This window comes from Bidens hawaiensis, unplaced genomic scaffold (assembly GCF_021521415.1).
Source record: "Bidens hawaiensis isolate Kalapana, Puna unplaced genomic scaffold, B.hawaiensis_p1.1 tig00008249_1, whole genome shotgun sequence".
NCBI classification, from domain to species: domain Eukaryota; kingdom Viridiplantae; phylum Streptophyta; class Magnoliopsida; order Asterales; family Asteraceae; genus Bidens; species Bidens hawaiensis.
The window spans coordinates 488,712-560,800 of record NW_027491586.1 but is presented as its reverse complement, the minus strand read 5'-3'; positions in this window follow the sequence as shown (position 1 = coordinate 560,800).

The following is a 72,089-nucleotide window of genomic DNA, read 5'->3' as shown; positions in this document are numbered from 1 at the left end:
TTATCATTCTGTTTCTTCAATCTTGGTGGGACTGGTGGATACTTTGGAAGTTTATCAACAAATTCAGGTTTCTTATATTTTCTTCCTCTTTCAGCAGCTTTGATTTCCTTTTCAGTAATTTGATCACTCAAATCACTCAAATCATCTTGATCCAACTCAACTGAATCAAAGTCATCCTCAGAGACTTGAACTCCAATTGACTTATCCTCTTTTACTTCTTTCTTAATCACAAACTTTCCTTCTTCATTCACTTCTACCTTTTTGTACAAATCAACAAATTCTTCCTTGTCTTGAAAGACATCTCTGAATTGTTGCAAGTATGCATCTCTTTTCTCTTTGTCAACTTTTGGCATGAAGTTGTTGTAGAATGGAGGTGGTACTGTTTTGTATTTGTCTTGTTCCTTCACCTGGTTCAGTATACCACATATGTTGCCCGTTGAGATCAAAATCTTCAGAAATTCAGTTTCAACCTTCAGTCTTGTGTTTTGCACCTTTTCTTCAACCAACATCTTCTTTAATCCATCAATCTCAGTGGTGTATCTAGTTTGAGTTCTGTAAATGATCATGCAATCATCTTCAAGGCTTTTAATCTTTTCATCACTGATCAACTCACTTGCCTCATACTCATTGATGATGCTTTGTTTTCTAAAACACTCACATTCCAGCTTCCCTACTTTTGTTTTCAATTCAATGATAAGTTCATTTAAATCAACTGTAGGAGCAGAGTGTACCTGAGATGATGATCCCTTTTCTTTCTCAATTATGGCCATGAATGTCACATTTGCTTTCCTGATATCATCTGCAATGTCCTCTTCATGATTGCTCCAATCAAATTTCCTTCATGTTGTGTAGTCACTGCCACATTTCCTTGATTTCTGATCTGATTTTGATTTGCTGGAACAGTGTTATTTGGAACATTTTGAGCTGCTTGAAGGTTTTGATTGTTGTTCATATGAAAACCTTGAGTCTGTTGCATACTTTGTTGTTGATTATTCATTTGAGGATGAAAGTTGTTGAAGTTGGGGTTGTAATTGTTGTTGGGATTGAAGTTGTTAAAGTTGTTCATTTGACTGTTGTTGTTGTTGAATCTTGGCTGATTTTGTTGGTAATTCTGCTGACCTCTTGGTTGTTGATATTGATGCTGACCTCCTGGTTGTTGATTCTGGAATTGATTCATTTGAAAGTTTCTTGGTTGATTGCATTCTCTTGCAAAATGACCAGGTTGCTGACAATTGTAGCATATTGCTTTTGACTTGTCAAATTCAATCCTGTCATTAGGACCAGAAACCAGAGACCTACCAGTTCTGTTATACAGCCTTTTTACTTCTCAAACCCAACATGGCAGCTTGCCACTTCAAATCCATGTCTTCCAAGTCATCTGCATCAATTTGTTCTAAATCATCTTGTACCACACTTGTGTTAATTATATTCTTTGCAACAAATGCATTATATGACCTAGTAAACATAGACAACAAAGCTTGTGTTTCATTACTTTGACCATGTCTTGTGCCAGTATTAGGAACATTTCCACTTGGCTTGGAGGCAGAATCGGTATCATCAATCAGTTGCACATTGAACCTCAAAATCAATTGAAAAAGGAACAAATTCCTCAATCTTGAAGTCATGTCTTTTAAGTTTGATTTTGACAAAGACAATTTTCTCCATAATCATAGGTTCTTCATCACTGCTTTCTCTAACCCTTGACTGTCTTTTCTCATACTCTTCCATTGTTTCCACTTCTCCAACATCCAACACCTCATGACTAGAAAAGTATCAACTTTTTCAGTCACCATATTCTTTTTGTTGTTCTGCTTTATCCTACTCAATACAACCTTGCTTGGTGGTCTGACTGCATTGTAGTTTATCTTCCTCCTTTCACAAATATCAAAAGAAACATGTTCTCTTTTCATTTTATCATTCTGTTTCTTCAATCTTGGTGGGACTGGTGGATACTTTGGAAGTTTATCAACAAATTCAGGTTTCTTATATTTTCTTCCTCTTTCAGCAGCTTTGATTTCCTTTTCAGTAATTTGATCACTCAAATCACTCAAATCATCTTGATCCAACTCAACTGAATCAAAGTCATCCTCAGAGACTTGAACTCCAATTGACTTATCCTCTTTTACTTCTTTCTTAATCACAAACTTTCCTTCTTCATTCACTTCTACCTTTTTGTACAAATCAACAAATTCTTCCTTGTCTTGAAAGACATCTCTGAATTGTTGCAAGTATGCATCTCTTTTCTCTTTGTCAACTTTTGGCATGAAGTTGTTGTAGAATGGAGGTGGTACTGTTTTGTATTTGTCTTGTTCCTTCACCTGGTTCAGTATACCACATATGTTGCCCGTTGAGATCAAAATCTTCAGAAATTCAGTTTCAACCTTCAGTCTTGTGTTTTGCACCTTTTCTTCAACCAACATCTTCTTTAATCCATCAATCTCAGTGGTGTATCTAGTTTGAGTTCTGTAAATGATCATGCAATCATCTTCAAGGCTTTTAATCTTTTCATCACTGATCAACTCACTTGCCTCATACTCATTGATGATGCTTTGTTTTCTAAAACACTCACATTCCAGCTTCCCTACTTTTGTTTTCAATTCAATGATAAGTTCATTTAAATCAACTGTAGGAGCAGAGTGTACCTGAGATGATGATCCCTTTTCTTTCTTAATTATGGCCATGAATGTCACATTTGCTTTCCTGATATCATCTGCAATGTCCTCTTCATGATTGCTCCAATCAAATTTCCTTCATGTTGTGTAGTCACTGCCACATTTCCTTGATTTCTGATCTGATTTTGATTTGCTGGAACAGTGTTATTTGGAACATTTTGAGCTGCTTGAAGGTTTTGATTGTTGTTCATATGAAAACCTTGAGTCTGTTGCATACTTTGTTGTTGATTATTCATTTGAGGATGAAAGTTGTTGAAGTTGGGGTTGTAATTGTTGTTGGGATTGAAGTTGTTAAAGTTGTTCATTTGACTGTTGTTGTTGAATCTTGACTGATTTTGTTGGTAATTCTGCTGACCTCTTGGTTGTTGATATTGATGCTGACCTCCTGGTTGTTGATTCTGGAATTGATTCATTTGAAAGTTTCTTGGTTGATTGCATTCTCTTGCAAAATGACCAGGTTGCTGACAATTGTAGCATATTGCTTTTGACTTGTCAAATTCAATCCTGTCATTAGGACCAGAAACCAGAGACCTACCAGTTCTGTTATACAGCCTTTTACTTCTCAAACCCAACATGGCAGCTTGCCACTTCAAATCCATGTCTTCCAAGTCATCTGCATCAATTTGTTCTAAATCATCTTGTACCACACTTGTGTTAATTATATTCTTTGCAACAAATGCATTATATGACCTAGTAAACATAGACAACAAAGCTTGTGTTTCATTACTTTGACCATGTCTTGTGCCAGTATTAGGAACATTTCCACTTGGCTTGGAGGCAGAATCGGTATCATCAATCAGTTGCACATTGAACCTCAAAATCAATTGAAAAAGGAACAAATTCCTCAATCTTGAAGTCATGTCTTTTAAGTTTGATTTTGACAAAGACAATTTTCTCCATAATCATAGGTTCTTCATCACTGCTTTCTCTAACCCTTGACTGTCTTTTCTCATACTCTTCCATTGTTTCCACTTCTCCAACATCCAACACCTCATGACTAGAAAAGTATCAACTTTTTCAGTCACCATATTCTTTTTGTTGTTCTGCTTTATCCTACTCAATACAACCTTGCTTGGTGGTCTGACTGCATTGTAGTTTATCTTCCTCCTTTCACAAATATCAAAAGAAACATGTTCTCTTTTCATTTTATCATTCTGTTTCTTCAATCTTGGTGGGACTGGTGGATACTTTGAAAGTTTATCAACAAATTCAGGTTTCTTATATTTTCTTCCTCTTTCAGCAGCTTTGATTTCCTTTTCAGTAATTTGATCACTCAAATCACTCAAATCATCTTGATCCAACTCAACTGAATCAAAGTCATCCTCAGAGACTTGAACTCCAATTGACTTATCCTCTTTTACTTCTTTCTTAATCACAAACTTTCCTTCTTCATTCACTTCTACCTTTTTGTACAAATCAACAAATTCTTCCTTGTCTTGAAAAACATCTCTGAATTGTTGCAAGTATGCATCTCTTTTCTCTTTGTCAACTTTTGGCATGAAGTTGTTGTAGAATGGAGGTGGTACTGTTTTGTATTTGTCTTGTTCCTTCACCTGGTTCAGTATACCACATATGTTGCCCGTTGAGATCAAAATCTTCAGAAATTCAGTTTCAACCTTCAGTCTTGTGTTTTGCACCTTTTCTTCAACCAACATCTTCTTTAATCCATCAATCTCAGTGGTGTATCTAGTTTGAGTTCTGTAAATGATCATGCAATCATCTTCAAGGCTTTTAATCTTTTCATCACTGATCAACTCACTTGCCTCATACTCATTGATGATGCTTTGTTTTCTAAAACACTCACATTCCAGCTTCCCTACTTTTGTTTTCAATTCAATGATAAGTTCATTTAAATCAACTGTAGGAGCAGAGTGTACCTGAGATGATGATCCCTTTTCTTTCTCAATTATGGCCATGAATGTCACATTTGCTTTCCTGATATCATCTGCAATGTCCTCTTCATGATTGCTCCAATCAAATTTCCTTCATGTTGTGTAGTCACTGCCACATTTCCTTGATTTCTGATCTGATTTTGATTTGCTGGAACAGTGTTATTTGGAACATTTTGAGCTGCTTGAAGGTTTTGATTGTTGTTCATATGAAAACCTTGAGTCTGTTGCATACTTTGTTGTTGATTATTCATTTGAGGATGAAAGTTGTTGAAGTTGGGGTTGTAATTGTTGTTGGGATTGAAGTTGTTAAAGTTGTTCATTTGACTGTTGTTGTTGAATCTTGACTGATTTTGTTGGTAATTCTGCTGACCTCTTGGTTGTTGATATTGATGCTGACCTCCTGGTTGTTGATTCTGGAATTGATTCATTTGAAAGTTTCTTGGTTGATTGCATTCTCTTGCAAAATGACCAGGTTGCTGACAATTGTAGCATATTGCTTTTGACTTGTCAAATCTAATCCTGTCATTAGGACCAGAAACCAGAGACCTACCAGTTCTGTTATACAGTCTTTTACTTCTCAAACCCAACATGGCAGCTTGCCACTTCAAATCCATATCTTCCAAGTCATCTGCATCAATTTGTTCTAAATCATCTTGTACCACACTTGTGTGAATTATATTCTTTGCAACAAATGCATTATATGATTCAGTAAACATAGACAACAAAGCTTGTGTTTCATTGCTTTGACCATGTCCTGTGCCAGTATTAGGAACATTTCCATTGGCTTGGAGGCAGAATCTGTATCATCAATCAGTTGCACGTTGAACCTCTGCTGATTTCCTTGATTACTTGTGCTACCTCCAATGAAAGATTTTGGAGTAACAACATTATGTTCAGCTGGTTCTTCAATAATGGGAATTTGCTGTTGGTTCTTGGTAGACAGATTTTCCATGGGTGCAATCAATGCATTTGAAACATTAAAGCAGGGTCTATCTTCCTTAATCATCCCATTCTCTATCATTTCAAGTTCTGCAGCCTGAAGAAAGCATACCACATCATCCAATTTCAATTCATTGAAATTTTGCTTCTGAAGGATGAACTTGCAAGCAGTATACCATTCTTTTGGCATTGAGTTGAGTAACTTTGTATTCAAATCAAAGAAAGTCATTACATAATCAGTTGTCCTCAACTCATTCACAATACTTAGAAAACGTTCTAGTATTGATTTAAACCTTTCTCCATCCTTATACTTGAATCTTTCCAACTGTTGCTTCAATCTTTGCTTCTTTATGTTCTTTAGTTCAGTATTCCCTTCATACATTTCAAGGATGGCATCATACATTTGTTTGGCAGTTGTGTGATGAGCCACCTTGTTCAGAATCTCCCAAGACAAACCTAGCTTAATCATAGCTAAGGCTTTGTCATCCACCTTTCTCATTTTTTCTCTTACAGCAGCAGTTGCAGTTGCATTTGCACCTTCTTCAACAGCGGTTTGTGGACCATTCTTGATGGAGTTCCACATATCAATATCATTGTAGCGTACGGCTGCTTCAAGGAGTACTTTCCATTTGATAAAGTTTTCCTGTCCGTACAACCTTGGTATCTTGTTAGTAGACACCTCTTGTTCCTCATATCCAGACATTTTGAGAAATCAAAAATCAGTTTCTTTGTAAAAACAGAGTTTCAAAAATAATCAGATCTGGAAACAGAATGCTCAGATCTGATGTGTCTGATGTGATTAGAACAAGATTTAGATATAAAGATTAGAAATTTAATTGAAATAAGGAAGAGAAAACACCGGTAGATTGTAGATCTGGAAGAAAAATGAAAAACAGGGCTGCTGACGTCACAAATCATAAGAACAGTGGTCTGTTTACGTCATTCTTCTTCAAATCTTCAATCAGCAACATTCTTTCCAAAATAGCAGTAACAAGCTCTGATACCACTTGTCGGTCCCTTCGATTTCACCTGGATCTTAATTAATCATGTCATAACTCACACATATTGATGTGTCGACAAGAGAGTTAATGACGGGTTGCTATATTTAGAAAGATATCCGTTTCCGGGTAGACTTTACTTAAAGAGTATTTCACTAAGTAAAATACTCACCGAGTAGACTTCAGTCTTCTTGAATTTCCCAGACTTTGCCTGACAACTCCTTACGAGCAACCTTGTTCTTCAATGTTCCATTTCAGCTCTTTGCTATAATATAACTTATTTGCAAAGTGTACTCGGGAGTACTGTTCCTTGCTCGAGCTGAACCTTACCCCATATTACTTAGAGATATTCCTTTAGATTATCAAGCATACTTGGATCATACTTATTAATGAATACCTTGCCCGGTCTTCCAATCACTTGGCTTCTTGGACTTGGTTAACCAAACCTTACTCGGAAGAGTAATATACTTGGCTCTGAAGAACAGACTTGTTTGATAAAGTGAACCTTGCCCGGATTTACATAAATTAGTTTACCTTACTCGGCAATGCACTAATTTGCAAACCATGCTCGGATATCCACTTAAGAAGACTACTTGAAGTAAACCTTGCCCGGTAGGAAAAATATCGTACTCGGCCAAATAAAAGCTTGCTCGGAGGTCTAAGGTGTGATCGGATCCATTACTTAGCAAATTCAGAGGAGGTTGAGAAGATTTCAATCTTCCATGTACTTCATTTAGGTCAAATCTTTGACTCAACAATCTCCCCATAGGTCAATTTCTTGACCCAACACCACTAGTCCAGACGGACAGAGCCCCTAGCGGTCCACCTGTTGAGGGATTCACTGGATAAAATCCGACCTCACGCCCGCCAAATGGCACGACAGCGAGGAGCCGGTAAAACCGAGGGAGATCAGGACTCGAACCCTGGCAAGCCAGGGTCATCCCTCATATGTCTCATATAAATTGGTGGTAGTGAGGTTTGAACTCCCTACCTCTCACTAGTAAAGTGAGTGCTCTACCATCGAGCCACATCCAATTTATGAATTTGTGTATTTCATAGAATTTTGTGTATAAATTAATATAATAAAATATATGAAATAAAAAAACTATATGTTAAACATAAATACATAATTTCAAAATATACATACTACAAGTACTAATAAGTTTAAATTTTACAAAATTGAGAAAGGTAAAAAGGATTATCTGGTAATTTCCTGAAGGATATTGTCATAAGCATGAAAGTAAAGTGAATTTTCTTTAGATGTAGTCAGTCTTTCAAAAGTCATAAGTAAAATTTTCGTAAAATAAAATAAACCACCAAAAGGACTAATTATCCCAATCACACAATGCATTTTTTCTGGCATTGGGCTTATTATTATTATTATTAATCGTCCCAAATTGATTGACATATATTTACTACAAAACGATTACAATAAAGCGTACGTTTATTTTGTTGTTGTTGTTGCAATTGTGTATACATGTATTCTAATAATATACTACTCATTCTTGTCACTTGTCAATCTCTTAGTCATCCTCCCTTTTCTTCAACATATTTCAATATATGGTCACTTATCTTTTAAGTCATTTCAATATATGAATTCAATATTTTTATTAAATGTAAATACTTACCGTTTCATTCATAACATTAATTGTGAAATAAGAAAATAAGGAAATATCAAAATTGAAGTTGCAGGCCTGTTAGAATAAAATTTTAAAGTCACAGATAATTGCAAATTAAAGAAAATAAAAGTATATCATTATCGAAAAATTTGGATTTTTATGGTAAACTACAAATTGTTTTTAAACTGGGATTCGAGCAGTAGTACCCAACTTCTTATATAAGATTGGTTTCAAATTTGGATTAAAATTTTCTCATATGCATTTGAACTCAAGAAAATGTGTATTGTTCTTAATTTTCTCCAAACGATTTGCATAAATATTAGAAATATGGAGAATACCTATTTTATATATCTACCTATAATAATAAAAGAAAATAACTCTGGATACATGTCATTCTAAGATTAATTCTCACTATCAAATTCCCGCCCAAATTATTTCTCTTCTAATGATAGAAAAGAAAAAAAAATATCTTTCAATATATAGTATTGATTATAACTTCAACATACCATATTAATTAGTCAATCTCTATTAATTGAATTGTTAATGCCATAAATTATATTGTAAACTTACTTAATATAAAAAAATATTAATATAATAATTACATGTCATAAAAGATATTTTTTTTTAAAATTAAAATGTATATAAACGAGTTTATGTTTGAAGAGTATCAATTTGTGAGACATCTAAGAAAACTGTAATAATTTTTTTATTTTTATTTTCTTACAAATATTCAATGTTTAATTTGTCTTAAAAATTAAATAATAGAAAGAGACTTAATTATCTTTTTTTATTTGTTTTAAGTTATTCATTGTAATTTATACATTAACTTATCTCGTGTAATACACGGGTTTCTAAAGTTAGTATATATATATATTGAATATTATAAGTATAATCCATATGTATAACGATCTACTATATGAACTATTTGTCATTTATTTATATGATTTTTTTGTGTAGTTTAAAGGGTTAGCAATAAGAAGATCAATATTTAGTTTTTCGTATTTTCTTTCTTAACTCAGACCAAAATGCTTCCGAAATATATATTCTACGGATTGATTTATACTTTTTTTATACATTTACATATATTTAATTTAATATGCCTTATAAGACAAATTACCTAACTGAAAGCATTCAACATGTTAAAACAAAAAATCTATCTCAATCTCATTCCACTATTTCGTTTTCAAAAATCGTTTAGGATATTGAAAACTAGAATAATGTTTTCATCAGTTATTTTGAAAATTTTAACATTCTATTAACTTATTAATTTTATTTTATCACAAAGATAACGAATCGGGGATATGTTAGTTTTATTCATTGGTTAGTACAAAATTAAAGTGTTTATTATGGTTATAATCAAAATAATAAAGTTATAGACATTTTTTTAAACAAATTACAGTTATAAAATTTATTATTAAAATTAATAAAATTTCATTAAGATTCATATCCTAATTATAATGTAACTTAATAAAAATATATCTTATTTTTATTTTTTTATTATTTGTAACTTAATTTTTTTTATTATTTGTAACTTAATCACGCTCCTCACTATATTTCAAGGATATTTCATTTTCACGTTAGGTTTTTTATATAAAAAAATAGTTAATCCGGTTAAAAGTCATTATCATGCTCCCATAAAATCCGAAATCTTTGTTTTTAATTTTTTTATTTTTCTATAAGTTGTTATAATATATATATCGATTAGTTAAATATTCTAACAACTTCCCATAATATTAACTACATTCAGTTTATGCAACTTTAAATATTCTAATATTATGCTAACTCAGAATAATTATTGTTATTTGAACATGCTTTAAGGATATTATGTCTATGTCTTTTTCTGGCAATTACATTGATATGAAATAAAACAAATCATTATGTTATATTTCAATTTTCGATTTTATATGTTTCTTGATTATACAGTTGTTAATTGTAAAATATAAAATCAATTAAAAATTTGTCACACACAGAATATTAATGACAACAAATTTATCATGAACAATAAATTTCAAATTCTAAAGATTTTAATGATGATTATCTCATCAAAGTTCTGGTAATTTGGTTTTTTGGATAATCATGAATTTTGGATAAACATGAGTAGATGATTTACATGGCATCATATTAATTGAAGAACCTTACTTGTCACACGGAAGAGTAATAAACAAACCTATATGTTACCTTATCAAGAGTTACAAGTAGACATGTACTAAAGATTTTGATTTTTAATAAACAATGTATACCAACCAATACAATCACAAATGTGGTGTACAAGAAAAGTCCTACTTATTTGTATATATTTTTGTCAACAACGTGTTAGCCTCTTGTTTGTTATTTTTAATATTATATTAAAATAACTATTTATACCTATATTTGTTTTTTATAACTTTTAATATATAAAGTTTTATATTATTTTGAATATACCGATAAAACATGTTTATTTTTATCTACAGACCAAAATAAATTTACTTAAACCCGAGTGATGAACCGCACGGTTTTAAATAAATTTTATGCCAGATGAAAATAAGCATTTTTTATCGGTATATTCGAAATGATATAAAACATTATATATTAAAGGTTAAAAAATCACAAAAACAAGTAGAATTAGTTATATTAATATAATATTAAAAAAACGCAAACAAGAGGCTAACACGTCGTTAACGATGCGTTAAGAAGTCTAACGCATCTTCGCTGATGTGTTAGAAAGTTTAACTAATCTTCGACGATGCGTTAGGAAGTCTAACACATCTTTGACGATGTGTTAAAGATAGACTTCCTAACGCATCGTTGGAGATGTTTTAGAGGGTGACATTTTTGGAATTCTAAAATTTAGGGGACAATTTTGAAACCTCTTCCCAAAATAGAGCTATTTTGGGAATTTTCTCTTTTCTTTATATGTAGTTAGTCTTTCAAAAGTCAAAAGTAAAACTTTCGTAAAATAAAATAAACCACCAAAAGGACTAATTATCCCAATCACACAATGCATTTTTTCTGGCATTGGGCTTATTATTATTATTATTATTATTATTATTATTAGTCCCAAATTGATTGACATATATTTACTACAAAACGATTACAATAAAGCATGCATTTCTTTTGTTGTTGTTGATGTTGTTGTTGTTGTGTATATATGTATTCTAATAATAGACTACTCATTCTTGCTATTTGTCAATCTCTTAGCCATCCTCACCTTTTTTTCAACATATTTAAATATTTGGTACTTATCTTTTAATTTATTTCAATATATGAATTGGATATTTTTATTAAATGTAAATCCTTACCGTTTCATTCATAACATTAATTGTGAAATAAGAAAAAAAGGAAATATCAAAATTGAAGTTGTAGGCCTGTTAGAATAAAATTTTAAAGTCACAGGTAATTGCAAATTAAAGAAAATAAAGGTGTATCATTGTCAAATAATTTGGATTTATATGGTAAACTACAAATTGTTTTTAAGTTGGGATTCGAGCAGCGATGCCAAACTTCTTATATAAGATTGGTTTCAAATTTGGATTTAAAATTTTCTCATATGCATTTGAACTCAAGAAAATGTGTATTGTTCTTAATTTTCTACAAACGATTTGTATAAATATTGGAAATATGGAGAATATCTATTTTATATATCTACCTATAATAATAAAAGAAAATAATTTTGGACACATGTCATTTTAATGTTAATTCTCACTATCAAATTCTCGCCCAAATTACTTCTCTTCTAGTGATGAAAAAGAAAAAAAAATCTTTCAATATATAGCATTGATTATAAATTCAACATAACATATTAATTGGTCAAACTCCATTGATTGAATTATTAATGCCAAAAATTATATTGTAAACCTACTTAATATAAAAAAATATTAATATAATAATTACATGTCATAAAAGATTTTTCTTTAAAATTAAAATTTATATAAAAGAGTTTATGTTTAAAGAGTACGCTAGCATTCAATTTGTGAGACATCTAAGAAAACTATAATAATTTTTTTATTTTTATGTTTTTACAAATATTCAATATTTAATAAGTCTTAAAAATTAAATAATATAAAGAGACTTATTTATCTTTTTTTATTTGTTTTAAGTTATTAATTGTAATTTATACATTTACTTATCACGTGTAATACACGAGTTTCTAAAGCTAGTATATATATATATACATTGAACATTATAATTATAATCCATATGTATAACGATTTACAATCTGAACTATTTGTCATTTATTTATATGATTTTTTTGTGTAGTTTAAAGGGTTTAGCAATAAGAAGATTAATATTTAGTTTTCAACATTTTCTTTCATAACTCAGACCCAAATGCTTCAGAAATATGTATTTTACGGATTGATTTATACTTATTTTTACATTTAAATATATTTAATTTAATATGCCTTATAAGACAAATTACGTAACTAAAAGCATTCAACATGTTAAAACAAAAAAATATCTCAATCTCATTACACTATTTTCTATAAGGCCCCGGTCCCGGTGCCCTACTTTGGCGTTGGACTTACTCATAAACACAGTTCTAAATATCATAGTGAATTAACACTTTCGCGTAATAATAATAGTAGTCAACCATTCATTACAACTGTTCATAACTTGTCTTTTAAAACATAACATAAAAGATAGTATCAAAACATCGTGACAAATCTTCAGATGCCAGCCTCTTCAGATCATGCCATGTGTCCCCATCAAGTCAGCTGTCTCAGACTATTTACATGCGTACATACTAAAAGTCAGCTACGCTGAGTGACCTAGCTAATCAGGCAACATACCATAAATTCACATCCTTACATACATATGATGTGCGAAAATATATATATATAAATAAAACACAAGTCGCAACTAAGCTTTAAAAACCAAACAATCTATCGTAGTTCACACAAACGACAAGTGTATCGGTCGCGTATAGCAAAGATGAGGAAAGTCCGGATATCGAACTCGAAGACACGTGAAAACGTTTATAATTACTAAACTCTAACCAAGAGTCACCAAAACATTTAATTGATTTATTTTAGAATTTAATTTAACTACTTAACTTAACTGAATGAAAACTTTTGACAAAACTTTGAAAACTTTGGTTTAAATTCAATATATAAAGACGTCTACCTTGGAATGAATCATGTTGACAGAAATAACAAGAAAACGGATTGAAAATATTCACGACGCCGGTTATAAAAGATGACACAACTAAAACTTGTTTAAGAAAGTCAAATTTCCTCTCAGTCTCTCTAACAATCTCTAACTTATCTTAGTTGATTTTAAAGAATAAACCGGAAAAAAACAATTATTAACGTGTTCAAATGTCGACTCTCCTCTCGGTCTCATCGACACACTATCCTAATGGAGACAAATACTATGTCACCAAGGATAGAGGAACAATTTAACTTAACCCAAATTAAACCAACTAATTGCACATAAACACTCAAACTAGACAAGACAAAAACCCGCTCTCGCGCGGTCTTAATTCTAACAAGTAAAAGCAACGGGACAATATTACTTCTTATCACCTCTCGGTCTCAAAGAAGGTGTATTTTAACTGATTTTAGATAATTTATATTACCCACTAATCCCTACGGTTGTACACCCCGCAAATAAACCCTAAACACCAAGTCAAGAGTCTAACAAGCAATCAATTAATCAAAACTAATTCAATTAACTAATGCAAGAGGATTATAAGTAATAACATATAAAACACAGCCATCACACACAATCTAATTTATGGTTTAGTTAAACTTTACATCAATAGTTCAAGTCTTGAACATTAACAATCCATTATACAAGTCTAAACTACTCAACAATTATCTATCCTAGGCAGAACAAGCAAGTTTAGCTACTCATAAATTTTGGACAGCCATGTATACTTAAGAAAAACATCACAAACATCAACTTAAACATGATCAAATTCATTCATGATTCAAACACAATCAATCACAAGTCAAACTATCAATCACTTGCAAAACAATCCAAAGCAAAAGATTAATTCAACAAAGTTAGGGTTCTTGAACAATAAACAAAGTTTAAGGATAATTACTTAGGGTTTATGGCTGAAATAAACGATGTATAAGATGCCTAGCTGCTGTGCCAAGATGCCCCTTGATGTTCTTCTTCCTCTCCAGCCGCCACAGCCTCCACAGCCGCCGCCTTCTTCTTTTTTTCTTTGCTGCTACAGTAGTTCCGATCGGAACTGTTGAAGAGGCTAGGGTTTTATTATTTTTGGGTTTCTTGGCTGGATAATGGCTAAAAACTTAATTAATTATCTTAATATAATATTATGTAAGGCTTCTAACTTGTGGGCTTGGGTTGGGCCTTGAGTTGTAGCTTTAAAACTTGACCAACAAGGCCTCTAGAATCTTCAAAATTAACTCTTTTTTCACCATCTTTCATAAACCTACAATTAACATTTAAACTTTGTAAATTATTGCACTTAGCCCCCAATACTTTCATAAAATAAACAAATAAGCATAAAAACCATGATAAAATCATAAGGAAAGTAAGTGTGTTTTACTACACATCAAACATCCCCACACTTAAGACTTTTTCATCCCTGAAAAAGATTTGACTGCAGTTGGATCAGAATCGGAAAATCAAAGTCAAATCAAACATATAAGTTAGATTTTAAAGCTCAGAAAAACGCAAAAAGCGCGATCATCGATATTGTTGTCCACCTAAACCCATGCCTTAATCTTTACCGGGACAAATAAGATCCGACGATAATATTACTTAGTGGTTTACACAATTAAGACCTGCTTATTTTCTGCTTTTACCGGACCAGACCACCCCAACTTGACTTAAACCTCAAAATTAGCAGAATTAAAACTTTGCTGCTCAATATTTATGAATGGTTAAGACGATCAAGGGGATTGTTTATCCACCTAAGCTTAAGCATCAAAGTCTACCAAGCAGCCATTAGATACGATTAAGGTTCAATTAATTTATAGCTAGTGTTCCCCACAACATGACATACCCCCGTTATCAAGCAATACCCCAAATCCATCACCATAGGTGAGTATGCAAAATTTCATCTGTAGGGCTTACATGTAGCGTGTCCCTTATGGTCCGTTTCTTAATGGTAATGAGACGCGAGCAAGGGGACCCCGCATGGCTAACAGCGTGGATGATCAAGTCTGTAGTGTATTTGTACTTTTGTACTTTTTGTGATCATGTTTATAGACTTATAAGGGTTTGCTCTTTGGCTTTATTTTTAAATATCCACAACCCCACTTAGGAATTGTGAATACCCAGATAAATAGATTGCATACAGACCCATGGTCTCCGGACCCAAAGCATCCCATCAATACAGGATTTATGGTTATAAAACCATACGCCAATGAGGTGTAAAACACTAAACTAGCAGTTTAAGATTTATATCACATGCTACACGGCATACTCTAACGTTAAACCTACCCAAGCATCATATGATAACGTATTCAAATTTTTAAAACTCATGATACTTCCACTTTTTCATACCAAAATTTGAGGCTTGAGTATGGCCCGACCTTTCATTGCTTATTTTCCACGGACAAAACGCTTTACCCACAAAAGATTTCCGTTTAACCGTTTTATCAAATTTGCCCTTTCATTTTCAAGGCTGAGCCTACCGACACATCCCAAGTTAAGTGCGTTTTCTTTTATTTATCTCATATTATTAGTAGTTTGAAAAACCGATTTCCGATAAATATCATCATCTCCCACTTTAATGCAACAGAAGCTAAAAACAAGGGACATTTTTTTAACTTAAACAACGTACGAAAACGAAAAACAAGTAAAAACTTTTTTTTTTTAAATTTTTTTAATTTTTTTTATTATTATTATATATATATTTTTTTTTCTACAACTAAGTAAAATAAATTCCCATCCCCAGACTTAGAACGAAATCGTCCTCGATGAGAACAAGGAAAAGAAATAAAATAAAAATAAAACGTAAAGCATAAAATTAAAACTTGAAAGAACAGAAATTAAAATAGAGAACGGGTTACTCCCCAGGTTTAGATGCAAATTCTTCATTAGCTGTGTATGACTCAAATGAACGACCGTATAGCATTTCATTCGCGGCCGCAACCTCGGGTGAACCAGTTCCAAAACGCCATCAGAGCTACCATGCGCATAATAATACCTGTAACAACTCAAACTCGCTCGCATGTAGCGGCGTACAAAACAGAAAACAGAAACATAAGAAATAAACATATTTTTGTGTTTTTGAATTTTTTTAATTTTTTTTTGATTTTTATTAAATATATTTTTTTTGTATTTTTATGTTTTTATAAATATAAATAAAAATAAAACGAATAAAAACAGATAATAAAGAGAATCATAATACAAACTCTACAACTCGGGCTGCCTCCCGAGTGATGCATCCATCATGCCTATTCCTCGGTGAATGAGTCAAGGTAGAACACCTCGACTGTCTGATCAGTTATCGGCTCTCCTATGTAGTGCTTCAATCTATGGCCGTTCACCTTAAACTTCCCGCTTCGATCTTGTATCTCAATCGTGCCTTACGGGAAAACCTCAGTGACCGTGAACGGTCCCGACCATCGGGATTTCAACTTTCCCGGGAATAACCTCAACCGTGAGTTATACAGTAAAACCTTATCCCCACACTTAAACTGCTTATTACCCTTCAATTTGCTGTCATGCAGTTCCTTCGTATGCTCCTTATACCGAAATGATTGTGCGTATGCGTGATCCCAGAGCTCCTCTAATTCATGTAATTGATGGAAACGATTACCCTCTGCGGCGGGTAAATCAAGATTAACCCTTTGAAGGGCCCATGAAGCGCGGTGTTCCAATTCAACAGGAAGATGACAGGCCTTCCCATAAATCATCCGAAATGGTGTGGAACCAGTCGGAGTCTTGTAGGCTGTACGGAAGGCCCACAGAGCGTCATCTAATTTGTCGGACCAATCCCGACGATTTGAACCAACCGTTTTCTAGAGAATACGTTTGATTCCCCGATTACTCACTTCTACTTGCCCACTAGTCTGTGGGTGGTAGGCGGTCGCTAGCCGATGGGTGACCCCATAACGCTTCAACGCCTTATCCATCTGCGAGTTGCAAAAGTGAGTACCTCGATCACAGATCAAGGCTTTCGGGACTCCAAAACGAGCAAATAGACTTTTTAGAAAACGGACTACCACTCGGGCATCATTGGTGGGTAGAGCTTTGGCCTCAACCCACTTAGATACGTAATCGACGACCACGAGTATGTATTTGTTTCCATGCGAAGATGGAAATGGTCCCATGAAATCAATACCCCAAATATCAAAAACCTCACAAACTTGAATGGCATTCTGGGGCATTTCGTTTCGCGAAGAAATGTTGCCGACACGCTGACAACGATCACAACTCTTCACGAACAGATGAGCATCCTTAAAGATAGACGGCTAGTAAAAACCAGAATCAAAGACTTTCTTTGCCGTAGAATTCACACCATGGTGACCTCCAGTCGGTCCCACATGACAATGGCTCAAAATTTGCCATCCTTCCTTGACATCTACACACCTTCTAATAAGCTTATCAACACCAATGCGGAAAAGATATGGATCGTCCCAAAGGTAAAATTTGATGTCAGCAAAGAATTTCTTCTTTTGCTGGTAAGGCATCTTTGGGAGGTATCCGTCAGCGAGAGAGTTCGCGAAATCAGCAAACCATGGAAAACCTTCCTCTTGTGCAGTAACGAACATCAGACTCTCCGTCGGAAAACGATCGTCGATCCTAACTCCCGAATCTCCTGAATCAACTCCCTCTAGTCGTGAAATATGATCAGCCGCCACATTCTCGGCCCCCTTTTTATCACGGATCTCTATATCGAACTCTTGAAGCAACAGGATCCATCGGATAAAACGAGGCTTAGCATCCTGCTTGCTGAAAAGATATCTAATAGCGGCATGATCTGTATAAACAATCGTTTTGGACAAAACTAGATAGGACCTAAATTTGTCGAAAGCAAACACCACAGCTAAAAGCTCTTTTTCGGTGGTGGTATAGCTTTCCTGTGCGCCATTTAAGGTCCGGCTCGCATAGTAGATCGGATGGAAATGTTTATCCTTCCGTTGTCCAAGAACCGCTCCGACTGCGAAGTCGCTCGCGTCACACATCAACTCGAATGGTAATGACCAGTCGGGAGGAACCATGATCGGGGCGTTAATGAGTTTGTCTTTTAGAAGATCAAACGCCTCGATACACTGCTCAGAAAAAACAAATGGAGCATCGTTCTCCAAAATTTTGGTCATGGGTCTCGCGATTTTAGAAAAATCTTTGATGAACCGGCGGTAGAACCCTGCATGACCTAGAAAGCTACGAATTGATCTCACAGAAGTAGGCGGGGGAAGATTAGAAATGGTCTCGACCTTTGCCCGGTCAACCTCTATCCCCACACTTGAGATTCGATGACCTAGAACAATGCCCTCGCGAACCATGAAATGACATTTTTCCCAGTTAAGGACTAGGTTGTTGTCAACGCAGCGGGACATCATCCTCTTGAGATTTGATAAACAATGATCGAAGGAACTCCCAAATACCGAAAAATCGTCCATGAACACCTCCATGGAGTCCTCGATCATATCATGGAAAATGACCACCATACACCTCTGGAATGTGGCCGGAGCGTTACAAAGTCCGAATGACATACGTTTGTAAGCAAACGTTCCGTAAGGGCAGGTGAAAGTGGTTTTCTCCTGGTCGTCGGGAGCTATCGGAACCTGGAAGTACCCGGAGAAACCATCTAGGAAGCAGTAGTACTGCTGACCTGCTAAACGCTCTAACATCTGATCAATGAATGGGAGAGGAAAGTGGTCTTTCCTGGTGGCATCATTCTATCGGCGATAGTCAATGCAGACTCGCCATCCCGTCACAGTCCTCGTGGGAGTAAGCTCGTTTCTCTCGTTGGTGACGACAGTCATGCCACCCTTTTTAGGAACCACTTGGACTGGACTCACCCAAGCACTATCAGAAATGGGGAAAATGATCCCCGCATCAAGGAGTTTAATGATCTCCTTCTTTACGACCTCTTCCATTTTTGGATTAAGCCGCCGTTGCGGCTGGACGACAGTTTTGAAATTTTCCTCCATGAGGATTTTATGAGTGCAAAACGAAGGGTTGATACCCTTGATGTCAATAATCTTCCAAGAAATAGCCTCCTTGTGCTCTCGTAGCACCCTCAACAACTTCTCCTTCTCGACCTCAGTCAACGCAGATGCAATGATAACCGGAAGCTTCCTCTCCTCATCTAAAAATGCATACTCAAGGTGGGAAGCTAAATCCTTAAGCTCTAAGGAAAGAGGAGGACTCTCGACCGAAGGTTGGTCCATCGGATCGTCTCGTACGATCTCAGCAGACACGCCAGATTCAGGGGTATGCGACTCGGTGTCGTCATTTAAGGACTGATTGGTTACGACAACCATTTCTAACTTCGGAATCTCCCTATAGAGAATCTGGGTGTCGGAGGCAGATCCTCCACAAATTTCGCTGAGAAACTCCCCAACATGCTCCATGATGGTATCAATGAAGTATAAGGAGTCATCAGCAGACTTGGGGTGTTTCAGTGACTGTCGAACGTCAAAGGTGACGTTCTCATCCCCAACTCTTAAGATTAATTTACCCTCGAAGACATCGATCAATGCCTGTGCAGTGGCAAGGAATGGTCGGCCTAAGATGAGTGGGACACTATCGTCATCGTTCATGTCCAGGATGACAAAGTCCACCGGGAAGATGAACTTGTTGACACGAACAAGCATGTTCTCGACCACCCCTCGGGGGTATTTCACAGAACGATCAGCAAGCTGGATACTCATACGGGTAGGCCTCGGTTCGCCTAGACCCAACTTGCGATACACGGAATACGGCATGAGATTAATACTGGCACCAAGATCTGCCAGCGCATGGACGACCGTATTATCACTTAAGATGCAGGGAATTGTGAAACTCCCAGGATCGGACATCTTTTCTGGTAACTTTCTCTGCAAGTCTGCAGAGCAACCAGCACTCAGAGGAATGGAAGAGACTTCGGCTAACTTCTCTTTGTTTGAAAGAATATCCTTAAGAAACTTTGCGTATTTGGGCATTTTCGTGAGTGCCTCAAGGAAAGGAATATTAAGATGAAGTTGCTTCAGAAGATCAAGAAATTTGGAGTTCTGCTCCTCGTCTCTATCCCTACGGATTCTCCCGGGAAATGGAAGTCTAGGTTTGTAGACTCTCGGTGGTGTGCTGGGTAATGGTTGGTTCTCGGCCTGTGCTGAACTTCCGGGGCTGTGCCTCTGATGCACCTCGGCCAGTGGAGATTCCAACTGAATCTCCTCGTCTACCTGATCCTCTACATCTACCGCAGGCTCGTTAACGACTCCTCTCGTCGCCTCTTGAATCACGGGCTCGCTACGTGCCCCCGCACCGCTCCTTGTCGTCACAGCCTTCGCAAACGCCTTCGGATTTTGTTCAGTGTTACTTGGAAGTGTACCTGGCGACCTCTCATTTAGACGACTTGCTTTCTCTCCCATCTGATGCTCAAGATTTTGAATTGACGCTCCTTGATTTCTCATGAATGACTCGTGCTCCCGGAATTTCTCTTGAGTTTCTTTGTGACGGGAGTCCTCTCGAGTCATGAGTTGCGACAGCATCTGTGTCTGCTGTGCCATCATCTCCTCTAACGTGGGCTTCTTCTCCCCACTACTCGGTCCCTCACTGGAATCCTGGAATAGGCTCTGACGTTGCTGGAAGCCGGACTGATTTCTGTTCCTCCAGTTGGAATTTTGGTTACCTCTCCACCCCGAATTATAAGAATTGAAAGAATGTTGATTTCGGTTTGGATTATTAACGAAGTCGACTGCCTCCTTCTGGAAACCTACAGGGCATTGAACGGTATCGTGTCCCCCTCTACAGATCTCGCATAACTTACTAAACCGTTAAACAAGGCAATGCACTCATCCGTATCCTTCGTTGTCAGTAGATTACCTCCTACAGCTGTGTCGACATACTCTGAGTTGCGTACGTCACTCCGTTGTAGAACTTCTCAACAACCGCCCAGTCTTGTAGGCCGTAGTTTGGACATAACGCAAGTAGATTTTTGAACCTTTCCCACACCTCGTAGAAGCTCTCGGTGTCCTCCATCTGGAAAGAATGAATTTGGTTACGCAAACGAGCGGCCTTAGCCGGAGGATCGTATTTTTCAAGAAATTGGGTCTGCATGGCAACCCAAGTAGCAATGGATCCCTGTGGGAGGGACTCAAGCCACAGACTTACATGATCAACGTGTGAGAACGGAAAGATTCGGAGTTTTATGGCCTCTTCGGATACGCCGGCAAGATGAAACGTGTCGCAGATACGTGTAATACGAGTGAGATGAGAATGCGGGTTCTCGTGGAGCAACCCGTGAAATTGAGCAGAATGAGCAATCGTGTTCAGAACATCAGATGGAATCTGTCAAGTCGTTTGAACTCCTATAGCTGGTGGAGCAATGCTGGATCTCGGGCCAACATCGACCGGACGGGCCCGGTCTACAACTGTCCTCCTCGGTGGTGGATTCGCGTCGCCCATAATCCTATCCCTAATGACGGGTTAGAAAAAATAGGAGAAGAGAACGTATTACCGACGGATGTAGATAAACTGGAAGACGGTTTTGTACGACGTCTCTCAAAAAGCTCTCTCTCTGGTTCGGGAAATCCTTCAACTTCTGGTGGTCCTAGAGATTGAGTACGTCGCATACAACTATTAAAATAAATAAAAGAAACTATAATTAGCTAAACTATTTTAAACTAACAAACAAAACAAATAAGAAAGACAAGTAGGAAACAAGGCAAGTCCTAACTCGAGTCGTTCTTAATACGCCTCAAACCGTATCCCCGGCAACGGCGCCAAAAACTTGATGTGCAAATATATATATATAAATAAAACACAAGTCGCAACTAAGCTTTAAAAACCAAACAATCTATCCTAGTTCACACAAACGGCAAGTGTACCGGTCGCGTATAGCAAAGATGAGGAAAGTCCGGATATCGAACTCGAAGACACGTGAAAACGTTTATAATTACTAAACTCTAACCAAGACTCACCAAAACATTTAATTGATTTATTTTAGAATTTAATTTAACTACTTAACTTAACTGAATGAAAACTTTTGACAAAACTTTGAAAACTTTGGTTTAAATTCAATATATAAAGACGTTTACCTAGGAATGAATCATGTTGACAGAAATAACAAGACAACGGATTGAAAATATTCACGACGCCGGTTATAAAAGATTACACAACTAAAAATTGTTTAAGAAAGTCAAATTACCTCTCAGTCTCTCTAACAATATCTAACTTATCTTAGTTGATTTTAAAGAATAAACCGGAAAAAAACAATTATTAACGTGTTCAAATGTCAACTCTCCTCTCGGTCTCATCGACACACTATCCTAATGGACACAAATACTATGTCACCAAGGATAGAGGAACAATTTAACTTAACCAAAATTAAACCAACTAATTGCACATAAACACTTAAACTCGACAAGACAAAAACCCGCTCTCGCGCGGTCTTAATTCTAACAAGTAAAAGAAACAAGACAATATTACTTCTTATCACCTCTCGGTCTCAAAGAAGGTGTATTTTAACTGATTTTAGATAAATTATATTACCCACTTATCCCTACGGTTGTACACATAAAACAATGCAAGAGGATTATAAGTAATAACACATAAAACACAACCATCACACACAATCTAATTTATGGTTTAGTTAAACTATACATCAATAATTCAAGTCTTGAACATTAACAATCCATTATACAAGTCTAAACTACTCAACAATCATCTATCCTAGGCAGAACAAGCAAGTTTAGCTACTCATTGATTTTGGACAGCCATGTATACTTAAGAAAAACATCACAAACATCAACTTAAACATGATCAAATTCATTCAAGATTCAAACACAATCAATCACAAGTCAAACTATCAATCACTTACAAAACAATCCAAAGCAAAAGATTAATTCAACAAAGTTCGGGTTCTTGAACAATAAACAAAGTTTAAGGATAATTACTTAGGGTTTATGGCTGAATTAAACGATGTATTAGATGCCTAGCTGCTGTGCCAAGATGCCCCTTGATGTTCTTCTTCCTCTCCAGCCGCCACAGCCTCCACAGCCGCCTTCTTCTTCTTTTTTTCTTTGCTGCTACAGTAGTTCCGATCGGAACTGTTGAAGAGGCTAGGGTTTTATTATTTTCGGGTTTCTTGGCTGGATAATGGCTGAAAACTTAATTAATTATCTTAATATAATATTATGTAAGGCTTCTAAATTGTGGGCTGGGTTGGGCCTTGAGTTGTAGCTTTAAAACTTGACCAACAAGGCCTCTAGAATCTTCCAAATTAACTCTTTTTTCACCATCTTTCATAAACCTACAATTAACATTTAAACTTTGTAAATTATTGCACTTAGCCCCCAATACTTTCATAAAATAAACAAATAAGCATAAAAACCATGATAAAATCATAAGGAAAGTATGTGTGTTTTACTACACATCAACATACGTATCCGAAGATACATAATACGTACTTAGCCTGTTACCTTTCTTTCATTCATACACACATGCTTCATTTCTTTCTTTCATACTTTCTTGTTTTAGCTGACTTATACATAGGTAATTTTCTCTACGTTTTAAAGAACATTTTGCCCTATAACATTCGCATATAATATTAGGGTCTGCAACCCTGTAACCTTCACATATATTATTAGGGTATGCAACCCTGTAACCTTCGCAGGTATTATTAGGGTCTGCAACCCAGTAACCTTCGCTATATTGTTAGGGTATGCAACCCTGTAACATTCAAAGATATTATTAGGGTCTGCAACCCTTTAAGCATACCTCAATACAACCATACATTATCTTCTTTATTTTTAAATTTATTTACTTTCACACATACACTTAATCTTTTCCATGACTTTCGTATATCATTCATACATCAATCGTAAAACAATAACATATCACACTATTACCTAGCGATATATGCAATATTCGAAGATCGTTCACGTATCGTCAAACATTTATTCATACATAAAATCATAGAAGGCATACATTTACCACTTAAGGTAAGTGTATTAACTAATTACATCGAGTATGCACACAGCCCCGAAAACATAACAAGAAAGTGGGGCTAGAAAATCACCTGAACTCGGTTCCTCTCAGATTTAATGTTAACACCTATCCTTAACTGGGGGATGGCTAACTGTATAACAATTAAACATATCAATTAACTATCACTACCCATATAGTATTTCTAGTTTATTATAACCCTCAATGAACGGGGGTCCGGGGGCAGCATCCCTAGCAGCGGGGTTCTAGGGGCAGCAGCCCCTAGCGGGGTCCAAGGGGCAGAGCCCCTGGCTGGGGTTAAGCTGCCATGTAAGCTTGGAAAAAGTTAATTTTCATGAACTGTTTTTAACAAAATTTCCTTCAAGATTCTTCAATAATATTTTATTGCTAACTCATTCTCTATCCCATTCGTCATCCCATTCGTTTTGACGAATGGTCCCATTCATTATAATGAATGGTTTATCTGAGACGAATGAGTGCATAACGAATAACTAAGGTAATTTGTGCTGTCCATAAGACGAATGAGAGCTCATTCTTTACGAGAGCATGTGAATGTTTTATAGAGAATGAGCTGATTCGTTGTCTTATTATAGCGAATGGGCAGATAACGAATAACGAATGCCATTCTTGAGTTCTGTGTCACGAATGAGAGGTTCATTGATTACAAGACACACGAATGTATCTCATTCGTTATGATCGTGCTGCGAATGACCAACGATTCGTTTGATATAACGAATGAGCGTCAGACTTTCCAAAGTTTTGACTCTGGGGTCAAAGTCAAAATTGATAAGAACAATAAACAGTCAACAGTCCTTAGAAATCCCATTAACCTTCAAATCACGATGATACAACATAGTTTTGGTATCAATGGGTTCGCATACCCAACGCCTACAAACCCAAATCCACCAATCATCCAAATACTACGTTTTAAAGGATGCTATTGTTACATAAATGCATACGATTCTTCATAACATCGATTGATCCACCAAATGTTGATGGATTGCACTGCGAACTAGTTAGTTTGATTCGTTTATACTATTTATGTATAGATCTAGGATTATTAAACGCACCGGACAAGTTATCGTTAATGAAAGTACCTTAAACGAGTCGGTTTAGAACACGATCTAGTCTTGATGTAGGTTGTGTTCGTTACGACGTTCTAACACTATCAAGCTCGGGTTTTTGCCTTTGGATCTTGGCTTGGGATATAGGAGGTGTTTGTGTGTGTTTTTGAAGGTGTAGGCTATGATGTAGAGATGGATAAAAATGGAAAGGATTAGGGTTTGCGGGTTATTTATACTCTCATAAGCCCATGTACCTAAGGCCCATTCCATCCCTTATTCCATCTTTTAATGTCCATCCCACCCTCTTTAGTTTGTTCATCTAAACTGATACCCGACACGTTAATAACAAACAAAATTTCTTTTATTAATATTATCGAAAGTAGGATGTTACAAGTCTTCCCTCCTTAAAGAGGTTTCGTCCCCGAAACCTAACTATTACTAAAACAAATCTGGATTAAACTTGTGCACTCCTCTTCAACTTCCCAAGTAGCGTCCGATCCCTTACGTTGCTTCCATATCACCATCACCAAAGGGATAACTTTATGACGAAGTTGCTTTTCCTTGTGGTCAATGATCTCTACAGACTGTTCAATGTAGTTTAACTGTTCATCAACCTCGATGTCTACTAGTGGCACGTGAGACGTGTCATGAGCTAGACATTTCCTCAAATAAGAAACATAGAAGGTAGAATGAATTCCTTCTAACTCCTCGGTAAATATAGCTTTTAAGCCACTTAACCCACGCGATTGACGATCTTAAACTGCCCAATGTACGTTGGACTCAAATTTCCTCTCTTCTTAAAACGAATAATTTCTTTCCAAGGTGAGACCTTGAGCATCACATTGTCACCAATGCTAAACTCAATTGGTCGTCTTCGCTTATCAGTATAGGACTTCTGACGATCTTGAGCAACTTTCATTCTTGCTTTCATCTAATCAAACCTCGAGGAGCTTTCCTGAAAAACATCTAAGCTTCCAATATATTTCTAACCAATCTCTCCCCAACATACAGGAGTTCTACAGTGTCTACCATACAAAATTTCAAATGGCGGCATACCAATACTCGAATGGTAGCTGTTGTTATAAGAGAATTCTGCAAGATGCAGATGATCATCCCAACTTCCTCCAAAGTCTAAAACACAAGCACGTAGCATATCCTCAAGGGTTTGGATAGTCCTTTCAGACTGCCCATCTGTTTGAGGATGATTCGCCGTACTGATGTTCAATCTTGTTCCCATAGCTTAATGGAACTTCTTCCAGAATCTTGAGGTAAAACGAGTATCTCTATCAAACATGATTGACAGCAGTAGTCCATGCTTAGCCACAACCTCTTTTATGAACACATTTGCTAACATCTCTAACGAGATAGCCTCTCATATAGGCAGAAAGTGAGCACTTTTCGTCAAACGGTCCACTATCACCCAGATGGTATCATGATGTTTAGCTGTACGAGGTAGCTTAGTTATGAAATCCATGGTGATGTGTTCCCATTTCCATTATGGTATCTCTAAAGGTTGCATCTTCCCATATGGATTCTGGTGTTCGGCTTTAACTTGTAAACAAGTTAAGCACTTACTAACAAAATCTACCACATCATTTTTCATACTTGGCCACCAATAGTCTCTCTTCAGATCCTGGTACATCTTGGTGGATCCTGGATGAATCGAATATCTTGACTTGTGAGCCTCATCTAAGATTCAACCCCTAAGATTTCCATGGTGTGGAATCCACATTCGGTCGAACCTAGTCTTCACACCATGAGTGTTATCCATCAGCTCATTTTTCTGTCTGAAAATTCTTTCTCTCTTCATTAATCCTTCATCTGTCAATACTTCAAACTGCACCTCGATGATTTCTCCAAAGAGATCTGAGTTGATAAGCAACTTGTACGACTTCACTGCTTAAATGACTTATTCATTCTTATGGCTTAACGCGTCGGCGGCCACATTAGCTTTACCAGGATAGTACTTGATATCACAGTCATAGTCCTTTATCAACTCTAACCATCTTCTCTGTCTCATGTTCAGCTCTTTCTACTCAAAGAAATACTTCAAACTCTTATGGTAGGTGTAAATAGTACACATAGTACCATACAGATAATGCCTCCATATCTTGAGAGCATGCACTACTGCCGCTAGCTCTAAATCATGCGTCGGGTAAGTACAACCTTCAACGGGCTGGATGCTTAAGCTATCACTTTTCCTCGTTGCATCAATACACAACCTAACCCACGATGCAAAATATTGGTACAAACAACCAAGTCCTCATCACCATCGGGTAGAGTAAGGATTGGAGCTTGGGTGAGCCTTTTATTCAACTCCTCAAAAGCTTCTTCCTGAAACTTACCCCAACTGAATACTTACAGACTTTAGGGTCATACTGGTCAACGATGCAGCTATCTTGGAGAAGCCTTCGATGAATCTCCTATAATAGCCAGCCAACCCTAAGAAGCTTCGTATATCATTAGGGTTTTGCTGATTCTTCCAATTTGTTATAGCCATAATCTTAGCTAGGTCCACCGTAATCCCTTCAGGATTGATTACATGACCTAGAAACTGTACCTCACACAACCAGAATACGCATTTTGAAAACTTAGCATACAACTTCTCTTCCTTCAAAATCTCCAATACTTCTCTTAGATTCTCTGCATGGTCAGACTAGCTCTTCGAATAAATCAATATGTCAACAATGAAAACGATAACTGACTTGTCTAACATCGGTCAACATACTCTATTCATCATGTCCATAAATGCTGTGGCAGCATTCGTTAGACCGAATGACATCACGAGGAAGTCATAGTGTCCATACCGCGTCTAAAACGCTGTTTTAGGGATGTCTGCCTCTTTCACTTTCAAATGATGATAGCCTGATCCAAGGTCTATTCGTGAGAACCAACTCGAACCTTGTAGTTGATCAAACAAATCATCCATCTGTGGCAACGGATATCTGTTCTTCACCGTAAGCTTAATCAGCTCGCGATAGTCTATACACATCCTCATACTTCCATCCTTCTTAACAAACAACACTGGTGCACCCCACGTGGAAACACTTGGTCTTATAAAACCTTTGTCGAGGAGTTCTTGTAGTTGGGACATCAATTATTTCATCTCGGATAGCGCCAGGCGGTAAGGTGCTTTCGCGACGGGCTGTGCTCCTGGTATTAAGTCTATTTGGAATTCTGCCTCTCGCTCCGGTGGCAACCCCAGAAGGTCCTCTGGGAACACTTTTGGATAGTCGCGCACAACAGGAATATCTTTCACTTCTTTCGTCTCGGCCGTAGCTTTGACAACACACGCCAGGTAGGCACCACACCCTCTCCTTAACAAACCTTCGGCTTTTATCATCGAAATGATATTAAGCCCCGAACTTTCTTTATCACCATAAACCATTACCGTACCACCATACAAGGACTTTAACCTAATCAACTTGCTCCTACACACTATCTGAGCCTCGGACTCAGATAGCCAATCCATTCCCAAAACCAGATCGAATCCTCCTGAGGTCATAACATACAGGGTAACAGGGAACTCACGTCCCTCTAACTCTATCTTACAATCCTTAACCATTTTCATTATCCTAACCGAGGTCCCGCTAGTAGTTTCTACTATAAAGGTCTCATGCACACGATAACATTTCATTTTTGCTAACTTACTAAATGTCGTAGCCACAAAACTTTTATTTGCACCTGAATCGAACAATACTGAAGCAGTAATACCGATTACTAGAAGCGTACCTGTCACGACATCTGGGATCTGCTTGGCCTGTTCTTGAGTCAGCATGTAGGCTCTGGTCTTTGGTCTTGATGGTTCAGCATATTTCTTTCCACTTCTTCCAGCTTCAGTACATTCCCTGGCCATGTGGGCCGTCTTGCCACACCGGAAATATGCTAGTTTCTCATTGCACTCATGAGCTTAGTGCCCCACTTTCCCGCACTTGTAACAGGCGTTTGATCCAAATCTGCACTCTCCTCCATGCGCCTTTCAACATTTGTAAGAAACATCAGTCCTAACACCCCACTTGCACTCACCACCGTGCATCATACCACATGTCTTACACGACCTCTTCTCCCACACCTTCTGCTTCTTATCGCTAGGATTCCACAACTGAGTACCCGGGTCGTTTAGTAGGAGCAACCCATTTCTTCTCCTTCTTCGCTTCTAACACCACATCGTCTACAGCCAGGTCATCGTAAACCATCTCTGCGAGTTCGACAGCTGAGTCAAAGGTAGCAGGTTTATTGCCCTGACTTTTCACCTTAGTGTTCACCATATCAGGCACCATCCTGGAGATGCGGTTGAATTCGGTAGTATACTCGCGGTGTGTCATCTTTCCCGCCTTCAGATTCAAAAACCTAATCTCAGCCCTCTTGACCTCAACATCAGCACAAAAACGTTTCATGACCATCTCCTTCAGGTCATCCCACCTCATGGCCTTACCGACTCCCACCAGTACATAGCTTCATCTCCGAACGACTGGGTAACATAACCCACTGCTTGGTCTGGACGACATTCGCTGCTTCGGATAACCTTGTCCATGGCGGTTATCCATTGGAGAGTAGCGATTGCATTTCCCAAACCAGTCAGCTTCGGCGGGTCGCAACCTTTGAACGACTTATAGTTACACCCGCCTCGGCCTCTCTTTCTCACATCAGCCTTCATAGATCGAACTTCACGCGAATCACCTCCCCATCATCATCTTTTTTACCGTCATCCCCCCTGCCCTCTCAGCAGTCCTTACATGGTGTAAGGCCCCGATCCCGGTGCCTTACATTGAACGTTGGATTTAATCATAAACACAGTTCTAAATATCAGAGTGAACTAAAACTTTCGCGGAATAATAATATTACTCAACCATTCATTACAAACATTCGTAACTTGTCTTTTAAAACATAACATAAACGATAATATCGAAACATCATGACAAATCTTCAGATGCCAGCCTCTTCAATCTTTCCATGTGTCCTGCTCAAACCAGGTGTCTCAATCTGTTAACCTGTCTGCATACTAAAAGTCAGCTATGCTGAGTGAGTTTTAGTTAATCAGATGACATACAATACATTCACATACTTACATATGCACCCGAATGTACATACCTTCATATTAACTTACATACTTACGTACATACGTACTTTCAATCTTTCTTTCACACTTACATACATACTTCCATTTATACATATACGTTTAAAAGAGCATTCCGCCCTAAAACCTTCGCCTATATTATTAGGGTCGGTTCCCTACATTCGCCGATATTATTAGGGTCGGTTCGCTGCATTCGCCGATATTATTAGGGTCGGTTCCCTACATTCGCCGTCATCATTAGGGTCGGTTTCATACATTCGCCGACATTATTAGGGTCGGTTCCCTTTTCTAACTATACCTTCCATACCTTTCTATACATTCATAACCATAACTTCCATGCGTTCATACATCATTTATACATCATATATATATATATCAATCATATCTTTAAACTATCCCTTGATGGTACATGCAATATCCCAAGATCATTCATGCATCGTCAAGCATTCATTCATACATAAATCATATAAGACATACACTTACCACTTAAGGTAAGTGTATTAACTAATCACATCGAGTATGCACACAACCCCGAAAACATAACAAGGAATAGGGCTAGAAACTCACCTGAACGCGGTTACGTTTGCCGTTAATAGTTATTCCCTTCTTTAGCTATGTGCGACTAACTGTACAATAATTACATGTATCAATTATCTATCGCAACGTATATTGCGTTTCTAGTTTAATTACAACTCTCAACGAACGGGTGTCCGGGGGAAGCGCCCCTGGCAGCGGGGTTCTAGGGGCGGCAGGTCAGTTTAGAAAAATATTATTTTTATTAACTGTCTTAACACATTTTCCATTAGGATTTCATGATAATATTTTATTGTTAACCTCTTAATCCTTTAAGGTATCTTATATAAATTAACAAAGTTCAAAGGCTATTTTGTAATTTTCAAAGTTGGTGACTATTATATGGAGTAATCCCTATAATCTTTTTTAATTTAGTAATGTCCAAACGATTTACAATGAAGTGGCAGGTAAGCGGGCAACAAGCTGCGCCGCAATCCCCTTTTGGATATCATGATAATAATTTAGTGTTAACCTCTTAATCCTTTAATGATTTAAATCTTTTAATTAAATCATTCTTTCCTAAGTCCAGGGACTGTTCTGTCATTTTATTAAACTTCTAGTTCGTTATTCAGTTCTTAACGAATTGACTATCATAACGAACGGGCTCTGGTAACGAATTGGACCTTATGATGAACTGGTCCTTTTAACGAATTGGACCTCACTCGTATTGTGTGGTTAACGAATTGAACTTCAATGCGAACTGAACCCTTATAACGAACTGAACCTTTAACGAACTGGGGGTTCATTAGTCAGTTCTCCCTTAACGAACTACTTAACGAATTGGGGTTAGTTCGTTATCTTTTCTTTAACGAATTTTGATACTAACTAAAGCTAGTTCGTCATTCTTTCCTTAACGAATTACCATACGAATTAGGCTGTTCGATAAGCTTCTGTTAACAAACCATCCTGACGAATTATCTCTAGTTCGTTAACTCTCCGTTAACGAATTAGGGTTAGGTCAGAGAATGTCAGAAACATTCTATAACATGTTAACCTCGTACCCTCCGCCTTTCCGGTGCCATCACCGCCATTAAACCGGGCAGTGGCCGGAAAAACGTGTTTTTGGCACCATTTTCACCGTTTTTCGTCTCGTTCGATCCAGATCTGAGCTAGGGTGACCCCCTAGGCTCATCTTATGCTAGGTTCATACACGAATCCACCCGGATCTCATGACTTTAACGGTTTAAAGGTGTCGGCTCGTCGTTTCTTGACTACATCTAACGAGTTGAGTTCATACAATATCATACTATCATTACCTTGGATCGGGATCGGTTTTCTTTCTTGGTTCGGCTAGAGAAAGGAGAGAAACTAGAGAGAGAGCTTAAGTGTTAGTTTTGGGTGGTGTATGGAATATGTGTAAAATGAATGAATGAATTGGTAATTAAGGTTTATATATTATGGATCATGGGCTTAAGCCTATGGTCTTTTCTTCTTTCCTTCTTAATCCAAGTCCATAACCCATGTCCATTTAACCCAACACTAGCCCGACTCATAATAACTCATGTTTTCATTTTATTAACCGAAACGAGAAAACGGGATGTTACAAGTCTTCCCTCCTTAAAGAGGTTTCGTCCCCGAAACCTAACTATTACTAAAACAAATCTGGATAAAACTTGCCCATCTCTTCTTCAACTTCCCAAGTAGCATCCGATCCCTTGCGATGTTTCCATATCACTATTACTAGAGGAATAACTTTATGACGGAGTTGCTTCTCCTTGCGATCAACTATCTCGATTGGTTGCTCAATGTAGTTCAACTGTTCATCAACCTCAATGTCCATTAATGGCACATGAGACGTGTCATCGGCCAGACATTTTCTCAGATGAGAAACATGAAAAGTAGAATGAATTCCTTCCAACTCTTCTGGTAAATCTAATATGGGCCTAGTTTTGGATGGTTTGTACTTAGTCTAATTGTCTTTGGGTTTAGCATGTATGTTGGGCTTGGGCTACGGGTATTATGTAAACCGAGATCCCTTTTGGATCTCGGTGGGCTTTGGTTAGCTATTGGGCTAGGTGTTTAGTTCCCTATATAAGGAACATGTATTGTATAGGGCTTAGTTGTTCGTTCATTTGTGTTTTTGCCGTCTATGAGTTACTAGACGTGCAAGTATTATAAGTGCTTAAGCACCCGACGTATAATACATACATGTGTTTTGAAGTAATCTCCGTGTTACGTGTTTGTGTTTCCGTATGTTCTTGAGTCACCAAGTATTGGATTTCCGCACCAATACTTGTCTATTGGATTTTCATGTGTTCTTGAGTCACCAAGTATTAGACCTTATTCAGGCTCGTTATTGTGTGTTCTTGAGTCAAGAATTGTGTTTCTTGCTGGTGTTGCTGTTTTTCGGTGAAATTGTGACCGGAGAAGGAGAGGAAGATAACTTTTAGGAAGGATTTGATTTTGATTTGGAAATAAATCAAAATCCCTTTATTCTCGGGAGTTTGTTTCATTTATGTTTGAATTTGTTGATAATCAGGGTTCTCGGCTGAGATAAGTAGTTGTTTTCGGCCAACTCTGGTGTTCGGTAGTGTTTGTTCTCGGCTACATTCAGTTCTCGGTCTGAACTTAATCAATAACATAATTCTCGGTCAAAGATCTGGGTTCTCGGTCAACATTTGGTCAAGATTAGCTGTTCTCGGTCAAAGCTTGGATAACGTTTGAGTTCTCGGTCAAAGTTTGGTCAACTTGGTAGTTCTCGGTCAAAATCAGTCATACATTGAGTTTTCGGTCAGACTCGGTCAATCAGTGTGAATCTGTTCAAAGCCAGTTAACTGTTTGGGCCTGTTTCATTTGGACTTAAGTAATATTTGGACCTAAAATCAATCATTAACCCAATTAAAATGGCCGAGTTAACAAATAGTAGCAATTCAACCAATTCATCACTTCATCAAGAACTTGATTCCATCATGGGGACTGCCACTCGTATACCCCGTCTCTTATCTCATGAGGGGTTCAGTGAATGGAAATTTCGTTTTGAACATTACACCAAGATGAAAGATTCAAAAATTTGGAAAAGTATTGTTAGGGGACCTCAAAGGATCACCTATCAAAAGGATGGCTCTGATGAAGTTCTTGTGAAACCAGTTGCACAGTATGACGATGATGATTTTGCTAAAGTTGAGGAAGATGAGAAAGCTCTTTCCACTCTAACCATGGCACTCTCACATGAGATTGCTCTTCAGTTTAGATAACTTAAATATGCTAAAGAGTTATGGGAGGCACTGATCGAAGTATATGAGGGGAATGAAGATATGAAGAGAAGTCGCCAAGATCTGCTGCGACAAAAGTTCAACATGTTTAATCATGTTTTAGGAGAAACGTTGGAATCCCACCTTCAAAGGTTCATATCACTTGTGACTGAAATGAGATCAACAGGGATTTATCTGCAAACCTCAGAAATAAACAATAAGCTGGTGAACTCATTGCCGAAGAGTTGGGACATGAATGTTGTGGTTATCAAAAAGACTAAGGATCTCAACAGAATGGGTATGAGTGAAATGATAGCAACTATTAAAGCATGTGATATAGATGATAAGCAACTTGCCATAAATCATGCAAGCTCTTACAGTGTGGCTGGATACAATGTTGCGTCCAACAGTGCTCTTATTTCTCAAGACAAGTTCTCACTGTTCAGGGCTACTTAACAACCACCTCAGAGTAACTTCCAGATGTTCTCATCCACTCGAGGTCAATCATCATTATACATTCCACCCGAACCAGCTCCAGTATTCTTCACCAAGTTTGGACAACCTTCAAATGATACTGGAAAAACTGCTCACACTTCCAGTCAGAACTTCAGTCAGATTCCTACCATATCAAAAGAGACTCAAGAGAATATAGCTCTAATGGCGGGATTCATGAATTGTTATAATGCATTTTTGGCTGGAGACTTGGTTCAACCTGTGGTTGCTGCTGAACTAGATCAGATCCATCCCGATGATGTTGAAGAAATGGACATCTCGTGGCAAATTGCCATGGCAGTATTTCATGCGAAAAAGTTCACTAAGAGGACATGTAGAAATAATTGGAACATGCCTAATAACCAAAAGGTGGGTTTTAACAAAGACACTCTTAGGTGCTACAACTGTCACGAGCCGCGTCATTTTGCTTGTGAATGTACTAACCCAGCTAAGGATGAAAATACGGAAAGGGCATTGGTTCCAGTTGCGAATGCCAGAGGTGAGGCTGGAGGTAGTCTAGGTAATGGTGAAAGAAGTATGGTTGCTCAACAGTTCTCTTGGGAAGGTCATATGGCTGCGCTCAACATTGGAAATCAGACTGCAAACTTCGCTAATGTTGAAGACAATGGAGAAGAAAATGCTACTGAAAAGAAGGTCAAGGAGCTTCAATTTGCGTATATGGCGTTCACTTCTCCAAATTCATCTGAGGTAAGTTTTCAATCATGTTCTTTAAATTGTGTTGAATAAATAGAAATGTTTAAGCTTCATAACGATAACCTAATTAGAGATAAAAATTTCAAACTTAAGAAAAATGAAAAAGGTTTTCTAGATAAAATAGAAGCTCAGAAGAAGGACATTTCTAAGCTTAAGTCTGATTTTAGTGTTAAGTCTTGTCATCATCTTGATGCCAAACATGAAATCGTTGAATTGATTGCTAAACTGGAAGCCTCCAAGTTAGAAAATATAAATCTAACTAGTAAATATGAAAAGGCTGAACTAGATTTTAAAAAATTCAATGGCTCTAGTAAAGTTGTCAAATCAATGATTGAAAATCAATTATGGTGAAAAGAGAATGAAGGTGAGGGAATAGGATTAAGTCAAGTTCTCCCACCCTATAACCACAATTATGTCCCTACCCGTGTTACCAAAGAACAGGAGGAAAAGGTAAAGGACATGAAGTACAGTAAACAAGACAAAGGTGACAGAACCAATTCCGTGAATGTTGGTTCATCTTCTTCAGATATGAACGATTCTAATGTGTCTAATTCATATGCAGAAAAAGTAATTGTGAAGGTATGGACTGATGAGGATGACGACCCTTGTTTTAAATTTGATAATGACATTGTTTCTGATGTTTCATTAAAGCTTCCTGTTTTAAATTATGTTATTCCGACTGTTTGTGTGGGCTCTGTTTTAAAGAGCAAGGATTCTTGTGTGGTTGATTCGGTTGAAACTTTGAACTCTAATAACGTGGTTTCTAATAAAACAAAAAATTCAAAAACATCCAAAAAATACGTGGCACCTAAATTTATCAAAGAGGGATGCTCTAATGACTAACAAGGTGATAAGTTCAAAGATGAGAACAAGGGTTCTGGCAGATTTAAGCAGACTGGTCCACACAACCAGTCTAGACAAGGAGTAGCTCAAAATGATTTTTTCATAAAACGTCAAGCTTAATTGTGGCACTCCTGGTCATATTGCCAGAAATTGTCTACATCGTCCATATGTTTCTTATTATGGATTTTATCAGAGGAATATGCCCTACATGCCTCATAACGCATACAGGCAAAGATTCAGGCATTATCAGGCTAGTTCTTTTGACGATGATTGGAATCGAAACAAATCTGGCAGGTTTAGTCCTCATCTGACCAAACCTGACATGTCTAAAAGAAAAGGTGGTTCAAGTTCAAATTCAAATATGAACACTAAGTCTAGACCAAAACAGGAGAAAAAGGCTGATTCGCCTCTTTCCACATCCAAAACACCGGAGGTTACGACAACCATTCGAACCTATAATTCCAAATCATACACACATAGATGGTTGCCTAATTCTCCGATGAAAGTTTCTACAAAATCTATGTTTGATGATCAAAAGGATATGTCATAGAAATCCGTGACAACTGTAGATGAATCAGGTTACCCAGTGTAAGTATGGACTAGGTACCAAAAACTAACTAATCCCGCACTTTGTGCAAGAACAACTATGGAGGAATATCATCAGACCTTGGTATGTTGATATGGCTATTCCAGGCACATGAAAGAGGACATTACCCAGCTACACGACATTCAAACATTTAACGGTGGGTATGTGTCTTTTGCGGGAGGAGAGAAAGGAAAGATCACTCAGAAGGGTACCGTAAGTAACGGTGTTCTAAAGTTTGAAAATGTTAACATTGTTCCTGAACTGAAGCACAGTCTTTTGAGCGTGTCACAAAGTTGTGACATAGATTTCTCAACTCATTTTACTAAAAAGGAGTGTTTGATTCTGAAACATGGTATAATTATACCAGAAGACTGGATTCTTGTTCGATCACAACGAAAAGATAATGCTTATGTGATCGACATGAATAAAAATGTTCCTGATGAAATAACTTGTTTGTTTTCAAAAGTGTCAGAACATAAAGCCATGTTATGGCATCGTCGTCTTGGTCATGCAAATTCTTGAAGCCTTAATCGTCTTGCTAAAAATAATTTGGTACGTGGACTACCCATTAAGGATTTTGTTACTATTGAAAAATGTGTGGCTTGTGCTTTGGGTAAACATCATCGAAAATCTCACAGGCCAAAGTTGATTAATACCATTTCATCAGTTTTTCAATTACTTCATATGGACCTTTTTGGGCATGTCCATGTCTTGAGTTTATCTCGTAGCTCTTATTGTTATGTTATTACTGATAATTACCCACGTTTTACATGGGTATTTTTCTTGTCAAATAAGAGTGAAACTGCATATTTAATCAAGAAGTTTGTTGTGCTCATGGAGAATCAACTGAACCTAAAGCTGAAGGGAATTCGTTGTGATAATGGAACGCAATTCAAGAATGCAACATTGAATCATTTCTGTTCAGATAGGGAGTACATCGTCAGTACAGCGCCCCACAGACGCCTCAACAAAATGGTGTGGGTGAAAGAAGAAACATAACTCTTATCGAAGCAGCAAGAACAATGTTGTGTGACTCTAAACTACCACTGTTCTTCTGGGCAGAAGCTATTAATACGGCCTGTTATGTTCAGAATCGGGTGATAATCAACAAATCCAAGATGAAAACCCCGTATGAGATTGTTTATGGTCATAAACCCACTGTTGCACATTTCAGAGCTTTTGGGTGTCTGTGCACTTTACTGAATCTCGAAAATACTCCATAATTTGGTGTCGCAGCCGATGAGTGTTACTTTGTTGGGTATGTGGGAAATACAGCTTACAGGGTCTACAACAAGTCAACCAAGCAGATTCTAGAGTCCTATGAAGTTCGTTGGTTAGAAGAAAATGAGACTGACGCTCGTGATGTCCCGATTGGTTATTTTACCACAATGAACTTTTCAAACCATTCACCGTGTTTCTAGTCATCAATACAGAACCTTTATGTGGTCCCATAGTGGAGGCGACAAAAGATAATTCACAGGCAGTGTCTCACATTTCTCCAATACTGGATGATGATGTCGCTGAGTTAAGTAATGATTCACCTGCAACTGGCACTCAGCCCAAGGAAACCTCTGAAACTGATTGTTCGCCAAACGCGTCTGAAGATGCTGCTAATGTTGAGGGGGCGAGTTCTATTTGTCAGATCTTCGGGAGCACACTATTTTCCGATGACATTCCAAATGAATATGTCGCCAGCACCTCATACTCTCATAGTACGGCGGCATATGGATGGAAGAATCCTATTGTTGATGATATTGAGAACCTGCCAAATTTACAATCTACTAGTGATGTTTCTGATCTGTTAATTTCATCAAGAATTCAGAAAAATCATCCAATTGAGAATGTCATAGGTCCCATTGAAGCGGGAGTGTCCACCAGAAGTCAGACAGGACACATTAACAGCTATATGTTTTCCTTCTTCATTTCTCAAATTGAACCAAAGACAGTAGAAATGGCTCTTCAAGAACCTAGTTAGGTTGATGCTATACACAAAGATTTAAATCAGTTTGATAAGTTTAAGGTTTTGAGATTGGTTAAGTTACCGGATGGAAAGAAAGCTCTCGACACAAGATGGGTTTTCCGAAACAAGCAAGATGACACAACGGTTATTGTTAGAAATATGGCACGATTGGTAGTTCATGGTTTTCGTCAGGTTGAGGGATTAGATTACACTGAAGTCTATGACCCAGTGGCTACACTTGAGGCCATTAGAATTTTTCTGGCCTATGCATCATACATGGGGTTCACAGTGTATTAGATGGATGTTAAGACCACATTTCTGTATGGTGATGTCAAGGAAGAGATTTATGTTGATCAGCCACCGGGTTTTGTTTATTCTAAGAAACCAAATCACGTCTACAAGCTAGACAAAGAATTATATGGGTTACATCAGGCTCCTCGAGAGTGGTATGCTACATTGACCGCGCATCTCCTTGATCATGGCTATAAGCGTGGAACCATCGACCAAACCTTGTTCTGGAAAACTGTCAGAAAAGATTAAATTCTCGTCCAGATCTATGTCGATGATATCATTTTTGGATCCACCAGCGCTGAGTTGTGCACATAATTTGAAGGTGTAATCAATAAGAGATTTTAGATAAGATCGTTGGGTGAAATGACAACGTTTATGGGGCTACAGGTTCGCCAAAGCTCGACAGGAATTTTACTGCATCAAGGGAAGTATGTTGAAGATATGCTAGCAAAGTTTGAACTTCTAGATTCCAAGAGTGCCGACACTCCCATGGCAGAAAGGACACTATTGTCATCTGATCCTGAAGGGAGTCCCGTAGATCAAACATACTATCGATCGATGATTGGGTCTCTAATGTATCTCACAGCCAGTCGTCCTAACATCATGTTTGCAGAATGCCAATGTGCTCGTTTCCAGGCTAATCCTAAACTCTCTCATTTAATTGATGGTAAACGTATCTTTAGATATCTAAAGGGACAACCAAAGTTAGGTCTTTGGTATCCCAAACAATCAGAATTTGATCTTTATGATTTTGTTGATAGCAATTATGGTGGAGATGACATTGACAGGAAATCCACGTCAGGTGGTTGCCAGTTCTTAGGAGACCGTCTCATTTCATGGCAGTGTAAGAAACAACAGACAGTGTCTACCTCCATCGCCGAAGCTGAGTATGTTGCTGCATTTGCTTGCTACTCTCAGGTTATCTGGATGCAAAACCAATTGCTGGATTATGGTTTGAATTTCTTGACACTCCTATTTTTTATGATAATGATGTGGCCATTGCAATTGTGAAAAACCCTATTCAACACTCTAAAACCAAGCACATCGATATTAAAATTCATTTTATTCGTGTCTGTTTCAATCGAAAATTGATTCATCTTGAACAAGTCCACACTGACAACAATGTGACAGACTTATTTACAAAACCGGTCGTAACAGCAAAATTTAATGTGCTTGTGAGTTTTCTTAAAATGTTTCGTTTCGAGGATTGAGTCTTTTTGGGTGTAAATTTGTACAAATTTGCTTATCTTTGCACAAATTTAGGGGGAGAAAAATCAAAAAGTCAAAAAGAGTGTGTGTGCGTTGTATTTATTATTAAGAAAAAAATAAAAAAATTGCTTTTCAAGACTCATTCTTGCTTAAAATTATGTCGGCTGCTCAAGTTTGAAGGACATATACTTGTATATGGTTGGTCCGGTGTTCTACTCGTATAGTCACAGGATAGCCATTTACCTAAAGGCTGAAAGTACCCGGGGAGATTATGATGTGTTTTATGTTTTGTATTCCTTCACTTAAAACTATGTCGGTAACTCTGAGCTGGATGGAAATGTATTTTCATACTTGTTTGGTCCGGTTAACCACTTGTGGTCTTACAGGACAGCCATTTACCTGAAGCTTAATAGTGACCGGGGTGAGTGAATCCTTAACATGTGTGTTTTACGTAACTCCCTGGGAAGTGATATTATTATTCAGTTAACAACTTTTTAGAAGCTTCAAAACATTTTCAAATTAAAATTGATCCAACCTTTGGAAAGTGATAGATAAATTGTTTTTGTGTGCCTAATGGGTGAAGTTATTAAGCTTAAAAGGCTCTAGAACAGTCATTGATTTGTATGGTAGCTTTCTATGATGCGTAAAATTTGAAGTGATATAAACTAAACTTGCTAAACTTACTGTGGAGAGTCATTTTTAAGAAATGTGCATGTCTTCATATACATCTCTCCGAAGGATAGGCAGAAAAGCAATTACCCAGTCATACACGAGCCCGTTAGTGTCTTGATCACCACAAATATTGTATTGTTAAGTTATTATTATAAATAAAAAAAATCTACAAAAGAGTTATTTGAGTTTATTTTAAATTTGAGTTTATTTTATCATATTAAAATTGTTTTTAAACGATTAAAGGGTCAAACTAGAACTACAGAGATGGGGGCACACAAGTAAGTCCTGTCATGTCTCGAATGAAAGGCCTGTAAGTCCGGATGGCTTGTATGTCCAACGTACAACATTATTGTTTAAAAATAAAAATCTTTTCATCAAGCACTAGGGGGTTGGAGTCAATTTGGGGTGATCTGGGGAAAGCCAAATACGCTTTGAGAAGAGATAGGAGGCATCACAGGTGCATGAGTGATGTCCATATAAGCTTTATGCCGAACTGAACCTAACTCATATCACTGATACAATGAAAATCATGCTAAGTTTGTTATACCTGCTTTTAACCTGCTTCTCTATATCATAATAACGCTGAACATGAATCCTAGTGACAGCCTCTTAAATGATACGATTCCATGTTCGGATTTTTTTCATAAAAGGACGGCGTTTTTACATAAACTGAAATTTTATCCCGATCTTATAAAATTCAAGGGAGTTCTTTTGTTCGTTAATATGTATATTCTAGTTATTTAATTCATTTGGCACGACATTTTATTTTATTTTATTTGTTTTGTTTGTTTTATCTCGAATCTACTCTCCTCAAATCGTTTGTTTAAACTAAGCTTAGTTTCATATGGGGTTTGAAAGTTTTTGGGCCGTTTGCCTGTTTGGGTCTTATTATGTTTGGACGGATTGTTTTAGTCTATTAAGGGTTTTTGGCCTTTGATGGTTAGGGTATAAATATTACCCCTAATCCATTATCATCTTTTTAAACGAACAAAACCTTTCATCTCTCAATTCTCTCTGTTAAACCGAAAGCATTCTTGCATACTTTGATTGATCTAGTTCGCTCGTTGATACTAATCGATTATCTCACAGGTAAATGATCAAAAAGGCTCAAGATACTTGGTGTTTCGGTGGGTTTTTTTGAAGGCATTGATAATTGTGTGACCAGATTTTGAAGACTGTAAAGGGTCGTAGATCTTAAGTATAAACGACTAAGAAACTAAATTGGTTGTTTAGAGTATTATGTCGGAGATTAGTGTTTTTGTTGCAGGTTTTAATGGAGGTTTAATAGAGATTTAATGGAGATCTAGGTGGGTTGAAGAAGACTTCACAATTTCCAAGAAGGAAACCAATGGGTTTTCTGTCAACAACTGTCAAGGTGTTCTCGGTTGACTTTTGTTGACCGAGATCACCTAGACTTGACCGAGAACTCCTGTTCTCAGTTGACTTAAGTTGACTGTTGACCGAGAACTCATCCCGTTGACCGAGATCTTTCCTAGTGAGCCTAAAGCTCACTGATTGAGCTTGACCAATACTGTTATTATTTTTTTGGGCTATATGTTGATTTTCTTTTGGCTAATTCTTAAAACTTAAAGCCTAAATCAACTAATTTTTTATTTTTACTAACTTGATTCGTTTGGTGCAGTAATGGCTGATCAGACTCCATTAAAGTTTGTTTATACGCACAATATAGCTGGACATCTATATGATCCACCACTGGCCCACAAAGAATTCAAGTCTATGATTTTCGGTCTCAACACGTGCAAGATATCTCACGCACTACGAGAAAATCCTTGTATATGCAAAAAGATGATCACGGAGTTTTGGAACAATGCCTCAATCAACCTACGAGGGCAAGATGGAGTCGTGTCTATAGACTCCAAAGTTCAAAAGAAGCCATTTTGTATCACCGAGGCTATTATCAGAGAGGTGTTGCTGTTTGGTGATCAACCTGATTACCCGACTGAGTATTCCTGTTGGTGCATGATGTCAGTAGTTCAGTATCAAGTGTTTTGTTTGTGTCTGTAATTGTGTTAGTTTGTTTTGTTTTTGTTTTAGATAAGTTGTCTCACAAGTTCGCCTGATGTAAGCGAACTTGTGGACAAGCGAAGTTAAAGACAACTTTTCCTAGTCTGTTCGGCGAAGTTGTCGAGGACTATATATACATAGGTTACGGGTTTTTTTAAGCAGGGATTCCAGAACATGTTTTAGTGATTGAACATCACGTGTTGAAGAGTTGCAATACAACGTGTCTTATTAGTATTGTAACGTGTGTTTGTATTTGGTTTTAACGTATTATACATCTAACGCTCGTATCGTGTTACGTAGGGATTCCACGCCTACGTACTACGAGATATTCCTGTGTAGATCCGGCTGGAAACCTACAATTGGTATCATAGCTTTTGCTCGTGATTGTGTGGTTCGGGATTATCACACGAGTGTTAAGATCGTTCCGTTCGACTATTCGTGGAACGAGCTTACGTTGAAATACATAGTTTCTGTGTTTTACCCATCTCCCACCATCAAATATAACCCATTACACCTTCGCATACCTCGCAATACGTCAAATTAAAACCTGCAAAAACCTTATGTTCATCAGGTGAAGTTGCCGTCACTATTCGTAGGGTTTAAGCGAAGTTATAAGGTTAAGCGAAGTTATCAATCAAGCGAAGTTAAGGTTAAGCGAAGTTATCAATTAAGCGAAGTTAAGCGAAGTTGAGGAAACAAGCGAAGTTAAGCTTAAGCGAAGTTAAGCATAACTTCACCATCTGATCACTGTTCATAATAAAAAAAAAATTAATACTTTCATTGTGTTTTCGAGTCGTGTTTCTTTCAACGATGATTTCAATAAACATTACGGAACTGGTGAAAATGGAGGTTGAAGCCGGTTCAGCAACTAAGGCTCCAAAAATGCTTAAGGGTACCGATTTCATTGCTTGGAAAAATCGGTTTGAACAGTATGTGAAATACCAAGATGCTAAGATGTGGGTGTGCATACAGGATGGATACATTCCACCAACGGCCTTGTTTGAGGGTCGTGAACAGATTAAGAAGTACAATAAGATGGAAGAGGAGGAAAAGAATATGTATGAGGCAGAAAGTAAAGCTCATGCTGCAATAAAGATGGCTCTTCCACAAGAGATTCTTCATACATTCAAGAAGTACAAAACTGCTAGAGAGCTATGGGAAGCACTTGAAAATCGATATGAAGTTAATGTGGGGATACGTTCTTCCAAAACAAAGCTACTAAAAACCCAATTCTCTGTGTTCAAGTATCTGAAAAATGAATCACTTGACGATATCATCACCAGATATTATCACTTGATGACCGAACTCAGCAATTACTCCATTGTATACAAAGAAGAGGAGATAGTAGAGAAACTTCTTGATGCTCTTCCACCAAAATGGGAAATGTATACGGTTTTAATGAGAGAGGATAAAGAATTTGCCAATATTGATCTTGAAACAGCAGTCAATAAGTTACGAAATTTTGAGCTCAACATGGTTCGAAAGGAGACACCAACTAATCAGGTTCAGGATCCGGGAATGTATAGTGCGAAAGTCTCTCCAAGTTCAAGTTCAAAATCAGAATCGTCTGCCTACTACTCAAAGGGAGAATCAAACTCCAACTCAACTCGAGATGGTCATGTGATTCTCAATATGGACGGCGATGTATGTTTCGTAGCTGGAGGTAATAGTTCTTCAAAACCTCAAGCAACAACTGGTAATGTATCCTCAAACATTCCGAGCTACAATTACTCACAGATGCCCATGAGTGTTAAATCTGCTGAACAGCAGTTTGCTCTTTATGCATCCTTCATTGCATCTTACGAGAACTACATCAAAGGTAAAATAGTCGACCCTGCAACTTTGGATGAAGACTATGATCAGATCGATGCTGATGGTCTAGAAGAGATGGATCTGCAGTGGCAGATGGCAATGATAGTAAGACGGTTTAAGAGATTCATGAAGAAAATGGGTAGAAAGTTCATTGGAGAGAGACCAGGGTTTGACAAATCAAAGGTTAGATGTTACAACTGTCAACAAAATGGTCACTTTGCCAAGGAATGTACAAATAAGAGAGTCGAACTTAGTCAGAACAGGACTGCACAACAGAATGGGGGAGGTAGTGAGAATAGGGCTATGGTATCTAGACAGAATGGTGGATACAACTAGAATCTGCAAGTTGAGGAAGTGTTCGAACAGGCTAATTTGGTAAACATCGAAACTGGAGGAAGCGAGAGAGAGACTGGAGAAAATCAAGCATATATGGCAGAAGTGAACGATCAGCTCTCTGAGGTAAGTTCTGAACTTCATTGTATGCAATGTGAAAATCTGTCTGAACCATTGAAAACAGTAACTGATCAGTTTGTAAGTTTGGACGCGCAATTTAAAACGTTAAAAGAAGATCATCACTACACTAAAACTAGAGAAAATAGTTACTCGGTAAAAATAAAAGCTAGTGAAAAAGATATCAGAAGCCTTAAAGCCAGTCTAGCTGATAAAATTCAAGTAATTGATCTTAGTTATGAAGTATTAGAAGAAAACACCAAACTAATTGCTGAAAGAGATAAACAGATAGCTGATTACCAGGTAAAAGTGGTGGAACTAAACAGAAAAATTGAACAATTTAGAAACTCCTCAGCAATGCTTGATCACATCATAAGTGTTCAACGTTCCCCAGTTAACAAAGGGGAAATTGGATTTTCTGAAGTTCCACCACCGTGTAACAAAAACTATACGTATAATCATAGTAATCAGAAATCTGTTGATGTTGAGATTAGTCAGACAGTTTCTGTCAAAATTTCGATTATAGAACCTAAAGTTAGTAAAAGCGAAACGAGTAAGCCAATTTCGAATGTTGAGATTTCTGTTCCTAGCTCTGTCTCATCAAATTCGGACAAGACATCCGAATCGGGTGAGATAAAAGAAGAGGTAGTGTTACTAAAACGTGGGGAGGAATTTAAGCCAAATGAGAAGAATTCTTCCCTAAATCCGTTTGTCCCACCATATGTTAGACAAACGGGTAGTAATGCAACCTCAACATCTGAAACAACTGTTGAGACGAAAGTTGAACACAGGAGTTGTTTAGATGCAATCAAGTAGGACACCTTATTGCTGAATGCCCTCTAAACCAGAGAAAATTTAAAGGTATGAGGCCTCCGAAAACTGAGAATAAAACGAATGGTAATTTTTATACTGGTAAGAAAGAGAATTCACCAAATTTCAGACATTGGACAAATCCAAGATTTCAAAGAAATCGTTCACAATTTTTCCCAGTTAAAAACCAAACCTACAATTATATTTATGTTAATTCACTAAGGTTTGGAAGGCCTAATAGTCAATTTTTCAAGAAGGTTTCCTTTCAGGACTTACAGAAATCATTCTCAAACTGACTTTGGACAATCAAAGTACGGGATGCCGTTTAACAGATTTAATCGGCCCAAGACCAGTAGATCTTGGGTCCCCAGATTTTAATCTTTTTCTTTAACTGTGCAGGAACAGTTGACCAGGGCAGTAAACAATCTGTGGGTTGTAGACAGCGGCTGTTCCCGGCACATGACTGGTAACAAGAATTTGTTACATGAATGGAAACCTGTTCAAGGAGGTAGGGTAAATTTCGCTTGAGAGAGTGGTGGTAGAATCACTGGTATTGGAACGGTGACAAATGGAAAAATGAAGTTAGAAAAGGTGAATTTTGTTGAAGAATTAAAGCATAACCTGTTGAGTGTATCTCAGATTTGTGACAAAGATTACATAGTGCATTTTACGAAAAATGAGGCAATTGTTCTTTATCCGAGGTTCAAGATTCCAGAGGCATGGGTGGTGATGAAAGCTCCAAGAGAAAAGAACACGTACGTAATGGATATGAGGTCAACTGAGATGACATCAGAAGATTCATGTCTTCTGTTGAAGGCGACTGAGTCCGAGTCCGAGTTATGGCACCGAAGAATGGGACATATACATCTTCGTAAAATGAATTACATTGTCAAACATGGGCTAGTGCTTGGAGTTCCCTTGAAGAACTTTAACTTTGAAGATCAATGCTTATCGTGCAAGAAGGGAAAGCAACTGTCACACCCCGACTAGGTAGTTGCGGAAGCGTAATACGGGAATGTAACAGATAACACTGGTATCAACCACATTGTTTATAAAGAAATTCAACAGCTAGATTACATCATATTACATTGGTAGGTACTAAGTTTACAAACTAGGTGAAAAAACACATAACCGGTTTACGAGCTTCTTATACAGTATTATATCAGCGTCTATTCACAGCTATTCAACTTTCTTCCTAACACCAAGCATGTAAGCAAATCATTCCACTTTTGCTTTACCTGAAAAGCATGTTAAAACGGGTCAACTACGTCTAGTTGGTGAGTTTCAAGTTTCACGAGTATCAATGAAATCAGTTCACGAGTTCGTAAAGTTTACAGTGTGTATGTATATATGTCTGTGTATGATGCATTATACTAAGCCACAAGTGAAACCGAAACGAGCTAAAACACATGGCCTCCACTGCCCATGCACTCTCGTTGGCATTTAACAGCCACTTTGCCCCAAGTATGTACTATGTCTAACACCACATAGCAGTATGTAAAAATATAATGACAATGTGCAACTGGGTTTACATATGTTCCGGCATACCCCTCCGGCTCTGTCAGTTGGGTTTGTCAAACCGATAGTACTATCCACACGTCACCGGCACGAAGTTAATCACTTGTGTTTGTGGGGACTTGTCAAGTGTTAGTACTTAGATAATCCACATCATCACACGTTTTCAAGTATATCAGTTTATGTAAACATGCTTTTCACCCCAAAAGTTCGTAAAACAGTTTAGAAAGTGGGGGTCGTGAAACTCACCTTATCGTAGTTCGCACAGAAATCACGTATCAATAAGTCAGATGCCTCGTTTATAGCCTGATTCCTATAAACGATATCGTATCGTTATTACTAGTACAGTGTTCAAGCTAAGTCGGGCTGTATAGATAATCTGGGTATAGCTGTTAGGCCCAGAACATGACCATAGTCTTAGATTGTGACGTTGTATACTATGAAATGTTTAAAACAGGATTTGGCTCAGTTTCACCGTTTTCCGAGCCTAGCTCAGTTGATCGTTTATACGTTTCGGGATTAGGTAAGATCACATAAAACTTAAGTAAATATATTGATTGATAAAATAATTTGATTTATGAAAGAATTTTAAAGTTTCGGTGTCTGGTTTGATTGCAGGGTTCGTTTCCGTTTTTACACGGGTTTGATTATACAAAACGCGTACAATCCACCCGAATTGTCCGGAATTCTCATAAAAAGTTCGTTTTTATTAATATCATTCAAAAATATGATATTTGGCCACTTTTGACATTTTGACATACCAGTCAGTCCGTTAAACACAAAACTGCCGGTTTCGTTAAAACAATTATAATTTAAATCTTTGATTAATCATAACTAAATATGTACTTATATATAAATTATGTAAATTTTTGTAAAAATACATTAAGACATGGAGAATTTTACAAAAATATTTTCAGATATTTTATGATTAATTATTTATTTATAAAAATTCATTTAATAGGTTATAATCGTGTAATAAATGGCCCGTTTATATCAAACGACCTCCGAAAAATCCGATAGTTTTTACCAATGGCCTCAATGTTATTACATAGTCAGTGCAAAATTTCCAGAACCTAACTCTTTTGACAAAATGCCTTTTTGTGCGTTTTTCGGCTGTTAAAATTCGGTTAAACCATGGTTGTAAAAACCATACTTAGACATTTCCAATGATTCCCAAACTTTACCAGTGATCTTACCATCACATATTAAACTCCAAAACCAAGTTTAATAATTTTTCAATATGTTTAGCTATTTTTCCCAAATAAACGCTCATAAACGGGAATAAATTCACCAAATATTTTCCGTTTATCGAAAAATTACCAAATTTGAACAGGGACTCATTCATATGATCCCTAATGTCCCTGCAAGTTTTCACAAGCTAACAACAAGCACGTCACAACCTAATACTAAACAGCCCCTAAACGAGTGTTACGGGTTTACCTTGTCAGTTTTCGATGAATTTTGCTAGCTTAAACGACTTTCCGGGTCTCGGGTTGCAAACTCAGTATATCTACATATCATATAACATCAAACCAAGTATAAATCATCCATGTAACAGCCTTGATAATTAGGGTTTCGGTTTTGGGTTCAAACCGAACTTTCTAACCGTAAAAACGTTGTATTCATGTTCTAATCCGCGTTTTTGACCAAAAAAGTATATGTTCCTGGTTTGTAAACATGTTTAACATCAAAACATGGTTTTACTTGATTTTTAGGGTTTTTGGATGGTTAAACATGTTTAAAACTAACTAAAACATGTTTATATGTTAATTATAGTTAATGAAATCAAGTTAAAAATGATGAAATAATCAAGATACCTAGAGTTTTTGAAGGAAGGTTGATAGAGCAGAGTTGGAGCTGCTTGGACTTCAAAATTTATGAGTTAAAATGAATAACAAAAGCTTAAGGATGAAGTTATGTATATAAACAATAATGTGATGTTTGGTGGGGGCTGGCCGATCGGAACTCCTTGGAGGCCCTTAATGGGCTGTTTTGGCCCATTTCTCTAATCATACAAGCCCAAACATGAAAAGCCCACTTTAAATTTAGTTCGGGTTCGGTTTTTCGCAAGAAAATTAATTCGGGTGTGAGAAATAACGCAAAAACGAGTGTTTTTCAGCTTATTTTTGTAAAATAAGAAAAACGTACTGACTCGTTGTAAAATTCCAAAATATTTTCACGGATTGCTTAGAACATGTTATATAAGTGTTTTATAAATCTTTTTCGGCTTAACGGATGCTACAATGCTTGTTTTGATATTAACGATTGCGTTTAAGCTTATAGCGTATCGATAAACGAAACCTTTTTCGTTTAAAGAGTTTTAAACGTACTAAGGCCTAAATATCAATATGTTAGCCTCTATAACATATATATAACTCGTATATGACCCCTCAGTATGTATACGGGTCATAATTAGTATCGGTCGGTTACTCGTTTAAGCACTACGAATTAACCGATTTATCGTTTACTTGTTACGTAATGAATATAGTGTACCTCGTTTTATCATGAATGTCACATTCTCTCCCCGTTAAGAAATTTCGTCCTCGAAATTTAATGTGTCATCGGTTTTCTAGGGAACAGGTGTGGGTATTTCTTTCGGAATTCGTCCTTTCGTTCCCAAGTATATTCGGGTCCTTGTTTTGAATTCCACCGAACTTTTACTAATGAAATTTTGTTAAGTCGTAACTGTTTGGTTTTCCCGTCTACAATTTCTACCGGTTCTTCTACGAAGTTGAGCTTTTCGTTGATCCGAACATCTTCCAGTGGTACTATTGTCGTTTCATCAGTCAAACACTTTTTCAGATTCGATACATGAAACACGTCGTGAATAGTGCTCAGTTCTAAGGGTAGTTTTAATCGGTAAGCTACGGAACCAATTTTTGCGACAATCTCAAAAGGTCCGATGTATCTCGGGGCTAGTTTACCAGTCTTTCCAAATCTTATAACACCTTTCCATGGCGATACTTTTAAAAATACCTTATCACCTATTTCAAAAGATAACGGTTTTCTGCGAACATCGGCATAACTCTTTTGTCGGTCACGGGCTGCTTTCAATTTTTGTTTAACTTGGTGAATCTTATCGGTGGTTTCGTGAATTAAATCGGATCTTGAAATTTGAGTATCACCCACTTCTGTTCAACATAGTGGTGATCTACATTTTCGCCCGTATAGAGCTTCATAAGGTGCTGCTTGTATACTACTGTGATAACTGTTATTGTAAGAGAATTCAATGAGCGGGAGGTGTTGATCCCAATTCCCTTTGAAATCCACTACACAAGCACGAAGTAAATCTTCTAAGGTTTGGATGGTTCGTTCGGATTGACCATCGGTTTGGGGATGGTAAGCTGTACTTAGGTCGATTCGGGTTCCCAAGGCTTCTTGTACTGCTTGCCAGAAATGTGAGGTAAAGTGACTGTCTCGATCGGAAATAATCGAAAGAGGTACTCCGTGTCGAGATACTATTTCATCGATGTAAATTTGAGCGAGTTTTTCGGTGGTGTAGTTTTTACGGATGGGAATAAAGTGTGCGGATTTAGTTAATCGGTCCACAATTACCCAAATTGCGTTGTGTCCTCGAGAGGTTTTAGGAAGGTGTGTCACAAAGTCCATGGTAATTTGTTCCCATTTCCATTGTGGGATTTCGGGTTGTTGTAACATTCCCGAAGGTTTTTGATATTCCGCCTTTACCCTTGCACATGTTGCACATTTACTTACATACACGGCTATATCCTTTTTCATACCAGGCCACCAGTAAAATTCTTTAACATCCTTATACATCTTATCAGCACCTGGATGAATAGAATATTTGGATTTGTGTGCTTCATCAAGTATCAGCTTTCGGAGTTTATGAAGTGTTGGAATCCAGACCCGGTTTTTATAATAATATACTTCATCAATTTTCTTCTCAAAATTCCTTTCATTTCCATGTAGTTCTTCTTTTTCTAGCTGATCTGCCTTCAAGGCCTCATCTTGTGCAACGCGAACTTGTTCGGTTAGGCTACTTTGAACAATCATTCCGAGTGCTCGTACCCTTAATGGTCTGATTCTGTCTTTTCGGCTTAAAGCATCAGCTACTACGTTGGCTTTACCCGGATGGTATTTAATCTCACAATCATAATCATTTAACAGTTCTACCCATCTCCTTTGTCTCATGTTTAGCTCTTTCTGATCGAATATGTGTTGTAGACTTTTGTGATCAGTATAGATGGTACATTTAGTGCCATACATGTAATGTCTCCAAATCTTCAATGCAAAGATAACTGCTCCCAATTCTAAATCATGAGTCGTATAATTCTTTTCATGTACTTTTAGTTGTCGGGAAGCACATGCTATTACTTTCTTTCTTTGCATCAGTACGCATCCTAAACCTTTACGAGATGCGTCACAATATACCACCAATTCATCAGTTCCATCTGGAAGGCTTAATATTGGAGCCTCACATAACTTCTGTTTTAACGTTTGGAAGGCCATTTCTTGTTCTTCTCCCCATTCATATGCTCGATCTTTTTGAGGTAGGAGGGTTAGAGGTTGTGCAATACTTGAAAAGTTTTCAATGAATCTTCTATAATACCCGGCTAGTCCTAAGAATTGACGAATTTCTCTTGGTGTCTTAGGCACTTGCCAATTCTTATTAGCCTCAATTTTACTTGGGTCTACTTGGATCCCTTGATGGTTCACAATGTGTCCCAAAAACTGTACTTCTTGTAGCCAAAACTCACATTTGGACAACTTTGCGTATAACTTCTCTTGCCTCAATAATTTTAAGATTTCCCGCAAATGTTGTTCGTGTTCCTCCTTACTTCTCGAATATATCAAAATGTCATCGATAAACACTATCACGAACTTGTCAAGGTAAGGTTTGCAAATTCGGTTCATGAGGTCCATAAACACTGCGGGTGCATTTGTCAACCCAAACGGCATAACCAAAAATTCATAGTGACCATACCGAGTTCGGAAAGCTGTTTTTGGTACGTCTTCTTCCTGAATTCTTACTTGATGATAACCAGATCTAAGATCAATTTTTGAAAAATACTTCGCACCTTGGAGTTGATCAAACAAGTCATCAATTCGAGGTAAGGGGTATCTATTCTTTATAGTCACTTTATTCAATTCCCGGTAATCAATACACATTCGAAAACTCCCATCATTCTTCTTTACAAACAACACTGGTGCTCCCCACGGTGAGTAACTAGGGCGAATAAAACCCCTGTCCAGTAATTCTTGTAACTGGTTGGACAGTTCTTGCATTTCAGAAGGCGCAAGTCTATAAGGTGCCTTAGCAATGGGTGCTGCTCCCGGTATCAAGTCAATACGGAATTCAACTTGTCTGGTCGGTGGTAAACCAGGCAACTCATCGGGGAATACATCTGAATACTCGTGTACCACTGGGATGTCTTCCATTCGTTTTTCCTCGGGTTCCTTAACTGTTACACTCGCCAAGTATAAAGTACAACCTTGGCGTAAATATCTCAATGCCTTAAGTTGAGATATGAGAGGCAGTACCGTACCAGATTTCTCACCTTGAACAATCATAGCTTCATCATTCGAAAAAGGTATCCTAACGGTCTTATCCTTACAGATAATTTCAGCTTTATACTTAGATAGTCAGTCCATACCGACTATAACATCGAAACTTCCCAATTCTACTGGAAGTAAATCAATAAGGAATGGGTGGTAGTTTAGGATAAGGGAACAGTCTCGGACTATTCGGTTAACAAGTATAGACTTACCGTTAGCGAGTTCTATAGTATATGGTTTTGTTAGTTCACTAACCGGCATATTTTCTAAAGGTAAGAAATTAACAGATACGAAACTTCTATCGGCGCCCGTATCAAACAAAACTGAAGCATACTGACCCGAAACTAAGAATGTACCTGTCACCACATTCGGATCATGACGCGCTTCACCCGGTCCTAATACAAACGCGCGTCCCTTAGCTGCATTGGAGGTTGATGCTTGTGCTTGGTTCTGCCTTCTCACTGCACCCGAGTTCAAATTGGGGCAGTACCTCCGAAAGTGTTCCGTACTGCCACATTCATAGCAGGCACGGAGGTTCGTGGTAGGTGGGGTTTGTTGGTTGAGTTGTGGGCGGGTTGGTTGAGGTCGAGGGAGTTGAGTTGGTTGCGGTGGACGGTTAACAGTGTTGGTGGGGGTTCTACAGTTGGGGGCATAGTGTCCCGTTCTTCCACACTTTTGACAAATGATCGGTTTGCAATCACCCACATGATGAAAGTTACATCTTCTGCACTTCGGTAACGTCCCTTTATAGGTCTCTTGTTTAACATTATAACTGGTCATGGCATAACTTCGGGTATTCGGACGAGCCCGCTTGTTTTGAGGGTTTCCTTGCATTCTTGTCCCATAATCAGTTCGTTTTAAACTTGTTGTTTCACCTGGCATCCTTATCACTCCACTTCTCATCAGATCAAAAGTAACGACACCCGTTTGAGATACAGCACTTTCTAATGTCGGGTGGGCAACTGAATTCACTATACTTCTCACAGCAGGGGTCAGTCCCCAGATATAACGTTCAATTCGTTTCGCTTCCGGTGTAACTAACCACGGAACTAAGCGGGACAGTTCGTTAAAATGATTCGTGTATCCCACATGGTCTGCTCCTTTCATTTCCAGATTCCATAACTCGTGTTCCAACCTCTGAATCTCACTTTTAGGACAAAAATGCTGTAGCATGAGGGTTTTTAATTCAGTCCATGACATACGATTAATAGCATCTTGTCCCCTTATTTGGACTACCGTGTTCCACCACATCAGCGCTTGGTCTAGAAACATACTGGTAGCATATTTGACCACGCGGTTCGGTGGACACTCACTGATATTAATTACTGATTCGGTCTTTTCTATCCATTTGACCAGTCCGCTAGGTCCTTCAATACCCTTAAACTCAATCGGTTTACATGATGTAAATTGTTTGTATGAGTACTCCTGACGCGGGGGTTCTCGGTTATTATTATTATTATCGGTATTGGTCCGAGTATTATCATTATTAGTTGTGTTAACAACCGGTACAGGGTTTGGGTTCGGGATATTATCAGGGTGCACAACAGGTTCTGGGTTCCCAGTGACATTCATAGTTGGGAGAGTGTTATTATTATTTATGACATTATCAGTATTCACCGGGGTAGTAACACCCGGGGCTACATTAGTGTCCGGCGGAGGTGTATTAACAGTGGCCGTGGTGGTGCTCGTAGGTTGATTAACAGTATTGTTAGCACGTATGCCTGCAGTGACTTGTGCTACAATTGTTAGTATCACTGCTTGTAGTTGACGAGCAATCATTGCGGCCACTTCCGCCTCAGACAAAGGGTTTGTTTTCCTCGGGGCCATTCTATAGAATAATCAATTATATAATAATCAATATCGTTTCACTATGATCAACACAACTTTACGATATTACACCTTCACAACACATAACTATGCCAAAGAAAACACGTTTGTATTAATTATAATCATTACTGTACATATGCATCCAAAATTAGCGCATAGGCTTAACCTGGTATAGGCCAGCGCTTGTATATGCGTATCAAAATTTATCACTAAGTGACATGTAGACTTAACCCGATAAGGGCCAGTGCTTGAAATAGTACTAAACCACAAACAACTCCCAAGTCAGCCCAACATACTGTAACAAAATGCTGCTTGGGATATCAAAAGACTATATACATAAGACTAGACTATTATGTCCTATCCATTCTTTGCAACATGGAGCCACAACCAAACAACAGCAGCCACTAGGGCCGCATTAACCGTTAAGCATACCCCCAGTAGTATTATCGCTCGATCCTGACGCCCGTGGCTGTGAGCACTGGATCTTTGCACAATTCTGATTTCTTGCTGCATGTACCGCATGTGATCTTGCATATCATGTCTATGCAGGTTTAGGTTATTTATAGAATGTGAGTGGTCTACAAGCTGATCAGTCGCTAAACCAAACCATGCTGAATCAGAATGACGAGGTGGCTCGGGTACCGGGGCAGGTAAACCCCAAGTAGGAATAGGTATCTCAGTGACCTGGACACGTGATGTTTCTCCCCTATGGTACGTAGATCGAGGTGGGAGAGAAGTGTGCTCAGGTGGACGCACTGAAATGCGAGCGGTCTGACGGTTTCTAATAGTGGGTGGGGGTACTGGTGTATGCTGTACAGGTGGAGTAGGGGATCTGGGTGCTCTAACAGGTGAATGATAAGCACTAGTAGCTCCCTGTCCTGCAACATTTCTAGGGGATTCCCTAGGGGGATAGGTGTCACAACGATAACCCGATAAGTCGGGTTGATCCGCGGGTACCTCACGTGGAATTACCGCATCTGCACCTTCTTCTATTTCCTCTGGCTCCTCCTCAGTTTCTTCTTCCGGATCCTCTTCCTCCTCCTCAGGCTCTGTTGGTAGGGTATTAGGTAAACGATCAGTAGATCTTGACATATTCCTGCACAATTGTTAGTGATAAGAATAATATCCTTCTATATTAATCATAGTAAAATACATGTAAGTATTTATACACATAAGCACAAATAATCGTTTATATACACAAATATTTATCTATTATTATATTTTATACACATATGTTGCTGTTTTTACCTATTCGATTGTTTATCGACTTCTTCTCGAATTTCCTCGTACAAACAAGTCTGTTATTACGTTCCGGACCATAATAACCCACTTGTCCATTCGCGTTCATCACGAGAATCATTCGTGTATATTATTTAATATTATTTTATTCCCAGAGTTAATCGAGCCTACGGTTATCTTAGGGTATCCTAAGGGACATCCTAATTCTTTATAACCAATGGCTCTGATACCAACTTCTGTCACACCCCGACTAGGTAGTTGCGGAAGCGTAATACGGGAATGTAACAGATAACACTGGTATCAACCACATTGTTTATAAAGAAATTCAACAGCTAGATTACATCATATTACATTGGTAGGTACTAAGTTTACAAACTAGGTGAAAAAACACATAACCGGTTTACGAGCTTCTTATACAGTATTATATCAGCGTCTATTCACAGCTATTCAACTTTCTTCCTAACACCAAGCATGTAAGCAAATCATTCCACTTTTGCTTTACCTGAAAAGCATGTTAAAACGGGTCAACTACGTCTAGTTGGTGAGTTTCAAGTTTCACGAGTATCAATGAAATCAGTTCACGAGTTCGTAAAGTTTACAGTGTGTATGTATATATGTCTGTGTATGATGCATTATACTAAGCCACAAGTGAAACCGAAACGAGCTAAAACACATGGCCTCCACTGCCCATGCACTCCCGTTGGCATTTAACAGCCACTTTGCCTCAAGTATGTACTATGTCTAACACCACATAGCAGTATGTAAAAATATAATGACAATGTGCAACTGGGTTTACATATGTTCCGGCATACCCCTCCGGCTCTGTCAGTTGGGTTTGTCAAACCGATAGTACTATCCACACGTCACCGGCACGAAGTTAATCACTTGTGTTTGTGGGGACTTGTCAAGTGTTAGTACTTAGATAATCCAAATCATCACACGTTTTCAAGTATATCAGTTTATGTAAACATGCTTTTCACCCCAAAAGTTCGTAAAACAGTTTAGAAAGTGGGGGTCGTGAAACTCACCTTATCGTAGTTCGCACAGAAATCACGTATCAATAAGTCAGATGCCTCGTTTATAGCCTGATTCCTATAAACGGTATCGTATCGTTATTACTAGTACAGTGTTCAAGCTAAGTCGGGCTGTATAGATAATCTGGGTATAGCTGTTAGGCCCAGAACATGACCATAGTCTTAGATTGTGACGTTGTATACTATGAAATGTTTAAAACTGGATTTGGCTCAGTTTCACCGTTTTCCGAGCCTAGCTCAGTTGATCGTTTATACGTTTCGGGATTAGGTAAGATCACATAAAACTTAAGTAAATATATTGATTGATAAAATAATTTGATTTATGAAAGAATTTTAAAGTTTCGGTGTCTGGTTTGATTGCAGGGTTCGTTTCCGTTTTTACACGGGTTTGATTATACAAAACGCGTACAATCCACCCGAATTGTCCGGAATTCTCGTAAAAAGTTCTTTTTTATTAATATCATTCAAAAATATGATATTTGGCCACTTTTGACATTTTGACATACCAGTCAGTCCGTTAAACACAAAACTGCCGGTTTCGTTAAAACAATTATAATTTAAATCTTTGATTAATCATTACTAAATATGTACTTATATATAAATTATGTAAATCTTTGTAAAAATACATTAAGACATGGAGAATTTTATAAAAATATTTTCAGAAATTTTATGATTAATTATTTATTTATAAAAATTCATTTAATAGGTTATAATCGTGTAATAAATGACCCGTTTATATCAAACGACCTCTGAAAAATCCGATAATTTTTACCAATGGCCTCAATGTTATTACATAGTCTCTGAAAAATTTCCAGAACCTAACTCTTTTGACAAAATGCCTTTTTGTGCGTTTTTCAGCTGTTAAAATTCGTTTAAACCATGATTGTACAAACCATACTTAGACATTTCCAATGATTCCCAAACTTTACCAGTGATCTTACCATCACATATTAAACTCCAAAACCAAGTTTCATAATTTTTCAATATGTTTAGCTATTTTTCCCAAATAAACGCTCATAAACGGGAATAAATTCACCAAATATTCTCCGTTTATCGAAAAATTACCAAATTTGAACAGGGACTCATTTATATGATTCCTAATGTCCCTGCAAGTTTTCACAAGCTAACAACAAGCACGTCACAACCTAATACTAAACAGCCCCTAAACGAGTGTTACGGGTTTACCTTGTCAGTTTTCGATGAATTTTGCTAGCTTAAACGACTTTCCGGGTCTCGGGTTGCAAACTCAGTATATCTACATATCATATAACATCAAACCAAGCATAAATCATCCATGTAACAGCCTTGATAATTAGGGTTTCGGTTTTGGGTTCAAATCGAACTTTCTAACCGTAAAAACGTTGTATTCATGTTCTAATCCGCGTTTTTGACCAAAAAAGTATATGTTCCTGGTTTGTAAACATGTTTAACATCAAAACATGGTTTTACTTGATTTTTAGGGTTTTTGGATGGTTAAACATGTTTAAAACTAACTAAAACATGTTTATATGTTAATTATAGTTAATGAAATCAAGTTAAAAATGATGAAATAATCAAGATACCTAGAGTTTTTGAAGGAAGGTTGATAGAGCAGAGTTGGAGCTGCTTGGACTTCAAAATTTATGAGTTAAAATGAATAACAAAAGCTTAAGGATGAAGTTATGTATATAAACAATAATGTGATGTTTGGTGGGGGCTGGCCGATCGGAACTCCTTGGAGGCCCTTAATGGGCTGTTTTGGCCCATTTCTCTAATCATACAAGCCCAAACATGAAAAGCCCACTTTAAATTTAGTTCGGGTTCGGTTTTTCGCAAGAAAATTAATTCGGGTGTGAGAAATAACGCAAAAACGAGTGTTTTTCAGCTTATTTTTGTAAAATAAGAAAAACGTACTGACTCGTTGTAAAATTCCAAAATATTTTCACGGATTGCTTAGAACATGTTATATAAGTGTTTTATAAATCTTTTTCGGCTTAACGGATGCTACAATGCTTGTTTTGATATTAACGATTGCGTTTAAGCTTATAGCGTATCGATAAACGAAACCTTTTTCGTTTAAAGAGTTTTAAACGTACCAAGGCCTAAATATCAATATGTTAGCCTCTATAACATATATATAACTCGTATATGACCCCTCAGTATGTATACGGGTCATAATTAGTATCGGTCGGTTACTCGTTTAAGCACTACGAATTAACCGATTTATCGTTTACTTGTTACGTAATGAATATAGTGTACCTCGTTTTATCATGAATGTCATAGCAACACAATAAACCTCATCACTCCAAGAAGGTTAACTCAATTTTCAGTACCCTAGATCTACTTCACATGGATCTCTTTGGTCCCGTGAATGTAAAAAGTCTAGGTGGAACGTCATACTGCTTGGTAGTAACCGATGATTACTCTCGATACTCTTGGGTACACTTTCTGAAGGCAAAAGATGAGATGGTTCAGTTGGTGATTAACTTGATTACCAAGGTTGAAAACATTGTTGGGGGAAAGGTTAAGTACATCAGGAGTGATAATGGGACAGAGTTCACGAACTACCAGATGGAGATGTTCTGCTTACAAAAAGGGATAGACCATCAGTAGAGCGCCCCATACACTCCGCAACAAAATGGGGTGGCTGAGATGAAGAATAGAACGCTAATTGAAGGAGCCAGAACCATGCTGGCTGATGCTAAACTTCCCGTGGTGTTCTGGGCTGAAGCTGTTGCCACAGTCTGTTATATCCTTAATCGTGTTTTAACTGTTAAAAGATTGAATAAAACTTGTTATGAACTTATGCATGGTAGAAAGCCAAACTTGAATGGTCTCGAACCTTTCGGGTCCCCATGTCTGATATTAATGACAAACTCAAAATTTGGTGAGAAAGCTGACGAATGTATTTAAGTCGGATATGTTTTTAGTACACCCAACAGAAGAGTCTTTAATTTATCGAACAGCAAGGTTGAGGTGGCATGTAACACGGACATTACAAGTTACAAATCACCAAAGCCTAGCACGGGACCCGCTGAAGCTTTCAACTATGATAAACTTTTCAAATCGTTTAATTTGCCTTACTTGGATTTTGCAGAAGTTGATGAGAAAATTGCTTCACAGATTCTGTATGATGGGGAGGAAAATATTGTGCAACGTCCGCGATACGATGAGAGTCAACCTTCCTCATCAAGTGCTGCTGATATTCCTGGTGCCTCTACTGAGGAAGAATTCTACAATCCTTCTCACTCTCAACATCAATCACCCATAGATGAACTCTCTTCGAACTTAGAAAACAATCTGGAATTCGGTCCGGTTCCGACTACTGGAATTCACAAAAATCACCCTTTGGAGAACGTGATAGGTGATCTGTCTGAAGGTGTTCAAACAAGAAGAAGTCTGAATGAGCACACTTGTGTTTACGCAAGCATTAAAGAAACGGGTATCTTAAATGAATGTTTGTACACCTGCTTCAACAGCCAGATTTAACCAAAGAATTATCAAATGGCTCTAATGGATAGTTCGTGGGTCGAAGCCATGCAAGAAGAGTTAGCACAGTTCGAGAAGATGGAAGTATGGAAATTAGTTGCAAAACCAAAAGATGTAAATGCTATTTAAACAAAGTGGGTTTTTAAATGTAAGAGAGATGAGAAAGGAATAATCATAAGGAACAAGGCGAGGCTGGTAGTAAAAGGGTTTAATCAGCAAGAATGAATCGACTACAATGAAGTGTTTGCTCCAGTGGCAAGATTGGAAGCAATTCGACTATTTTTGGCATTTGCTGCTCACAATGAGATGAAGGTGTTCCAGTTAGATGTGAAAAGTGCCTTTCTGAATGGTAAAGTCGATGAGGTGGTGTACGTTGAACAACCTCCGGGTTTCCCTGACCCTGATTTTCCGGATCATGTATACAAACTGAGCAAAGCGTTATATGGGCTACATCAGGCCCCTCGTGCCTGGTACTCAACCCTATCTGATTATTTGCTTGAGAATGGGTTCGAAAGAGGAAAGATCGATAGCACGTTGTTCGTCAAGAGAAAATGAGGATATTTTCTACTAGTGCAAGTCTATGTGAACGACATCATTTTTGCTGCATCCAAAGTCGCCATGTGTCAGGATTTTGAAGCAGTGATGAAAAAGAGGTTTGAAATGAGCGCCATGGGCGAATTAACTTTCTTTTTGGGATTGCAGGTTAATCAGAAGAAAGATGGGATGTTCATTCATCAAACAAAATATGTCCATGACGTACTCAACCGCTTCAAGATGGAAGACAACACTTCTTTTGATACTCCAGTTTGCGTCAATCACAAACTGGGTGCAGATTCTGACAGTGATGAAGACGTGGACCCCACCCAATATCGAGCAATCATAGGTTCTTTAATGTATTTAACTGCATCTAGACCTGATATTATGTTTGCAGTTTGTCTTTGTGCTCGTTTTCAGGCTAGCCCGAAGGAATCTCACATGAAGGGAGTGAAGAGAATATTGCGGTATCTCAAAGGCAAGCCTAAGTTGGGATTGTGGTACACGAAAGGGGGAGAACTAGATTTGGTCGCTTACACAGATTTTGACTATGGAGGTTGCAATCAGAACAGGAAGTCAACAACCGGTGGATGTCAGTTTCTGGGGGGTAGATTGGTGTCGCGGCAGTGCAAGAAGCAGACCTCTGTAGCCATTTCCACCTGCGAAGCAGAGTACATGGCAGCATCGAACTGCTGCTCCTAGGTTCTTTGGATACAACAGCAATTGCGCGATTACGGTCTGAATTTCACTCAAACTCCTATTTGCATTGATAACACTGCTGCTATCTCAGTAACTAACAATAACGTCAAACACAGCAAAACTAAACACATTGACATTCGTCATCATTTTATACGGGATTGTGCTGAGAAGAAATTAATTGTGCTAGAAAAGGTTGATTCGTTGGATAATTTAGCCTATCTTTTTACTAAAGCGTTTGACCGAACTCGTTTTCAAAATCTTGTTGAACTTAATGGGATGATCAATCCCGAGTAACCGTGTTTTTCGTTTTTTTTTTTAAAAAAAACATCACTATTGCTTAAAATTATGTCGGTTGCTTCCGTTTGAAGGACACATCTTCAGATGTGTTGGGTCCTTACTTCTACTAGTAGATTATAAGGATAGCCATTAACCAGATGACTGAAAGTGACCGGGGCGGTTTATGATGGGTTTTTATTCTTTTTCTGAAAAATAGTCGTTCATACTTAGTTAGAAGGACACATACTCGTATGTGGTCGGTCCAGCTGATCCATTGGATCTTCAGGATAGCCGTTTACCTGAAGACTTTGACTTGATCGGGGCGATAGAATTTAAAATTTTCTAAGGGATATGATATAATTTTTCATGTCTATAACTTCGTAAGAAGTTTCAATAAAATGTTTAATAGAAAATTTGATCCAACCTTGGAAAGTGATAGACAAACTAATTCTGTGTGCTTAACTAGTGAAGTTATTAGGCCTAAAAGACTCTAGAACAGCCATTGTATGTTATGGTAGCTTTTTATGGTGCGTAAAAGTAGAAGTGATACTAACTAAATCTCCTCGTTTTAAAGTGGAGAATCATTCAGAGTTGTGCATGTCTCAATATACATCTTTCCGAATGATAGGCTAAAAAGTGATTACCCAGTCATACACGAGCCCGTGAGTGTCCTGATTCCCGAGAAGAAAGTGTGTCAAGTACCTGCAGTGATCCAGATTCGGGACTTGCAGTCGTCTATTATGTGAAGCTGTATTAATGTCAGCTACTATTATTACAAAAAAATAAAAAATAAAAATAATAATAATAATAATAATAATAATAATAATAATAAATCTTATAAAGCTTATGTTGTTTCAAATATCAATCAAGAGGCAAGAAAGATAACGGGTAGAAGACTCTAAAGATCGATATGTACTTACTGTTTAATCAGACACTACGGGTCGAGGTCAACTCGGGTGACTTGGGGAAAGCCAAATACGCTTTGAGAATAGATAGGAGGCATCACAATCTCTCATGTGATCTTAATTGAACCTAATCCGTATCACAGAAGCGATGAAAACCATACTAAGTTGTATACCTGCTTACAACCTGTTTCTTTATGTCATAATACCGCTGAACATGGATCTATGTGACAGCCATTTAATTAGTATGATTCCTGTTCGGATCTTTTCTAAAACATGCTGGTCACCGTCAAGACTGAAATTTGATCCCGTTTTATTTACTTACTGAAATTTTCATTGCATATTCTATGGTGTAAAACTTGGTTACTTAGTTCTTTGATCGTAACGTTTAAATCTTTAACGAAAGTCTTTAAAAGACAGTTGCATTTTGTTCAAATTTATAAGGGCCAGTTTTGTAAGTTTAATACTAAGCAAAGTTCAATAGTAAGCGAAGTTGTTAAGGGGTGAAGTTAAGGGTATGCGAAGTTAACCTTAACTTCGCATGTGTTGTTTCAAACATATATAAAGGTCAACTTGGTCAAACACTTTACATAGTTTTACAAACCCGGCGAACTTATACTTTATATCCTAAACCTCGGCCGAACTTAATACACGAATCAACCTTGTTATTAGTTGATTTCAATCCGTGTTAAAGGTGTGTAGGCTCGGTTTGACATGTAATTCTTGTCAATGGTGTTAATCAAATGTCGTTTTGGTCCGATTTGTGACTTCGGTCATGCAACCCTTTAAACACCCAACAATCAATCTGTTTCTAAGTGTTTGTAACTCATTTGATGGTCTAGATCTCCCTATTAACATCATTACATGATTTCAATCACAAAAACACAAAACAAACCTTGATATGACCTGTGTTGATATGTCGTTTCATATTCAGGCGAAGTTAGCTTTAGGCGAAGTTGTTCTCAACTTCGCCCAAGGCATAACTTCGCCTGCCTGTTAAATGATTAATTAATCAGGGGCGAAGTTAGGGTTAGGCGAAGTTATCCTCAACTTCGCCTTATACTTAACTTCGCCTGCTGCTTTATATTATTTAAAATTCTAATGTGTTATCAGGCGAAGTTAAGGATAAGGCGAAGTTGTACTCAACTTCTCCATATGCCAACTTCGCCTGCATTGTAGAAGTTATCTTAACTTCGCTCATTGTAATAGACGAAGTTATGATCTGCTTTGTCGATGTTCTAACTTAGACCGTTTGTTGTGCAGATATGGCTGCTGTAGTCGGAGCAGGTGGTGCTGGTGGTGATGAAGGTGGTGATAACAACCGTCAATTCTTTCCGGGTCACAATATGTACATCACGTTGGATCCGGATGCTAGTGGTGTAGATGATTATCGCGAGATCATCTCCTTCCTTGTTCGCTCACGTATTTTCCACGCTATTACTACAACTCTACCCATCTCTCTACCGAACATTGAAGATTTCTGGCAAACGGTAGAGTATGACTGTAGAGTTGAGCCTCCGGTTATGCGCGCCACAGTGAACAATCAGGTGGTGCAGTTCTCATCTGACCAGATAAGGGTCGCCTTGCAGTTCGGGACTGAAACTAGAGATGATCCTACAGACTTCTCTGCTCCATTCAGAGATGGTGCATTTTTACGAATGGGCTATTCGGGTCCATTGGGTGACACACAGAGGAGAAAGGGATTTTTATTGGATCAATAGCGTTTTCTGATGCATGTGATGATTGTGTGCATGTCGGGTCGTAAAGCTGGTACTGACGGTATGGGAGCAACGATGCAATCTGCCATGACAACCTTGACTTACAACAAGCCTTACAGCTTCAGTCAGATGGTGTTTTATGAAATTGATCGTCAGAGACGCGCGGTCGCTCGTGAAAAATTCTTAATGTACCCAAGATTCTTACAGATGATCTTGAATCATGTAGCTCCTACGCTACCTCAACGTCGTCCCATTCGATATGTAGAGAGTGTAAGCAAGAGGATATTCGCGCAATGCAGGTCGTCGAGCGCTCGTAGTAAACCAGAGCTTCGTCCACGACATACTCCTCTATTTGGTTATTTGATAAACCCTGCGTATGTTGCTCCTCGTGGAGACAAATTTCGGGACCCGGCACCGCAACAGGCTGATGTTCCCCAACCACCACCTGTGGTACAGCAAGCATTGCCAGCTGCTCCTGTTGTGGCATCGGAGGAACAGGTAGATCTTGAGGTTGCTTTTGGTGGCCAAGGGTTCTTTGATATGGAGCGAGTTGATCTTGCTGCAGAGATTCGGGTCTCAGTAGCAGAGGTTTCTGGTGTAAATGTGTCGATGGTAGCTACGTCTGTAGCTGATTATGAGAGAACCGATTCTGACTCCTCAGCTGATGATGTTGCTGAAGCACGACAGATTCTGGTCACCCTAGAAAGAATTCATGGAAAAAGAAAGAAAGATTCGGATGACAGTGAATCTGACTTTGAAGAGGAGTTAGATCGGTTGATACGTCGATCGAAATGAGTCCGAACTGGTGAGGGATCGGGAGCCGGTGAAAGCTCAAGGGTGGTTCGTTTCTCTCCACCCGCGTTATCTGGTATGACCATGGTTCCTGCATCGATGACTGTGACAGGACCGATCATCTCAAGTGCTCCCGTGATAACTACATCATCATCATTTGGCACTCCACCTACCACGTTTCAATTTTCGGCTCCTGAGATAGTTTCTTTGCCACCTCCTATTCTTACTCTATCGGAGGTCGTTGCAAGATTTGTTGAGTCAACATTAGTGGCTACTGCGGGGTTATCTGTGACAATACCACCCGCGGTTACTCTTCAGCCTGCTTCGGATATTCCAGCGAGTCTGGGAATTCCTCCACCGTATGCGCAAGCCGTTTCTCATATGCGGTTTGATTTTGATGCTACCTTATCTGATTCTGAAAGGATAGCGGCTCTTGAAAGGGTGGTGGCTGAACAATCAAGAATCAATCTTATCCAGACCCAAGCTATTCAACACCTTGTTGCCGAAAATCAGATCCAATCGTCCCTCCTGGTTGAGCACGGTAAACTTTTTGATGCTTTAAAACAGTTCTTAGCATCTCAGGGGGAGACGAGCTGCAAGGGCGATGAGTTTAGGACAAAGAAAACTCATGACAGAGACGATGATCCCAATGCATCGAAAGGTGCAGGTGGTGAGTTGCCAAGAACTGACCAAACTCCTGGGACTTCCACATCTCAGGAGGAGTCAACTGGTACAACAGGTGGTTCAGGTGGTGACGATGTTGTGGTTGTAGATGAGGAGGAGATGTTGGATGATATTGTGGGTGATGAAGATGTGTTACTAGTTGATGAGATTGAGAAGATAGGAGCTGAGATTGTGATTGAAAGTGAGATTGAAGAGGGAGAGATTGTGGAGGACAATGTAGTACATGATATCCCAGAAGTTTATAAGGAAAATGTGGGTCAAGATATGGATATTGATAAGTCTGAATGGGAAGAGCAGCCGAGATGGAAAGAAGGCTACGCTCAGTGGTTCGTAATGACAAAGAAGCCAGCGGTTCCGACTATGTTAAAGAAAAGTTACAATATCAAAGGATATGATGAATCGAAAAAGGGTATTATATGCTGGTTGTATGATGAGCAGTTGAGACTATTGGTGATTAAACGTTTTGATGGGATTCAGTACTTTAAGAGGTTGTTGAGATCTTTGAATACCTTGCCTGAGTGTGAGGTGAAGGATTTGGCTAAGTTGGGGTTGATTAATAGAAGTGATGATAATATGGCCAGAATCATTGGGAAGACTGTGTGGAAAGAAAGTATAAAAGAGAAAAAGTTCGAGTTATTAAAGCCGCAGAAAGGGAAGCTTGTTGAAGATAAAGACAGAGGAATGCGTGCTGATGGCAAACCTTGGATGGTAATGAAGTATAAGCCGATCCGGTGTTTGAAAGAAGTGCCGATGAAACCAATGCCCAAGGATGTCTTAAAGAATCTTAAATGGTGGTATGTTGATAGTCAAACAGCTGAAGCGGTTATGGAGGATGAAGATGAACAAGAAGTTCTGAGAGTGTATGAACCCATGCACTTGGTAAATTTGTCTCAAGCTGACCTGCAGGTGCTAAACGAGAAAAAGATATTCTATATTCCTGCATGGAAAGATGAAGCCAAGAAATATCAGAGAGTAGTTTCTGTTTGTGTTAGAGAAGGCGTTCATGCTTGAAGACTGGTGACACGAGATTTTGGGATTACTAGACACGTGAATGAAGATAGAGATATGAAGCTACTGCCAAGGGGGAGTATGTTGGTGCATGATGTCAGTAGTTCAGTATCTAGTGTTTTGTATGTGTCTGTAATCGAGTTAGATTGTTTTTATTGTGTTTAGATAAGTTGTCACACAAGTTCGCCTGATGTAAGCGAACTTGTGGACAAGCGAAGTTAGGACAACTTCGCCTAACATGTTAGGCGAAGTTGTCGAGGGTTATATAAACTTCGCTTACGGCTTGTTTTGTTTAAGTTTTTCAAGAACGTGCATTTGTGGTTTGAGATCACGTGTTGAAGTGTTGCAATACAACGTGTCGTTTTAGTATTGTAACGTGTGTTTGTGTTTCGGTTTAACGTATTATACATCTTACGCTCGTATCGTGTTACGTAGGGATTCCGCACCTACGTACTACGAGATACTCCTGTGTAGATCCGGCTGGGAACCTACAATTCTTATTATTACTACTTTGTAGGGATAATATAGGATTGGTATTCTTCCTATACCTAAATTTAATTAGTGCAGATGTCTTATATAAACTATCTTGGTCATAGACGCCGAGTAGCTATACGATCAAAGACAACACCTATTCGTGAACCATCTAGCATGGCAAGCGGCAATAGTTATTATACCAACTTCTTTGGACAAAAGCAACCGATAATTCTGGTGCTACCTTATGGGAGTCAACCAGTATATCTCACAGGAAGCCAACAAATACCAATCGAAATATCAGATGACACCACCGAAACTTTCCTCAATATCATCCATCTAAAATCCCACCGTATCATCATTCTGAAGAACTTGAAGTTCAAAGTAGGTTCAAACAGGAAACTAGTTTTGATTCATCAAGCTGGATGGATTGTCACTCCGATCAACACAAATGGCATTTTGGATCGCCACCACCAAATTATCAATACTAGGCTCCACAAACTATAGCAGGACCTAGTTGAAAGCCCAAAAGTGAGGGTTACATGCCATATGTGAAGATACCGTTTCAAATGCCGATTAATAATCATTCCCAATCAGAGGAAGAACCCGAAGAAGAAGATGAAGAAAATGAAAATTCCTCATTTTCCACCATTTGTAGGAACAATACCCATAATTTCCGAGCAAGCTAATGAAATACGGGAATAAGCTGATCTTATCAAGAATTTCTATACCAATAATATTCCCGATGACGAAATGCACGCTTATGTTGCTAATCCGCATCTATACCCAAGGGAGAATGCATATCTCTTCCCTGCCGCATATGCACCTACGGGATATCCTAACCACCGAATGCGGTGATGGAGGATCTGAGGAATGAGAAAGTTGAAAAGAAGAAAGTAGGGAAGAATATAATCAAGAAATATGACAAAATGAAATGTCTTTTTAAGAAATGGATTAAGGATTAAGGATTAAGGATAAATTAGTGACTAAGAATCATTGTTTGATGTTGTATTTTCTTCTTGTATTAGAAATAATGTAATATAATATGGTGTGTTTTCCGCTAATTAAAAACTTGTCATATTTATTCACAGCATGTCTGGAAAAGAGAAAGCCAACAGTGATCCTGAAATCCAAGTTAACAATAATGAAAAATCTATTGAAGAATACATTCAAGAAATACCAAAAGAATAGGTTCTTGGTATTCGTGATTTAATTAAAGATGTTGTAAATCCGCTCATTGAACTTATGAAAAATTATCCAAGTAGGAGTGCTTCGCATTTTAACAAAAGACTTAATTGAAGTAAAAGTGAAACTATAAGTTCAAAAAGAAAAATAAAGAAAGAAACGGAAAAAAAAGTAAGTAGTAGAAGAAATCAGAAAAGAAAAAGGAAGAAAGTGATCAAAGCTCGATTGCTGAAAATGAGTTTCGTTATAAAATTAAGAAACTTAAAATTCATGAGGGTTGTGATTTTAAAGTTTTCGAAGTCTAAATCCCAAAGGAATTTCATGGTGATAAGGGAGCGATTGTTACCATTCGTTGGTTGGAGGAAATGAAATCTATTGTGGCGATTGTTCAAGATACCTCCTGGATGTTTAAGGGAGAGGCTTTTGAGTGGTGGAATACACTTATCGAGGTTAAGGGTAGGGAAAATTTATATCTAGAGTGAAAAACCATGGAAATGATTTTAAAGAAATTTTGTTGGATTCACGAAGTAAACCAGATCTAAACAAAATTATGGAACCATAAAGTCATAGGAACGAATCTCAAGGAATATAACACCAAATTTCTTGAATACTATAGGATAGTTCCACATTTAGTCACTCCTGAATAATATATAGTAACTCGATATATTCACAGACTACCAATAGAGATACGTGATTTGGTCCATTCTCACGCCATCTCCAACGGAATCTGCTGTGGAGTTAGCTGAGTATTTGATGATTGGTATGATCAGGAATTGAGATGAGAAGAAGAAAGATGATGGAAGACAGTCTATTGGAGGAAAGACGATGAAATTTGAGAAGAAGAGGGAATTAGCATTTATGTATAACCTTTCGATCTACAAAACTTGTGGCAGGAGGCACTATGGTAGGTGTTTACGACCATCTAACACTATCACATGTAACTTTTGCAAGAAGATGGGTCACATAGAAGTTGATTGCAAAAGAAAGTCAGTGGTTTGTTTTGACTGTGGAGAGAAGGGGCACTTTAGTACCGAGTGTCCGAAAAAAAACCAATAACAACAACAGCAGCAGCTGGTGCAAGTGGTATCGCTGTCAAGACTGATGCCAAGAAAGGAAATGCTCGTGTCTTCTTGCTTTATACACAGAAGGCTTCGGATATACTAGACGTGAGCAACAGTACGTTTTCTGTCAATGATGTTTATGCTAGAGTTTTGTTTGACTCAGGTGCTAACCAGATTTTTGTACATTATAAATTTTGTACTCTATTAAATGAACCTCTAGTTAAGTTAGATAATCATTACGAGGTAGAAACTGCTGATGGGAATTTGATTTGAATAACTGAGGCTTTAAGTAATGCTACAATTTCTATAGCCAATTACGTTATACCTGTACGATTGTTACCCATGACATTGGTAGGTTTTGATGTATTCTTAGGTTTGGATTGGTTATCAACTAGTCAAACTCGTATCCTGTTTAATGATAAGGCAATAGATGTTCGAACACCAAATAAAAAAATCATTCATATAACTGGAGATAAAGAAGCGGAAAAAGTTGGATTAATTTCGAAAATAAAAGCAAGTCATTTCCTTGGTAAAGGATGCCTTGCATTCATGGCCTTTGTAACCAAAGAGCCTGAACCCAAGTAAATGGAAGAAGTGCCAGTTGTCTTCGGATTCAAGGATGTCTTTCTCGATGAACTACTAGGAATCCCACCTGATAGGGAAGTAGAGTTTATAATCGATCTAATACAAGGAACTGCACCAATAGCCAAATATCATCATAGATTATCACCCACCAAAAGGAAGGAGTTGAAGAAACAGTTGGATGAGAAAGGGTTTATACGACCGCGTTCGTCACCTTGGGGAGCTCCGATTCTATTTGTCAAGAAGAATGATGGATCGATGAGAATGTCCATAGATTATCGTGAGCTAAATAAAGTTACAATCAAGAAGAAATACCCATTACCAAGGATTGATGATCTGTTTGATCAGCTTCAGCGGGCAAGTTATTTTTCCAAAATTGAACTCAAATCAGGATACCATCAATTGAAAGTGCAAGAAGAAGATATACCAAAGACAATGTTCAGAACTAGATACGGACATTATGAGTTCAAAATTATGCCTTTTGGACTCACTAATGCTCCGGCAACTTTCATGGACATGATGAACCAAATCTGCAAGCCATGCCTTGATAAGTTTGTTATCGTATTTATTGATAACATTCTTATTTACTCCAGGTCCAAATAAGATCATCAAGTTTATCTCAAGATCATACTTCAAACCTTAAGAAAAGAAAGGTTGAATGCCAAATACTCTAAGTGTGAATTTTGGTTACTGGAAGTTCAATTTCTTGGTAATATTGTAACAAGAAGGGTATTCAAGTAGACCCAACAAAGATTGTAGCTATTACAAAATGGGAGAAACCCAAAACACCAACTCAAGTTAGAAGTTTTCTAGAGTTAGCCATATACTACCGAAGATTCATTCAAGACTTCTCTAGAATAGTTGTTCCATTAACCTCGCACACTAGGAAATCAGTTAAATTTGAATGGGGACAAAAACAAGAAGAAGCATTCGAAAGTCTTAAGCAAAAGTTAACCAATGCACCTATCTTGGCCTTTTTAGAAGGACTAGATAAATTCACCATATATTGTGATGCTTCGCACACAACTATGGGATGTGTCTTAATGCAAGGAAAGAAAGTTATTGCTTATGCATCGAGACAATTAAAAGTTCATGAAAAGAATTACACTACACATGACCATGAACTAGGCGCTATAATTTTCGCACTTAAACTGTGGCAACATTACCTGTATGGTGTAAAATTCACAATATACATGGATCACAGTGTAAAGCATATTTTTGATCAAAAAGAGTTTAATATGAGACAAAGTGTCACAGCCCCTGACCCCTATACCCCGGAAGGGGAGCCGTGAATATTGATTGGCGGTATCGGTGTTTATTAAATTATTTTGCAGCGGAATACTTCATCAGAACCGTAGTTAGGAAAAATGATTAGAGTTATAAAAACACCATGTTTATTATTATGATAAACTGGGGATTTAATCCCTTTTGATACAAACGTAAGTTTTATAGGGTTAAACCCTGATTTACAAAAACATGTTTCTTTATTCTGGTGACAAGCCACTTATTTAAGCTGGAAGCCCGCAGGCATCATTCCTTTGTCTCTAACAAGTCACCTGACATATGTTTAAAATATTTGATCAGCAAGAAATACTGGTGAGTACATTCATTTGTAAATGACACATT